The sequence below is a fragment of the Lolium perenne genome, chromosome 3, assembly GCF_019359855.2.
Source record: "Lolium perenne isolate Kyuss_39 chromosome 3, Kyuss_2.0, whole genome shotgun sequence".
NCBI classification, from domain to species: domain Eukaryota; kingdom Viridiplantae; phylum Streptophyta; class Magnoliopsida; order Poales; family Poaceae; genus Lolium; species Lolium perenne.
In genome coordinates, this window is record NC_067246.2 from 155,582,241 (window position 1) to 155,653,938 (window position 71,698).

The 71,698-nt window shown below is 44.6% G+C and overlaps 4 protein-coding genes, 1 long non-coding RNA gene and 1 pseudogene across 5 annotated transcripts; 3 read left to right on the plus strand and 3 right to left on the minus strand.

The window, feature by feature from the left end:
• Positions 1-12,625: 12,625 nt before the first annotated feature.
• Positions 12,626-16,775, minus strand: LOC127327144 (uncharacterized). The gene has a single exon (XM_071828224.1). The coding sequence runs from the start codon at positions 16,751-16,753 to the stop codon at positions 15,005-15,007; it is 1,749 nt and encodes a 582-aa protein (XP_071684325.1). The 5' UTR covers positions 16,754-16,775; the 3' UTR covers positions 12,626-15,004.
• A 1,693-nt stretch (positions 16,776-18,468) lies between these two features.
• Positions 18,469-19,681, plus strand: LOC127326940 (uncharacterized). Its single transcript, XM_051353738.2, has one exon. It carries the CDS (start codon positions 18,572-18,574, stop codon positions 19,571-19,573), a length of 1,002 nt encoding a protein of 333 aa, XP_051209698.1. The 5' UTR covers positions 18,469-18,571; the 3' UTR covers positions 19,574-19,681.
• A 137-nt stretch (positions 19,682-19,818) lies between these two features.
• LOC127326938 (WAT1-related protein At5g64700-like) lies at positions 19,819-24,951 on the plus strand (annotated as a pseudogene).
• Positions 24,952-26,666: 1,715 nt separating this feature from the next.
• On the minus strand, positions 26,667-31,572 carry LOC127326930 (lysM domain receptor-like kinase 3). The gene is made up of 10 exons (XM_051353712.2): positions 29,146-31,572; positions 28,630-28,836; positions 28,402-28,541; positions 28,228-28,317; positions 28,023-28,128; positions 27,696-27,847; positions 27,512-27,609; positions 27,287-27,425; positions 27,093-27,191; positions 26,667-27,007 (listed from the first exon to the last, which is right to left on the minus strand). Exons 1-10 carry the CDS (start codon positions 29,789-29,791, stop codon positions 26,843-26,845), a joined length of 1,842 nt encoding a protein of 613 aa, XP_051209672.1. The 5' UTR covers positions 29,792-31,572; the 3' UTR covers positions 26,667-26,842.
• A 134-nt stretch (positions 31,573-31,706) lies between these two features.
• LOC127326931 (putative pentatricopeptide repeat-containing protein At1g64310) lies at positions 31,707-33,498 on the minus strand. The gene has a single exon (XM_051353713.1). It carries the CDS (start codon positions 33,461-33,463, stop codon positions 31,796-31,798), a length of 1,668 nt encoding a protein of 555 aa, XP_051209673.1. The 5' UTR covers positions 33,464-33,498; the 3' UTR covers positions 31,707-31,795.
• Positions 33,499-47,376: 13,878 nt separating this feature from the next.
• On the plus strand, positions 47,377-49,728 carry LOC127326952 (uncharacterized). The gene is made up of 3 exons (XR_007868263.2): positions 47,377-47,949; positions 48,068-48,204; positions 48,583-49,728. It is a non-coding gene; the product is annotated as an uncharacterized lncRNA (long non-coding RNA).
• Positions 49,729-71,698: the final 21,970 nt, after the last annotated feature.

Consider the following 71,698-nt stretch of genomic DNA (forward strand, 5'->3'; position numbering starts at 1 on the left):
AAGAACATGAGCAACATTTGGAAGTTATCCTCGATACCCTTAGGAAGCATCAGTTGTATGCCAAGTTCAGCAAATGTGAGTTTTGGTTAAAGGAAGTAGGATTCTTGGGCCACATCTTGTCTGCAGGAGGAATTGTCGTAGATCCCGCGAAGATCAAGAGTGTTGAGGAATGGAAAGCCCCAACCACCCAAACTGAAGTCCGTGCATTTCTTGGATTAGCGGATATTACCGCAGGTTTGTTGAAGGATTTTCAAGCATTGAAGAAGGACAAGAAGTTTGAATGGACTGACAAATGTGAAGAGAGTTTCCAGAAACTCAAGAGCAGATTAACCACAGCCCCAATATTGATCATGCCCGATATCGCCAAGCCATTTGACGTTTATTGTGACACCTCCAAGATTGGTCTTGGATGTGTGTTGATGCAAGAAGGTAAGGTGATATCATAACTGTCAAGGCAACTGAAGAAACATGAGCAGAACTATCCAACCCATGACTTAGAGTTAGCAGCAGTAGTCTTAGCCTTGAAAGTATGGTGTCATTACCTCATGGGTAATCGATGCGAGATCTATTCGGATCACAAGAGCTTGAAGTATATTTTCACCCAGAAGGAGCTGAATATGAGGCAGAGAAGATGGATTGAGTTGATCAAGGATTATGACATGGAAATTCACTATCACCCCGGCAAGGCCAATGTGGTAGCGGATGCCCTGAGTAGACAGCCGAGTCAGTTGAACTCCATGATCGCTGAAGAACAGCCTAGTTTGCATCAAGAATTTGAACAGTTTAGACTGGAGCTAGTTAGTGAAGGATTCCTAGTGAGCATTGAGCTCCAGCCCACTTTTATGAGTCAGATCAAGGAAGCACAGAAGGGAAATGCCAGCATTGATGGAATCAAGAGTCAAATAGTTGCAGGAAAAGGCACCTAGATTTACCGAAGATGAAGAAGGAGTTCTTTGATACAACGGACGCCTATGTGTGCCGGAAGATTCAGAATTGAAACAAGTCATTTTGATGGAAGCCCATGATACCCTGTATTCCATTCACCCCGGAGGAACCAAGATGTACCAAGACTTGAAGGAACAATTTTGGTGGCATGGAATGAAGAGAGAAATTGGAAGTTACATAGCTAAGTGTGATATCTGTCAACGAGTCAAAGCAGAACACCAGTGACCTACAGGATTACTGCAGCCATTACAGATCCCTGAATGGAAGTGGGATTCTGTAGGAATGGACTTCATCACTGGATTGCCCAAGTCAAGTAGAGGAAATGATTCTATTTGGGTAGTGGTCGATAGATTAACCAAGGTAGCCCATTTCATACCAGTCAAGACCACATATCAAGGCCCTAAGCTAGCAGAGTTATACATCTCCAGAATAGTGAACCTGCATGGAACATCGAAGTCAATTGTATCAGATAGAGGATCCCAATTCACCTCAAGATTTTGGCAGAAGGTACACGAAGGACTCAGAACCCGTCTGAATTTCAGTACAGCTTATCACCCGCAGACTGATGGACAGACCGAAAGAGTCAACCAGATACTTGAAGATATGTTGAGAGCCTGTGTGCTAGAATATGGATCTACGTGGGAAGACTGCCTGCCTTACGCAGAATTATCATACAACAATAGTTATCAAGCCAGTTTGCAAATGGCCCCCTTTGAAGCCCTGTACGGAAGGAAGTGACGTACCCCTCTGAACTGGTCAGAAGTCGGAGATAGTCAAATCTTTGGACCAGATATTCTCCGAGAAGCTGAAGAGAAGGTTCACAAGATCCGCGAATACCTCAAGACTGCCCAATCGAGACAGAAGAGTTATGCCGACAAGAGACGCCGAGAAATGAATTTCAATATCAGAGACTTTGTGTATCTCAAAGTATCACCCCTCAAAGGAATGCAGAGATTCCAACTCAGAGGAAAGCTTGCACCTAGATATGTTGGACCCTTCAAAGTTCTGAGTCGCCAAGGAGAAGTATCATATTAGCTTGAACTACCGGAGGAAATGTCCGATGTGCATAATGTGTTTCACATATCATTACTTCGGAAGTGTTTGGAGGTTCCCGAGAAGACGGAAGTGTTCAAAAACATAGATCACATATCTGTGGATATCAACAAGGACTTGACCTATCGTGAAGTACCCATTCGTATCTTGGAGGAAGCATTTAGAACCACCCGCACCAGGAGTATCAAGTTCCAGAAGATTCAGTGGAGCAATCATACTGAAGAAGAAGCCACTTGGGAGCGAGAAGAGGATATGAAGACTGAATTCCCATATCTCTTTAGTTCCTAATTTTTCTTTAAGATCTCGGGACAAGATCTTTTGTAAGGGGAAGGGTTTGTAACATCCCAAAAATTTCAAAATCAATAAAGAGACCATCTCCCTTGTTCAAATTTTGGAGCTAACAAAAACTCTATTTGAATTATATGTGTTGCATAGTATGAATGCATGTATGTGTGACTTTGCCATGCTATGTGTTTGAAGAGCTTGACTATGTCTCTAAACCCTAACCATGATCATTTGGATCAAAGGGAAGCAAAGACAAAATTTAGAAAATGAAAATAACCCCACATATGGGCCTATGGCCATTTTTGCAAATCTTTAACCTAGGACATTTTAACTTGTGCCAATGGTTTGCAAACACAACTAAACTCAAAAGAATACCTTTTGGATCAAATAAACTCAAATCAAATCAAAGAAAAATACCAAAACCTTGCAACATGTGATAATGGTCAATTTTGACATTCACATCAGGGTACCCACTTTGAGCCCCTGTATTAAGAGATTCTTAAACCAAACTCTCCCAACTCTTTGCACCTCATCCAAGACCTCATCAAGTTGAACACTTTTGCTATTGACCACTTTGACTAGTTCCTTTTCTATTGCTTAATATAAGGAGGCAAAGTGACAACTTAAAATCAGATTCTAGATTAGGTCAATTTTGGATTTTCACAAACCACCTCCATTTTGCACACCACCACCACCAACTTGTGCCAAATATTATTTGAATCAACTTCACCAAAAAAGTTTGGCAAAATTCAAAAGTGGAGCTCTTGCGGCCATTGTGTCGAACACATGGCAGGCACCAATCTGCCAACCCCCCTACATGCTATTAACCAGCGGATTGTTGCCTAAACCCTCAACCTTATGTCATCATTAGTCCTCTCCTGCACCCCTTACACCATGCCAAGCACCAGAGACAAGGTTTGAGCATGATCTCATCAAGGACGAGACCATGTCGTGGCCTCATGCCACTCAGCCATGCCATCCCCTCTCCTCTCCCATCCAACATGCACCACCATGTCCTGGACCTCCCTCTCACTCCCCTGAACACGTTGGACACGGTCCTCGACCAAGGAGACGCCAGCAGCAGTCATACTAGGATGCGTCCGTGACGTCCAGTGCGCGCCATGACGCGTCGTGTGCACGCCCGGAGCACGCCACAACACGCACGCGCACCGTCAGCATCGTCCTCCCCTTGACCTCTCCTCGCTCACACCCACTCACTACGTCACCCTCTACCTCCCAGACATGGTCACTCGCACCAGAGAGGACCATCGCCGTCGTCACCATCGGAGACTTTCGCCACGGTACTGCGAGCTCACGTCAACCTCCCGCTCACGTCAATGCCTCATTTTCTGCACCGTCAAGCCCTCTGTGCTCGCCATTACGTCGCCAATGCCCCTGCGTCATCGCCCAACTCCCTCCGCCACTGTATCACCGTCGCCGTGCTCGACCTCACCCATGCGCCTCGGACCTCGACGCTCGCTATAAAAGGAGGCCTCCCGCGCCTAATTCTCCACACCACTCGACTCCTATCATCTCAGAACCCCTTCTCGAGATCTCCCTCTGCCCAATTTCACACGTAGACCACCAATTCATCGTCGGAGTCTTGCGGAGCCACCGCAGAAGAAGAAGGAGATTGCCGCCGCCCCCGGAGTTGCCGCTTGTACCAAGAGGACCGCCGTCGTTGACAACCCCGCCGTACATTGTCGCCGATCATCGCCGGAGCGCCGGTGAGCCTCCCACCCCCTGGTGCTCACCGCCAGTGAGCTTGTGCTCGTCGTCGACGACGACGCACGCCAGCCGCTCGATCCACTTCTAATCCAACGCCTCCCATTGATCCATACCGTTTCGCTGTTAAATAGTCACTGATGAGTGGGACCCATCGTCAGATGGCCCGTGCGTGCGAGACGCGTTACTGGGACGGTCTGTTAGGCTTTTGCACTCACGGGCCCATTTGCGTTTCCCGCGCAAGCCCAGAAAATTCAAAATTTGTTTACATCTTTTAGTTCAATTTCCATACTGGTGTCAAGTTCAATTTTGAAAATAGAGAGATCTACTGAGCCAAATTTTATGAACTTGATATTTTTGTAAAGCTTAAGAAAAACTATAACCAACTAGACTGGTCTCAACCCTAGATCTGTTGTAGAATTAATGTAGCAAAAAGAACAAGTCAGTACCTTTTTCAAATTCAAACAATTATTAAAAATCAACCATAAATGATTTTGAGTTGATTCCAACTCTCATAAATCACATTTCACATACTCTACATGAATATGTAAAAATATAGCATAGTTGTTTACATGATCATGGGCTAGAGCAAAATAATGGCTATGTGGCCATTTCTAGTCCATTTAAATTACCCCAAAATTAATTATTAAATAGTATGAGAGGTTGTCTCTCATTTAAATCATGGTCCTAAGTAATTCAATAGGAGGTGATAACTTTGGTCTATAGCACCTCATAGTTGATTACTTAGTGATATTAAATGGTGCTTTAGTAGTATTTAAATTGCATGAGGTATAGTACCTCATTTAAATCATTTTTCTCAAATGATAAATGTGAAGTGTTGACCTTGGTCAACATAATCCCACACTTAATAAGATTCAATGAGTGGAAATTATTGTTTCTTACAAGTTTGATTAAATGAAAACAAAGCCAACCACCTTGTTATTATTGTGTGATGCTAGGATAGCTTGTTTGAACCATTTGTGTGTTAAGTCTAGTGTTTAAGCTTTGTGTGGTGATGGTATGCCTCGTATCCGTTTATAGACGCTAGTACCGAGGACTACCAGGAGGAGGAGGTCTTCTACCAAGAGGAAGAAGAAAGCTTTGATCACTGTACCAATCAAGGCAAACATTCTTGCAAGTTACCCAAGTGCAAGCTCAACTTGAGCAAGGCACTCATACCATACTACTTTGTGTTTTACTTTCCAAGTCTCATTTCTTATCTTACAAAGCTTTTACTTTGATTATCAAGGTTTACTTTTATAGTTAACTTGAGTCTAGATATGGAGTAGTACAAGAACATCAAAGCTAGCCTAAAGAGCTACAAGCTAGTTAGCACCCCTCATGACTAGTTGCTAGTGCTAAAACTAAAAGTAACTACTCTAGCTGGGAACATGTGAATCTTTTGAATTTTAAAACCTTGGAATGATGAGTCATTCTATTGAAAGATTTTGAAGGTGAATGTGACTTGATTGACATGGTGAGTTTGATAAAAACTGATGATTGGGTTCGGATGCGATAATATTCCAATTTTTTAGTACCCCCACAATACCTGATTATGGGTAAGGCTTTAGCTGGAAATTTATGTGTCTTAGTATGTGTTCCCTCTGAACAAGCGTCATAGAGGTTATGTCGAGGTTGCCTCCATTGAAAGTGAAATGACGCGAAAAGAGTTGAATGTCCTACCCAAGCCCAGTGCAGTTCCCAGGATAGCAGATTGTTATCACTGGGAGGCCAAGCTCATAGGAGAGGTGCCTATACTAGGGTGTGTAAGTGAAAGGTTAATGGTTGATGATCCGCATACTGAGTTATGATTATTCAGGGCTATCCCTGACAGATGTAATCAAATGTTGGGGCACAAGTGTGCAACCTCTGCAGAGTGTAAACCTATTCGAATAGCCGTGTCCGCGGTTATGAACGGTTGGATGGCCATACTGTTCCGTTGTTAGATGATTTCTAAAAGTGAAATGGTGAATTTGAAAGGTGAATTTGACTGGATCACAACAGAGTTGTGGGAATGACACTAATGTTCCCTCTTGAGTTAAGTTAGACAAATGAAGAGTCTTTGTTTACTAAATGTTTATGAAATAAAACTGGCTTTATGCAAATGAACCTAGAGCTTAGAACGCTCTCACTAAAACTGTTAGTACTTACTCTAGTATTAGTTTGCGAGTATTTTAAAGTACTCACGGCTGTGTCCCTGGCTATTCAAATGGCCAGACTATGAAGAAGAGCAGCAGTATCAGGATGACGGACAGCAGGACGTCTATGACAACTAGGATCATCTCCTGGCGTCAAGCGTTGCCTGTGGAATAGATGGACTTCTACTACGTATTCCCGCTATGTGTTTTGTATTTGATCCTTAGATCAAGTGTTGTAATGAGACTGGATCATGTGATCCTTTTGATGTAAGACTATTATGGTGTTGTAATGAATGATGTGATGTGATATGAACTTATTATGTCTCGCAAAAACAATCTTCCTGGGATTGTGATGTATGGCATAATAGGCATCTGGACTTAAAAATCCGGGTGTTGACAGGGATACCGTAGCAAAATTAACAACATATGAGACAATGAACCCAACATTATAGAATCCATTTCATCTACATTCAAGAATCTTCCATCTGCATAATGTGTACAAAAGAATATAGTGATGATAAATGCAATGAACGAGGTGGACCCTAGAAACTTAATTACAGAAATAAATCACTTACAAACAATAGGAACTGACGACATATTTGTCGAGGGCGTCTAGATTGAAGAACTGAAACAATTCTTCAAGATCAATAGATATGGAGTCTTCATGGAAGTAATGCTTCTTTTTTGCTGCCACCATTAGATAATTGCGATCAATCCTCTTCGTTAATTCCAGATACCACTCATGCAATTGAGCCATACGTTGTAGTAGGAGTGGTATCTTCCGAGGTCTTACCAGAGGCTGCCCGGGAACATATTTTCATGCTAATTCATTAGGGTCGGGCATTGGATCAATGCGCAGATATTGACCAATAATAAGACCTAGTTGTCCCGCTTTATCAGCCAGACGTATGTTCTTATCGTTATACACCTTGAGCGGAGGGATCCATTGATTTGCATGTTCTCCAAGCTGCGGAACTTGTTTCCCGCAAGATACACCACTTCGCGTCATCTTAGATAAGGCCATTTTCTTGCTGCTGGGGGGCGGTGGACTTGGAGGTATTTGCACTCTTCCGCTTTGGATGTGCTAGAGGAGCCGATGGCTTTGGAGGTGCTAGAGGAGCCGATGGCTTTAGAGGTGTTGGAGGAGCCGATAGCTTTGGAGTTGCTGGAGGAGCCGATGGCTTTGGAGGTGCTGCAGGAGCCGATGGCTTTGGATCTTGCTGATGGAAATGTGGAGTTGGAGAAGCTATAGGAGACGGTGGCTTTGGAGGTGTTGCTTCTTGCTGATGGAGAGGTGGACTTGGAGAAGCTGGATGAGACGGTGGCTTTCGAGGTGCTAGATGCCTCCTCAGAGGAAACGGTGGCCTTGGTGCTGATCCTGGAAACACTATGTTTTCCTTTGGCCATAGAATGACAACACCCATCGCTTCTCGCAGTGTCGACTCCCCTTCAGGTCCAGGTATGTCAAGCTCCAATGACTCATACCCCGGTACAATTTCGTCCACCCCGACACGAGTATAGCCAGCTTGAATCTCATTTACATGCCATCGTGCTCCACGTTCACAAGTTAAAGCAAACCCGACCGCCGCATTCATGGATATGTTCTTCATTGACTGGTGTAGCTCACAGTTTATCTTCTCCATGATACCGTCCACGGGTAGCGATCCATAGGTGCCTCATCAACATGTACATCATCAATCGGGACCCGTGTGGAAGCCATGCTGCTTTTTTTTTTGAGATGGGTCGGCGGTACTATCGAACCCAAGATCTTGCTGCAGCTCAACAGCTGACCCATTTTGTGCCACTTGCTCTTGTAAGTTCTTTATCGTGTCATATAGTTCCACGTTACTTGTTTTTAGTGCCATCTAACAAAACTGTCGGTGGGATAAGGACGCGTGGGTGGACGCACTGCTCGGCGAGATAAGGCATGCAACGCACGACATCCTGTCGGAGGAACCAACCGGGACTAAAGAGGTTTTCGGCAGGCCAACCTTTAGTCCCGTTTGGTGGGTGCAACGAGACTAAAGGGTTTTTCGGTAGGTCGACCTTTAGTCCCGTTTGGTGGGTGCAACCGGGACTAAAGGTGGATTTTTAGTGTCATCTAACAAAACTGTCGGTGGGATAACGACGCGTGGGTGGACGCACTGCTAGGCGAGATAAGGCATGTAGCGCATGACGTCCTGTTGAAGGAACAAGATGAAGGAGGAAGCGGCGCCAGGCCTATAAAAGGAGCGTCGCTAATCGCAAGCAGCTCAACAAGACAACAAAAAGGTAGGGAGAGCTTTGTCCCCCTAGCCGGGGGAAAGGGTTGGGAAATCTCCCGTGGCGTAGCTTCTCGAAAATGTCGTCGGTGCACACGCCCTAGGACATCTTCGGAAGTTCTGCCTCGGGAAAATTTCCCCGCAAGCCCGTGAAAGCCTCCATCTCCTCTAACAGTGTTGGGGAATCTCCCTATGGTACGTCACAACCTCTATATAACTAGCAAAAACAAGCCAACCATTGCCAGTGTTAATATCTTACATCTTCGAGGAAAGGGTTGGGAAATCTCCCGTGGCGGGACTTCTCGAAGATATCGTTGGTGCACACGCCCTAGGACATCTTCGGAAGTTCCGCCTCGGGAAAATTTTCCCGCAAGCCCGTGAAAGCCTAACCAAGAAGGTAGGGAGCTTCGTCCCCATGGCCGGAGGAAAGGGGTTGTCATGTCATGCTAAATCTCTCGTGGTGAATCCATCTCCATTATTGGTATATTACTCACACTAGAGGTGTTGTCATGTCAGTCAAGTCGTCACTGGAAACCGGAGCGTGTGCGCCGTTAATGGTCTGAATAGTTATATTAATTATTTTGCAAATTAGAAAATAGTTTTGGATTGCTTCTCCAACCGGAACTAAAGGTGCTCGTGGCCTAACGCACCCACCGCAACTCCTTTATTCCCGGTTGGTTGTTGCACAGACCAACCGGGACTAAAGGTTGCACACACGTCCTTATCCTTCCCACCCTTTTCAACACCCTTCCTGCCTACACCTTCCCGCCCTTTCCACCGCTTTCCGCCATTGTTGCCGCTATATATGTAGGCGGGAAGTGGTGGAAGGGCCACATATCATACCATAGTTCCACAGATTTCTCTCTCACACTTCTCATCCATGGCGTACGGTGATCTTGCCCTCACCCACGCGGAGGCGGAGGCGCTCAACGCCTCCAACTACCCCTACCCACCGGGGTTCCTATGCCCCCCCGGGCTAGAGCCTGAGCGCCGGAGGCGTACCGGTCTTCCCCGTCCCCCAAGGTGCATCTCGCCGTGCGGCCATCACCCACCACTACTACGTCGAGCTCACCCTCGAGCAGTGCATGGACCGTTGTTGGGATCCCGAAAATGTCGCCACTTGGGACGCCTTCTTCGCCAATCGACGGGAGATGGAGCTCGTCAGGTACGAGGGGGATGGGCCGCCTCCCGTGGGCAACAATGAGGCCGTCTGGTGGCTATGGTGGGGCAGTTGGACCTTCGAGGGTGTGATGAACCACATCTTGGCGGGCGACTACCCCGGCCTACAATACCCTCACTTCCACCCACCAAAGAAGGAGTTCCCGAGCCAACGCGTGGCCATCCGCGCCTCCCTGGAGCCTCCAATGCCGTCACGGTGGAGGCTGGCCGGTCCTGGTGGTAGAAGGAGGAGCAGGCCTACCGTGGACGTCGTGGCGATGACGGCCAAGGTTGCAGTCGATGCGGCCATCTATCCCCGCCGCGTGCGCCGCCACAACCTCTATGGATGCATCCAGCACCGCCGTCTCGTAGGTTCCAGCCGCGCCCGGCGAGCGATGACAACGGCTCCTCCTCCGACAACGGCGGCGACCTCGAGTACATGTACTATAGGCCTAGATATGAATATGACTAGTCTTTTATTTGTAATGAAATAATAATAATTTTATTTGATCCGCATCAGCCACCATCCACCATGATTATGGTTTTAAATTAATTTGATTGTAGTGGAACCAACCAGAATTAAAGGTCCCTTTTTAGGGTTTTCAAGTTTCCAACCTTTTATATTTTGGGACAAATAAAAAGATATTTAGTCTCGGTTTGTGATACAAACCGAGACTAAAGATGCCCGCAGCCTGACGCACCCGCCGCCTCCCCTTTAGTCCCGGTTTTTATCACAAACCGGGTCTAAAGGTTGCGATCGAATCGGGACTAGACGTGGCCACGCGTTCTAGCCATTGGAACCGGGACTGTTTCTAAAAATAGTTCCAAATCATATGCTCCTTGCAGCTCCGAACAAAAGACATGTTTTCTACTAATGGCACCAGTGTTCTCAGTTTTCAAAATATTTACAAATTGTACACATCTGTTTTAAAAAATCATCACATTTATTCCATAAATACATACATATGTCCTGGATATTCGTGCGAAATTTTGGTAGAAATTTCATTGTATTTTGATCTACAGGAAATAAATAAATTTATTGCTACGTATAGGGGTAGATATTTGTCAGAAATTTATCTTTTTTGTGTAGCTCAAAATTCAACATATTTTCTCCAAAATTTCTACCGTACCTTTGGAATATGTATATATATGTGGGTATTTAATTTCAATTTAAAAAAAATTAAAAATCAGAAGCAGTGGTGTTCGAGTGTGTCAAATACACTTTTTGCAAATCATCCACTTACAATTAACGTACAAATTTGGAGCTTTTTCCATGGTGTCCTAGCTTCCTTAAAGAAACACTCGATCGTATGTGCTCTCGTAGACAATTAGTACATAATCTGACCAACGCTCCCGTAAAAGTACATGCAATTGGCGACGGGGTCGATGTTGTAGTAATGTTGGGGCTGCCCTCCGCACGAGTTTTATACGCGGCTCGCACACACGATCCACCGCCCCACTCCTACCCACACGCGCACTCACACGCCGACGATCCGCTCGCCCGGGTCGCGCGTACGACGCGGCCGGCGTCCAACAGATTGACGTGGTTATTCTGCTACTCTTGCCTACGACCTAGCTCTACATGGCGGACACCAACGCGGGCACATACTCACGCGGACGCGATAGACGCACGCACGCACGTACGCGCTGGACACACCGGTCGCGGTTTATTTGCTAACAATCACCCCTAAACCGTGACCTCGCCGTCCATCCTTTTTTTTTTTGAAACCTCGCCGTCCATCCTGACGTACAAGACAACGGCTCCTCGTCGGCTGTCACGGGGAACGGCCCTTCTTCTTCTCCAGTGACGCACGTCATTTTCTTCCTCGGCGACACACGCCGAGCTTCTTCGACGACACACGCCAACTCTGCCACCGAGCTCCTCAGCGACACACGCCGAGCTCCTCCATGACGCCACGCCCTGCACGCCCCGGCTCGCGCACACGATCACGCACTGACGTGATCCACGCGGCCGTCTTGCGCTCCGCTGGACGTGTTCTCCTCCGGTGATCCGCACACCCTCGACTCGCGCCCATGCCAGGCAACGCGGCCGCCCGAGCTGCCTTCACCCACCGCACGAACGGCTTCCCTCCGCCTTGATCAGCCTGCCCTCAGCTCACGCCCATGCCGTGCACTGACGCAGGCAACGCGGCCGCTTGAGCAACTCGATCTTCTTCCTCCTTGGCGACCGTCGCCGCGCTCCACATGCCTCCAGCTAAGGCCCATGCCGCGCACTGACGCAGGCAACGTGGCCAGCCCGGCGCGCCCAGGACGCGGTCCTCTTCCTCGGCGACAAACGCCGAGTTTCTTCCATGGCCGTCGCATGGCGCCGCTACGGCCTCCGTGGCCGCGCAGCTCCTCCATGCCGACGCCACCGCGGCCTCTGCGCCACCATGCAGGTCCGCCGCGCTCGCCGCACATACGGCGTCCCCTCGCCGCCTCCGCGTCCGCCGTGCTCGTCGTGGACTGCCGCGCCTCGGATCGACAAGGCTCCGATACCAAATGTTGGGGCTGCCCTCCGGCAGCCGCCCTTCTTCTACCTCGAGCAGCTAAAAAACCCTCAAAGCAGAACAATGGAGAACGGCAGAATTTTGGCCTCGCGCTGCCCAAACAGCCGAGCTTTTTTATGTATTTCACTTGGCTCTGCTTGAACCGGAGACGCGGCTGAATCGGATAAAAAAAAAGGGGTGTCGAGAGCTTCATCGGAGAGATGGCTGGAGGTGCTCTAACTCCGGGTCCGTGCGTCTACCGCGATAGCCACGCGAGAATGATCCGACGATAGCGGGCGGCTATGCTTTGTCCCCAATATTCCCCAGCTGTCGATATCTTCATCTTTAACAAGAAAAGTTGCCCGTCTCCCCCTGATCGATTCTCCTGCTTCCTTTCCCAGTCGGTATCAACATTTAAGCAAGCAGATTGTTCTATACTTTTGCTTAAAAAAAGATTGTTCTACACTTCTACCTAAAAAAAAATAAGCAGATTGTTTTTTTATATAACATGGCACTTTATTGATCACATAACATCAATACAGAGAGTCTCTGGAATGCAACTCAGAGAAAATTTCGAAATAAAGTGTATTTTTTATACCATCAAACTTTGTGCCATTTGAATCCATCAGACCATGTACATCAGGGTATTATACAGTAGTCATCGATGCTGCATCTGCGTGGTCAGAATCCAGAGCAGTTGCCAAACTTCCGCCAGGACAACAGAAGTTTGAATTCCCAGCCAAGCAAATTCATTCCATAACAAACTACCTCGTGAGGCCAACCATTTTTTCATAAGCCAGCATTAGTTCCCAGCTGACTAGGAAAATTAAAAAACCAATCAATTCCATGGGTGTCTCGCCACATCTCGCCGGCGCCCTCCAGGCATCGTCGCTGAGGAACAAGGGCAAAACGCTCGAGTGCCCCCTTCCGGCGAATAACCACCGCCACTAGACACCTCCAAGCCGTCGAGGACGCACCACTTGGCGGCGAAGAAGCGTCGAGCTCCAGCAGCAGAAGCGGTGAGGAGCCTCCGCATCGGAGGTTGAAGAGATGCCGCCATGTCGGCCGAAGATCGCGCAGGCGATGATGTCGACCGCGTGGTTAAGCTCGTCGATGTGGCACCTAGTAGGAAGCCGAAGACGATTGAAGCGACACGAAGCAGCATCGGGGCAGTCCTCCTCCTCGGCTCCACGGCAGGTCAGGAAAAACTGCATCTCGGAGCTTCCTTTCTCCGACCAGCATCGGCGAGCAAGTTTTCTTGCGCATTGCCTAGGCAGACAAACATCTCGGCCGAGAAGAAACAACTCCGCTTCATGGTATCCCTGGAGATGAAGAAGACACGAAGCCACCTTTTTATTTGAGGAGACAATGCTACTCCTCCCCGCCTATCGCTCCGACTGCCGGAGCAAATGCAGAGCAAGGAGCAGCCCTAGGGTGCCGACAATCTAGCGGAGAAGATCGACGGCGACTCTCTGACTACGGGGCATATACACCCAACCTCTGGCAAATAGCCAAAAACTAGAGAAAACCATCTACACCCTAAGCTACTCCGGTGCCTAACCAAGACCACCTCCGGCTAGCTAATCTGGCGGAGAGGATGTCGCGATGGCCCGGTCAACTGCGGGAGAAGGCAAGAGCAGTGTGTGTGTGGGGGGGGGTCTAGAAAATTTGTATCATGCAGACTAGAATTTACCTTAATTCAGACAACAAATATGTATGACTGGAAGACTACATCAACACTGTGCTCACCGCATCCCAATACCATAGCATAGTAGGCAACTTGCAGCTACACAATCCTTCCACGATGTTCTTGTTCACCATGCAGGTGAGCTCTTGTATAAACACCGGACCACATGGGATTCATCCAAACAGTGCATTGCGTACTGTGGTACTATAGCAATTGGGGGTCTAGAAAATTTGTATCATGCAGACTAGAATTTACCTTAATTCAGACAACAAATATGTATGACTGGAAGACTACATCAACACTGTGCTCACCGCATCTCAATACCATAGCATAGTAGGCAACTTGCAGCTACACAATCCTTCCACGATGTTCTTGTTCACCATGCAGGTGAGCTCTTGTATAAACACCGGACCACATGGGATTCATCCAAACAGTGCATTGCGTACTGTGGTACTATAGCAATTCGATGCAATGCTTAACTGTAGCATTTAAATCATGCCCATCGCTAATGTGATCTAGGGCAAGATTGAAGCAATGCTAACTCTCAAACATTGTAGTCGCCATGTCGGAGGATGTAATTCTGTAAAGCAGGGGTATACAGTATGTTGTCAGACATGATTTGACGTGCCACGTGGTCAGAATCCAGAGCAGTTTGTCAAACACCACTGTGCTAGGAGCTAGATATTGCAGCCGAGCAAATTTCTGGGCATTATTCCACCATTAACTACCATTCTCCTTCCTAGGTATCCCCAAACATAGCGTAAACTTTTTGGTATAGGTTAGCATTAGTTCCCATGAACTAGTTCTTTATATCTATTTCCTCCAGCAGTCGAAACCAAATCAGGATTGCGAGGAAATATATGGCCATCTTTCAGCATATCTTGGGTCTCCAAATTGCTATCGCCCACGAAGCCATAAGCAGAAACTTGGTCAATGCACATCTCTGGTCACTGGCCACTGCTGCAAGATGTTTCATCATGCAGACTATAATTTGCCTGAATTCAAATGGCGAATCTGTATGAGAGGAGCATTGCGTCAACTATTGTGCTCACATCAATTCAATACCATAGCATACTAAACAGCTTTGAGGTAGATAATCCATCTTCCACAGCTCTTCCACACATGTTTGTGTTCACAATGCATTGCGCACCAGCATCATGAGTGATCTAATCATTCATTAAGCAATTAAGTAGACCAACCCATTCAGAGCTTAAGATGACTGGAATTCATTTGTCAAATAGTCAATTAATACAGGTTAGCCACTTAACCAATGCTTCTTGAAAGCCCATAGATGATAGATCGGCATGTCTCGCTGCTTGGGACAAAACCCAGATCTAACATCCTATTCTGTAATTGTACTGACTCTTTGGTGCTCCTGGTTGCACAGTAAGCTTTCATTAGAGTATTATAGCTCTCATTGCAGTGGACCTGGAAATCAAGAACGAACGCCTTGAGGATCAGTTCTGCCTTATTAAGAGATCCTTCCCTGCAGAACCCAGAAACCAAGGCAGCGCAAATGGTCTCGTTTGGCAGGTGACCGGACTCAATCATCTCTGCCATAACATTTTTTCCGTCTAAGCTCCTCCTCAGCCCACAAAGGCAGGTTACTAGTGCCCGGTAAGTATGGAAGTCTGGTTTCACTTGTCTAGAGCTCATCTCAGCCTTGACATCTAAAGCCTCATCGACACAATCACATTGGCAGAAGCAGTCCACAATCATATTGTACATGTCCAAGCTAGGGCTATGTCCATCCTCTACCATCCACTGGAACAAACCCCTGGCAGCATGAGGGCGCATATCCTCACACAACACACGGACCAAGCAATTATAACTCTCCAACGGGATGACAACACCGTATTTCCTCAAAGGTGCCAGCATATTCAAGCAAGTGAGCAGCCTCCCAACTTTTAGATGGCTCTCGATGACAGCCCTGAGAGCGAATCCTTGAGATGAGAGCCCGGTTCCCACCATCTGCATCAGCAGCAACCTTGCCTCCTTCACTCTCCCCTGGTTACAGTACCCCGCGATAAGAACACTATAAGCCACAGCATCAGGGCTGAGCCCACCGTGCATCATCCTGTCAAACATGCGCCGAGCGTCGCTCAACCTCCCGGCTCTGCACAGTCCGTCCACCAAAACGGTATGTGACACCAGGTCCGGTTGGACGCCCCTGGGCGGCATAACATCGAACAGGTGCAGAGCGTCCTTGAGCCGCCCCCTGCGACAGTAGCCAGCAAGAAGGGTGTTGTAGGTCACCACGTCCGGCTCAAACCCTTGCTCCTCCAGCTCCTCTAAGAAGCCCTGCGCGCGCTCGGCGTCTTGGCCACGGCAGAGCGCGGCGACGAGGATGTTGAACGTGTGCACGTTGGGGCGCACGTGGGCGCGCGCCATGGCGGCTCGTGCGGTCCAGAGGTGACCGAAACGCCCCGCGCGGGAGAGCGCGGCGAGGAGCGCGTTGAAGGCGACGGTGTCGGGCGGGAAGCCGGAAGCGGCCGCGCGGAGTGCGGCCTGGAACGCGTCGTGGAGGCGGGCGTGGCGGAGGAGCGCCTTGACGAGGAGTCCAGGGAGGGAGGGGTGGGGCGCGGTCTGGTAGGAGAGGAGCAGCGTGGGGAGGGCGTCGTGGCTTGGGTGGAGGCGGAGGAGATGGGAGAGCGCGTCGAGGGCGTGGGAGAAGAAGCGGGTGGTGGCGAGGGAGTGCGCGAGGAAAGCGAGGTGGGGAGGCGACGGCTGGAGCGGCGGCGGGAGCGCGACGAGGAAGCGGAGGGTGGGGAGCGGGTGGGAGTGGCCGGCGCGGAGCACGACGGCGGTGAGCTCTTCCTGGCCGAGGTAGGGGAGGAGGCGGGAGAGGTCGAGGGGCTTGGCGGCTTGGGGTTCGGTGGCGGCGGTGAGATGGGTCGCGACGAGGTCGACGACGGCGACGTGCGGATTCAGGGCGCGCGGCAGGAGCGAGGTCAGGGTGCTCGACGGAATGCGCGACACCGCGTTGGACATGGTGGGTGAGGCACATGTCATCGCACTGTGTAAGTTTGCAACTTTTCTCCCCTTGGGTTCGGGGGATTTTATATTTTGCCCCTCTTTACTTGATACCTCTATAATTTGCCCTTCATTACTTTGGAATGGATTTTTTTGCCCCTCTTTACTTGGACTTTAACAATTTTCCCTTTCTGAATTATTTTGTTTTATTTTGAGGATCAGGCTAAGAACCCTGGACCAATATACCCCAACGTAAATTCCGTTGTAATTCGTTTGCCCTTTTCTCATCCTGCATCGCTAATGTCGGGCCTTGTCTCAGGCCCTCCGCTGCAGCCATAGTCGAGCCGCTCCTTGTCAGCTAAGGTCGACTGGGAGGACGAGCACATAGCAAGCACATGTACAGGAAGAGCACACCGCCGCCACCACCCTCTTGTGTGGCGCCACCTTCCCCAACCTTCGCGAGCTCGTCCGCCACTGCGCGCGATAGAACAAAGAAGGAATCGATCAAGACAAGTAGGGAGTCACACTAGAGTAGAGCGGGGAAAGGATCAGCGTTTGGGGAAGAAACGTCGGTCCAACGTGGGCGGCGCCGCTCGATTTGGGCGCTCGGGACGGGAAGCCCTGGATGGTGGGCGGAGTTGAGCGAGGCCGCATCGAAGGAGGGGGGAAGGTGGAGGATCTAGGCAGTGGAGGAAAGGATAGCGACCGGTGCAGTTGGCCGGCGGCGGGGATGTGTGGCAGAGTGTCGGCGTCATGGAAGAAAACCGTTGTGGCTATGCAGGTCTAGTGAATGTCGTTCTCAGGGTCAAATACTTAGGGCACGTACAATGCGGTGATGTCAACCTTCTCTTAGAGATGCCACGTTAGATTTTTGCTTAGTTGGAGGAGAGAGAATGAAGAGATAGAAGGTTGTCTTCCCTTAGCTAAGGGATCATCTCTTAGGAAATAAGAGAAGACTATTTTCTCCATTGTATCACATATGTCTTCCCTTAGCAACAAATTTCCTACCAAAATTTAATTATTCGTATTAATTGCTAGAGATGGATGTAAGAGATAATGCATTGTATGACTCATATCTAATACCTTCTCTAGCTGATGTGGTGGGGTAAGGGAAGGCATTCCTTCTCTACCATTGTACATGCCCTTAGATGGGATTGAGGGGCAAAGGTGACCTTTCAATGTAGAGCTAATCAGTTAGAGGGCAAATAGTTTAAGCACCAAGAAATGCGGGGCAACAAAAATCCATTACAATGTAATAGAGGAGTGAGCATTTGGTGCACATGAGCACCAGTGCTCTCAGTTTTTTAAATATTAAAAAAATTATGTATCTGTGTTTCAAAAAATCATCATATTTATTCCATAAATACATATATATGTTCTGACTACTCGTGAGAAATTTCGGTAAAATTTGCATTGTATTTTGAGCTACAGGAACAAAACAAATTTATGTCTACGTATAGGGACGCATATTTGTCAGAAATTTGTTTTTTTTTTGTATAGCTCAAAATATAACATATTTTTCACCAAAATTTCTACCGTATCTTCGGAATGGTTATATGTATGTAGGTATTTAATTTTAATTTTTTTAGAATCAAATAATATGATTTTATAGCACCAGGAGCACTGGTGCTCATGTGCTAAAGACAGTTTTCGGTAATAGAGGGCAAATCATAGAGGTACTAAGTAAAGGAGGGCAAAAAAGTAAAATTCCCCCTTGGGTTCGGCCTCGCTACTCCAAACTGAAACCCTCCCAGTGCTGTGCATGACAGGTGGGCCCGGCACGCATCGTCCGTGCATCATTCCCGTCCTCTGCGGTTGCCTCCTCCCCCTGCTCCGCCGCCACGAAACAGAGACAAGATGAGCCTGCAGATTCCGGCGAGATCCAGCGGCCTCCAACGCCTCCTCCTCCTGCTGGCTGGACAATCCGGGATCCGGCGGTCATACTCCACTGGCGACCGTCGCCGCCGGGTCATCCGCGAGGCGCGGGATGAGGAGGAGGACGAGGCCTTCCTCCGCACCCTCAACTTCGGGGCTGACCCGGACAACAACCCCCTGCCCCCGCCGCCGAGAAGCCCCGACTCCTCCTCCACCGGCACTTCCCCGACTGACATCCTCAGACGCGCCGCTGCCAAGCAGCAGCAGCGTCCGGAAGGGAGCGCTCAGAAAGCCATCGGGGAGTCACTGATGGAGAAGCTTAAGCTGGGTGATGCAAGGGCCTCCGCCTCCGCCTCTGCCTCTGCCTCTGCGGTCGAGGGGCAGCAGCCTGAGCAGGAACAAGGGAAGCCGCCGCAGTCGGAGGACGCGGACGAGATCTTCCGGAAGATGAAAGAGACGGGGCTGATACCCAACGCCGTCGCCATGCTCGACGGGCTCTGCAAGAGCGGGTTGGTGCAGGAGGCCATGAAGCTCTTCGGCCTGATGCGCGAGAAGGGCGCCATCCCAGAGGTCGTCATCTACACCGCCGTTGTCGACGCCTTCTGCAAAGCAGGCAAGCTGGACGATGCCGTGAGGATCTTCAACAAGATGCAGGGCAATGGGGTCATTCCAAATGCATTCAGCTACTGGTTGATTATAGGGGGCCTTTGCAAGGGCGGCAGGCTTGATGATGCCATTGCTTTCTGCGTCCAGATGTTCGAGGCTGGGCTTTCGCCCAATGCTGCAACGTTTGTGGGCCTGGTTGATGCTGTATGCAACACCAAGGGGGTTGACGAGGCTGAGAAGCTTGTGAGGACCTTCCAAGATAGGAACTTTGCCATTGATGAGAAGTCCATCAGGGAGCATTTGGATAAGAAAGGGCCATTCACGCCACTTGTTTGGGAGGTTATCTTTGGGAAGAAGAAATCAAACAGCCCTTTCTAATCTTAGTAGTATGTGCTCACCCCTCTCCATTTTGTTTGGCACCGCCAAGCCTGCTCTCTAGTTGATGTGCTTCTACGGTTAAATCAAAATGGCTAGCATCTTGTTTTACATGATGTCCACCACCGGTCATCTGTCTTTGTTTTGACATGCAATCAGTCCTCCAACATTTATTTGCTGCTTACAACCCCAATTGCTCTGTCATTGTAAGCCTGTTGGTTGCTGTTTCGAATTCTCATGCCTCTGCTGAACAACATCGCACCTATAATTACACACTTCCTGCTAAGAGACGATAGCTTTGTCATATTGCTGCTAATTCAAGCTGTTGAGTTGCTATTTAACAACTATCAGTTTCCTGCACGATGAACAAAATTGAAACAACTAATAGAAAATACGGTCTTTCTCAAGTCTAGATTGGTTTTTAGCCACAAATGGACAGGGATGGCTCCTCTGGCAAACTTATCATCCACCTCCCATTCACCCTCCAGCCAGATCATGAGAGTACAGATTATCCTTGCTGATCTGCAAGCTAATTTATCTTTATCTTCCATTTCGAATTTACACATCAAGTAATATATCCAAATTCAGATTTATTTTTTATCCACTTGGTATTGGAAAATCTTGAACCAAGGAATTACTGGGTTTTCGCGCAAGTGTGAAATTTCGGAACCATTCTGTTTCTGTTGCGATCATGAGAAATTTAAAATTGCTTACTTAAGATAGCTAAAGAATTTAGTTATTCTCGTTATTGAAGTGGTGGAGTTTCATATCATCAAGAACACATATGCTGAGTTATTCTCCTGTAGATATATTGGCCTTGAGCCCATGGAATAGGTCAAGTTGCTATTCCTTCCTCTATCTGTTTTTCGTGATCACTGAAACAAGTGCAATAGTAAGCAGGAAGATCCAGTTAAGCATCAATCATTGCCCATGTATTTAAAGCGCATAGCCAAAATTTATTAGGGGTGATGGGAATTGTGAATCTGCACTCCCCACTCCGCGGAGCCCAGAGAGATTGTGCTGGATGATTTTGGGTAATAGGACTGTGTAACTTGCTCGTGTGGATGCAAATTAAGTCAGGAGACGTGCTCCATTTAAACGACATACCTTCTAAAAGGCATTATAGCTATGTGCTACCATTACTCTAACAGCATTGCTTTAGGAGCTGGCATTTTAATATTTAAATAACAAGCGATGTTCTGGAATTAGTGCTGTTTACATTGCAATAGACAGTTTGATACTACCACTTCCCCTATATTTTTACTCTTTCTCTGTAATGGCTGCCCTTTTCCTGTTCCACATCATACCTTTCTTTGCCACTGATTCCTCTGCCCTTCATAAAGGCGCACTGCTGCCACTAAATGGAAATTATCCTTATAAAAATATTTGATCCGAAATGACACACTGAGCATTAATCACCTAGCGGTATTTTTGTAGAATATGCCAAAATGCATTTGAGTCACCTTGAGGTTGAAGGTCAGAACTTGACCTTTTTTTCTATAGAAATATAAATGTGCTTTTGTTTGTAACTAAGCAACTGGGTTGTGCTTGACACTGACTGTTGTAGTGGCAGATACTTTCAATGTGTTACACAGCGCAAATGATGGTTGAAGTATGGCCAAATATTTATTTTGTCAAATATGTGTGACAAATTATCATGCTGAGTCTTGAAAGTAGAAACCTTTACCTGGAAGTTGAAGCACTTCAAAGTTCCCACTTCCTTTCCTGTAGGACGATGAACGACCTTGAAATGAATAAAACTGCTAGTGCATATGACTTTTTTTTCCCTAGGACAATGTTCAGGTGTTGGATGCTCCAAATCTACACTGATATGCTTTTGAGTCATGCTTTCTGTCAAATATACAAGCACCTTAGGACTGACATACCTAGTTTATTGCATTTTTTTGTTTCTTACACTGTATTTTAGTTGTTGCAAAGTATGATGTAACCAGGACTTGTTAGGACGAAAAGCTTCTGCTGCAGTTTCCTAATACTGATGAAAGCGAGCAGCTAGTGTGGCCTCTGCATAGTAAAATATATTTTGCTTAAGTGGACACCCATGTGTCATATCTGAGCAAACCTTATGACTGTGAAGGTATGATGAAGTATCCCGATACCTGAGTAGTAGTATTTAAGCAATCATCTTTGAAGTTCTAACAAGCCAGAGTAATGGGCAACACAGCACCTTATGCTGTTTCATTTCTCTTAAGGTTCACATATGGAGTTATGCAGGTTACTTCTCAAAGTTGCTTTTAACCAAGGCACAAGTATATATGTCCTTCTTTTCTACAGGCATGTAATAGCTATCATGTTCTTACTGCCCGTTGCTTTTGCAATTGAAAGGTATGTGGATTTTTGGCTTGTTATTTGCCTGGATCTGGATGTTATCTAGGGAGCATGCACTGAGGTTTATTTTTGCAGGAAAACCGCCCCACAACTGTCATACAAAGTCAGTCTGAAGCTATTTGTGCATGCATTATATGGGGTATGTCAAAGTACAAGGCAGAGGTTTTGTTCTATGATATATTCTTTTTCTCTATCAAATGGCTCTCTAGATGAACCATTTTATTTGCGATGGTGTAGACTTTTGCCATAATTTTTGTATAAGTTTGTAATGGGGGTATTTATGTGAGAAATGGTAACATAGAGTTGTTAAACATTGACTCCCTCCCTCCCACAATATAAGACGTTTTGGCAAGTCATTTTGTTAGTTCTTGTCCAAACTTCATATATGTCAAGTTCACTTATGTGCATGCATATGTACCCTTTCAATATAAAAGGTAAAAGCTTACTTTATTTACATTAATTTTCCCTCAGTTGTTTTGGTTTTCACCGTGGTATACTCATCATCTTCATCAATGGCAACCCAGCCTTTCCCACAGAGCATTTCAAGTTATTTCAGATTTAATCTATATTTTCAATAAAACAACTGAGTGCAAAAATGATGGTTCATTTAGCTAGGTTGACTGATTTAGTTTCATTGAAAATGCTATGTAAAGCTAACAACTATTTAAATTAGTTATTTGTACAATCATACTATGATTTTTGCTTACAACACCCTAAGTATTTTGTAGTTATCTTAACTGATTAAATTTTCTTATAAATTCCAAGTATGCAATATTTTACTATTATTCTAAGTATACAATCATACTATGGTATTATTTTGTTTCATTTGCACAGAATGTCTGCTTCTATTAACATATCATTTGTTGGTCTCAGTTATGCTTCGGCAACTTCTGCTTCTGCAGTACTAAATCTCTTACCAGTGCTAACTTTCTTTTTGGCTCTACTGTTGGGGTATGTTTTCTAATGGTACATGTAGTACTTCCTTGAAGGCATTTTCTTTTCTGGTGACAACTATTCTTTATGTTCAAAGAAAGAAACATAATAAGTAATTCTCCCAGGACCTGCCATATCCACCCTGACCGGGCCAAAGACAGGCCCAAGCTTGTCTAATCTGTCTGGTCCTACCTAGCTAGGTGAGCCCAATTGCGAGCGGAGTGGATGGTATCGTTAGCTGAGTGATGTGTGCAATACTGCAATGGTTGGGCTCAGCTTGTATAACTTCGTGGATAAAGGATGGAGATAATATCATTGAGTCATAACTCTTTGCTGCGATAAAGTAGCTGCACAGATTTATATTTATAGTGGGAGTGCTAGTCAGTTGCTATTGTTTATGTTCATGTGAAATTTGACTAATATTCGTTTTTTCTCCGGCTGTATCGAGTACGTAGTAGCCTGTATGATTACCTGATACTTGCTGGGGTGCTGGTACGCAGCCGGGTAAAGTATCTGTGCATCTGGTAATGGAATACCATTGTACTTCTTTGCACTAATCGACACTGGCAGTCACATTGAATTGGGCACCTTGTCAAATTTGTGTTAAGTATGTTTCTTCAGATTTTGTAAAATTTCTTTGTGGTAAAATAGGATGTAATATCCAATGGATAACTGTACATTGTTTAAAGTGAATCATTAGTAGTGTAAACATACTTATGCAGAGCTGTGAGTGCTTTGATGAACATGGTGCAGTAAGCATAGTGGGACTGAAAAAATTGATTCATCTTATTTTGTGGACAGTTTGAACTTTTATTACCAAAAGTTTGTGGAGAAATTAATAATTTCTATTCTACTTATTGTAGGATGGAGTCTTTGAAATTAAAGAGGTTCCATGGGATTGTGAAAGTTTCTGGGATAGTGCTTTGTGCTGCTGGTGTTACTGTACTGGCATTATACCAAGGACCTAAGCTCAAATCTTTCATCCACCACCCTGTTTTTCATCATGCAAGTCAGGTTGATGCCCATCCCGCAAGGAGCTGGATATTGGGAATTCTCTTGCAGTCTTTTGCGACTGCAATGTTTACTCTTTGGACAGTGTTCCAGGTATGAATATTGCTCTGCGGGCAAGAGGTTTTGCATCCAGGCATGTGTGCATGTGCAGATGCTAAATTATTCATCCTAAATTTAGCCTGCATGTTGCTTTCTAGGGCCCTATGCTGGTAGAGTATCTGCCCATGCTACTCAACGCAGCTGTTCAGGTAGTCTTTGCAACCGTTCAATCTTTTCTTATGGCTCTAGTGATGGAGAGAGACTTCTCAAGATGGAAGCTGAGCTTGGATGTAGGTCTTGTTGCGGTCATCTACTGTGTAAGTATGAGAATCCCTCTGACAGCTGCTGATCATTGATTCATTGAGACTGACTGTAGAATTAGGAAACAGAAACCTGACCTCTGTGCGGAATTACTTTACGTTCCAGGGCGTCGTTGTTTCTGCATTTTCAAACTACCTGCAACTCTGGTTAATTGACAAGTGCGGCCCAGTGTTCGTGGCCATGACAGGCACCTCTACTTTTGTTATCACGATCATTCTGTCACTTCTCATAGGAGAAGCAGTCACCCTTGGAAGGTGTGTTTCCTAACGTTTGCTTGTCAGACAGAGGAACTACACCAAATTTTGTTTTCTTGAAATTTCTTTGTTGATGAACAGTGTAATGAGTGGAGCTCTGATGGTTGGCGGTCTGTACAATGTTCTCTGGGGGAAGAGAATGGAGCAAGTGGCTCTAGGCAAGCAGCAAGGGCGTAGCGCAGGAAACGCAGCGCGATTTGATTTCGAGGAACAAGAAAGGGGTGCACCAGTTCCGGCAACGCAAGATTTGATCAAGCCATTGCCTGGTGCGAGATAAAAGACCGATATGCCAAGCTGAAACTGTGAGCAGCAAGCTTTGTTTTTTTATTGACTGTTACTGTTAGCACCAAACTTTATTATTAGGTGTAAAAAAGCTTTTGCTTCACGTCTGCCCAAGAGAAGCTGTTCCGGATCTGTTTACTGCCAGTCAACTATAGCAGCTTGTTCAGGGTTTCAGGCATATTGCTGTTTTGAGTTCCTGTGGTGCATTTTGCCTGTGCGGTGTTTTCCTTGCATGTTATGAATTGCGCATGAAAACTGTCCCTTCCAACAACTTTAGCACCAAGCTGTATTGATAGCGAACACATTTTGTATCTCGTTTGTGTTTGCTTGGTAACTATATTACCGGCCCTGATGGGGCGTGCTGGAAGCCCCGCACAAGTTGTTGAAGATTACGTGAAATCCCATCATCAGCCTGGACAATGATGTTTTGTGTCTTTCTATTCCAAGGCTAGCCACAAGGACACGACGGCATGGTTGATCGCTGTTGATATCAGAAACAAGATGCTGCCAGGAGTGGCTCAGCTCGACTACTCGTGCTTTATCCGGTACCAGTGTGCCACCGATATCTCGAACATAATATTGTTAAGCAAAGGCGTCACAAAAAAATCACATAAAAAAGCCAACATGGCTTCTGTTTTTGAAGGCCTTGACGCCGTCGTGTTTCACGGTCCACAGACTACAGGTGTTATTACAGTTTAACATTTGGACATAAGAAAAATGCAAAATAAACTACGTCTTGAGACTTCTACCCAAAGGAACTGCACGCCATCCTGTATGCTTGACAAGAGTCATGCACAGAGTCTCCCGCGAATGGACATGTGAGCCGCCACTTGGCTCCTCTGAGTGATCTCTCTGGTATTCTTTTTAGTTAAAACAAATCTCGGAAAGTGGCTTTGGCACAGGAACACCAGTGCTTTCGATTTTTGAAAAACATATTTCTGGAATTTAAAAAATCTGAAATTAAATACGTACATATATATATATACCTATTTCTAAGGTGCGGTAGAAATTTCAGGAAAAAATATATTGTATTTTCAGCTACACAAAAATAATAATTTTCTGAGAAAAATGTGAGTGTTCAAACCTATACATACAGCCAAATTTTGTTCGTAGCTCAAAACACAATTTTTATCTAACTTTCGCATGAGTATTCAAGACATGTATATGATTCATGTAATAAACTTTATAATTTTTTGAAACACATACAAATAATTTTCAAATATTTTAAAAACCAGGAGCTCAGGTGCACCAAATCTGCTTTCAATCCATGATATATTAACACGTAGTCCAGATACATCGATTAGAAGCGTTGGTTTGCTTTGAGGTCCTATTTTGCAATATGTTTTCATTTTACAGGCAAGTTTCCATTGACTAAACTAATTAATTCTTCATAAAATGGTTTTGAACCTATGAAAGTATTTATAAGTCAAAAATTTCAATAACATCACTTAAATTTATTATATATCTTATTCTTCGGAGTAAGCAAATTATAAACATATAAGTGAGACTATTTTTGTGATATCTGATAGTGGTGTGCGTTGCTAGATGCAGTTTTGCCTATAAGACCATTCACTATGTGCAACAAAAACGACTCATACCGTGCTATGAGCCGGTTTGATACATAGCAGAGCATCGACACATGCTATCAGGATAAAAAAAGCGACCCAAGTTTTTGGTTCCCTTTTATTCTGACACAATACAGTAAAAAAAGGAGCAACATGTCTAGATTGCAGGATAGAGGGAAATAGAAATTGGCTGCTTTGCTTACAGCATCTGGATCCTACGTCCACTGCACAATGCGGTGAATACATTGCAGCTGATTCACACCGAACCATTCTTTCGCACCAACATAGTGGCTGGCCTAAATGGACCATGGGCAATATGGAAATGGACGAATTCACTCGGTCACAGAACTGCAAAGGGAGCCGCATACAATACAAAATACACATTACCAGCTTTCAAGAAGCCAGATAAATTTGCAAGTACAAATATATCCAAAACTGCATACCAAGAACCACTCTCCTTAAATAAAAAAAAAACAGGAGCAAATCTTCTGTATCTACATTAAATCATACATGACGTTTGATCATCTGCCATTGAAAACACCACTAAAGACTTCCGCATCACCTCCAAGTGACGCCTCCCACTCTATGGAGGCAAAATGAATTTGAGACAGCAGTGACATAATCTCCCTCATCTCAGGCCGTTCCAGTGGGTCCTCGCTCAAGCACCGCATCGAAATTTTTGTAAGCTACATACATGATAGATGCACGATTCAGTTAACTTCGATGTTTCAGTTATTCAGTGAGTCCGTAGTGATAAGCAGTTTTACTAACCTTACACACTTCTTCTATGGGGTAGTTGTCCTTCAAGGAGGGATCTATGGTTTTCTCCAGTGAGCTCTCTAGATATTCTGTTTTGAAAGCTTTCCTCATCTGTACAGAGCATGGCAAATACTTATTGATTGGATTGAAGCATGATGCAAACGTTGGCGAAGATCAATGTGAAGAAGATATTGCAATGGTCTTACGATTGTGACAAGTGACTTGGTCTTATTGGCTTCCTTATTGTCCCGCACAAGTGCACGGAGGCCAGTAATGAGCTCTGCAAGAACTACTCCGAATGCATAGACATCAGACTTCGTAGTCATGTGAAGCTCGAGAACTGACCTGCAAGGTTGATGCTTGGTGTTACTACTACATGTGAAGCTTCGTCAGGTTGAACAAAATGTAAATCAATCCAAGTTAAAACTAACTCTGGTGGAAGGTAGCCTGGTGTTCCCACCAAACGAGTTGCAAAGCAATCTTCTTCATCGCTGCGTTCAATAAGCTTCACCAGCCCAAAATCTGCAACCTGTTATGCAGAAAATAATCAGATTGCATTTTTTTTTCTTCTTTTGAGAAGGTAACACTTGAAAGTTTATGGATTTAAATGCTCACTTTAGCTCTTAGCGCGCCATCTAGCAAAATATTGCTGGTTTTAATGTCACGGTGCACATAGCAGGCCTTTGTATGGTCATGGATGTACTCAATACCGCGCGCTGCATCCATTGCTATTTGTGTTCTTGCGGTCCATGAGAGAGGTTGATGACCTAAGAAATAACTCGAAATCAAGTCTGTAAGTATTTACCCCAAGGCTATGTTTAACCTATCAGATGTTAGAATTTCACAGTTCATTCAAGCTTTCAGAAAATACAAAGCATGTCATTTTTTTTCTAGAAATAAGAAAACAAATATAAACATGTATGAATATCCTTTTTCGTGTACCTTTTAGCATAGGATCATGTAGATGCTCACTGAGTGATCCATTCTGGACATACTCGTAAACAAGGTACAGGTGATCCTCCCCAGCAGCATAACCAATCAACTCAACCTGTATATGGAATTGCACATGTTTAAAATACTCTATTGGCAATTTGCATGCAGCCAGTCAAAATGGATGTTCATATCCTTTTAGATTGGAAGCACATACCACATTTATGTGATGCACTTTGCACAGCACTTTCAGCTCAGCAAAGAACTCCTTTGATTTGCTAGCTTTCATCTTCTTAACTGCAATCTCCTGCAACCAAGGTCACACATATAATGATCTGATGTTGCTTCAAGAATACAGTCACCTGTGGAAGATGCTACATAAATTTCTTACATGTGTACCAATAAAACCTAGGTAGACCATGCCATATCCTCCCTCGCCGATCTTCCTCTTCTCATCAAAATTAGCTGTAGCATCTCCAACCTCTTTCAAGCTGAAAATAACGGGCCTCTCTGTTTGGAAGGGATCGATGTCTGCAACCAATCAACTCAGAGTAATAAGATGTATGTGTGATTGTGTGTATAGAATATGTACATGTAGCATAAGGTAGCACAGCAGGACCATCAATTCTCTTGGATGGAAAGTAACGGCTCTCCAGGATAGCAATGCTTGTGTTGCTGGGAACTTTCTCCATCTTTTTATTCTTTGGCACTTCAATATTGGGCAGAGGAGATCTCCTTTTCAGGCGAAGTATGATGGTGATCATGCAAAGGAGCATAACTGCAGCTGATATGGATACTGCAATTATGATTGGTAAACCGCCAATCTCTAAAAATGTTTGAATCAAGCACAGAGAAAACACAAAAATATTAGCTGTCAGTTTCCAAAGGACAAGAGCTTAGGGAACATAATATCATCTTCAAAATTACTGGAAATCCTATGATGCAAAAAGAACAATTTAGATTTATTAAGCACATACTTGAATTGCACAAAAAATCTACTGCTTATCGCATTTTAGCAAATTAATAGCATGCCAATGGTACCAAAAACTTGAGAATAACTGGAATCAGTTTAACTAATTTCTGAAATTCAATGGATGCAAGCAGAACACATAGTTGAAAAGTAGCAGCAACTCACTTTTTTTAGAAGAACCAGCAATTCCCATCGGAACAAACAAGATCCAACCTGGGTTGAGAAAATCAGGATTTGTGACCCCTGGATTCAAGCTTAGTATCTCCCTTGAACCTGATCTGAACAACGTTGCGATGTTGCTCAGGGTATCTCCGAACTGGACCGTGTAAGACAGCACCCCCTCCGGTGCCGTGGAGGAACACCCACATAGCAGGTGAACCACGATTGTCTTATTTTCCATAGGAGGAAGGTTCCACGCAAGCCCACTGAAGTAGCTTCTGTTGATGTTGGCGGACATGTCATTTGGACCCTTATATTCAGTATCATGGAAGAGACCATTCATGGTGGTATTGATTGCCTCGCACATGCACGGCACACGCACCAGTAAGTCCTCCGAGCCAGAAAGCCGCCTGATGGGCTGGGTGAGAGATGTTGTCCCATTAAAGTCGGATGCTATCTGGGACAGGCTGCGCCCTCCAGGAGTCACATAAAGGTATGAGCTGCACGAAGGGTTGAAGGATGCAGCATCGCATTGCATGGGCTGCCATTGTTCCACTGGTGTTGGTAAGATTTTTATGGCTAAGCCGACGCTGGTGTGAAGGTGCTGCAGAAACAAGGCAAGGAAGAAGAACAGGGAACCATGTCTGGCCATGGGAAACTAGCAACTGGAGGGGCAACTACGATTTGGTTGCAAAGGTAGTTTATCTGGCGGTCTAGCCTTTTGGCCTCTGATGCTTGTATGGTACTTCCCAGGAGGCTAATATGTCAATTGCCAGGCAAGGCCGGCTGTAGTAAAGCTTGTCGCGGTTGTTCCTAGTTTAATCCGCTTCCCGTACATGGTTTGGAATATAGGAAAATTGGCATCATAGACCATGAAAGATTCAGGCAGGGGTTCTTCACACAATGTCCACCAACTACAGTCCAATACTCAAAAAATACAGCTAGCTGCAAACCTCATGGACTAAAGAGTCAAGCTTGTCTTTGGCTTACACCATTTGGCATATTTTGAAACGTTAGAGCTGGATTGTATGTATCCAGACCTAAAATCATATATCACCGAAAAGGACAACGTGACATGGACTGCTAGCACTGAGACAACAATTTTCATATTAATAATTTTATTTGAGACTGATAGACACACATACATATAAAATGGTGCTGTTAGAATTTGTCAATGAAGCTGCAGAGAATAAAAGTACAAAAAATTCACAATAAAACAATAATATATATAGTTGCAGCAAAAGGCATTCCTTCCAAAGAAAGTATTTTTAATTAATCCAACATACTTGCTTTGGTTTTAATTTTAAAATCTTAACCACATCATTTAACCCATAAAAAGTAAACAAAACCAACTTGGCTGGCTGCAAGTTCTAATTGTCATCTTTATTAGAGCTATGTGTTTAGTAATAACTACTACCACATCATACCCTATCAATCTGTAGCTGGACAGCCTTCTGAAATGTTGGTTTGCCATGTCAAAGTTATGATTTAGGATAAGTTGATCAACTAAGTAAAATTCTTTTGTTTTTTATAGTTTTTTATACAAAAGATTGAATTGCACGAGCACCAACACCTCATGATGGGCCATATAACCATAAACTGACAAGGCTTCAGTTGAGTATATCATTTAGCACAGCACTCCCACACAAAGAAAATATAAGGGCAACCTACTTAACCATTTAAAATGATGTGTCGGAGTAATCTGTTGTCAGTTTAGAAATACTTAATCAAACTGTGTAGCTTTAATAAAAGGAAAAAAAAAACAAGAAATTGGTAGACTCAAAGAAAGCACTACTATGTCTTCCACGGAGTTTTGCTATACTGCAGTCTCTCACTTATGGGCAAAGCAGTGATCTTCATATCACAGTACAGAATTACTACCATGAAAGCTATATAGAGGTAACAAGGGGAAACTGCCACATGAACAAGAAAGAAAATGCAGGAGCAAAATCAAGTCTGCTTCAGCTATTACTGGTCCAAACTTACTCTACTCCACAACATAAACCCTTAAGACAATGACAGACAAAATTCCATTGGTGCATAATATTATTCTTATAGATAGCAACAACAGACATAATTCTACTCACACTTTAAGGCCTTGTTCGGCAGGCCGGGTTTCAAGTGTTTAATGGTGTAATTTTCCAGGTCAACCACATGTAACACGCTAAAACACTCTAAATACCGTTCGGTACTCCGGTCTTAGATGGGTCTACCCCCTTCGATCCAATAGAGTAGGCTGAAATACTCGTCGGGTTGACAGGGTTCAGAAACGCTCCACCTAGCTCGCATTTTTTTGGGTCGCCTTGAACATCTCGTTGCTCCCGCAAATTAGCAACTGATTGAGATGCACTTCTCTCTAGAGTGGGTCCACTCCGGATCAGCAGCTGGTTGACCTGGTCAGTTACACCCCATCTACCCCAATTTTGCGTGAAAACACGTCAGCCACCCAAAACACTCTCTCAGACACACGCTAATCCACGCGTGCCGAACAAGGCCTAAAAGAGCAAGAACATGATATACATGAAATGGTAAGTTAAGCAAATAGAAAGTTTTAACGAGTTTCAGGATACTTCATTTGTATCAAATCATAACAATAGAGAGTTCAAATATACTTTGATATCTTGCATGTTCTTCGATGATGGATATCCACCAACCATTATTTCCGCACTTCACCAACCCAACTTATCCCTGTGTTCTTGTGCATACCTTCTTTAAACATCTCGGCCCTGACCTCCTCAGCATCCCACCACATCTCCTGTGATGCATACAAGTTTGAAAGCATAATCTTGTAAGCAGTCTTGTCTGGATAGAACTCAGAGAGCTTTTCAGCAACTACCCTACCAAGAGTGGAATCACGGTGGACACAGCACCCCCAAAGCAATGCACCCCACACGCCACAGTCTGGCGCCATTGGCATTGTTTGTATAAGATCATACGCCTCCTTCAGCTGGTTAAACGTTGCAAGAAGCCTCACCATGTACACATAATGCTCCATTTCAACCACCACGTGGAACTCATCCCTCATTCTCCTAAACAGCTTCCACCCCTCGTCTAAGAATCCTGAATGGCAACAAGCAGCAAGTAAAGCCGAGAAGGTAGCACTGTCAGGCCTGAGCTTATCACGAACCATCTCATCATGGACTTCAATGGCTTTCATTGCAAATCCATGAGAACCAAGGTTTGATATGACCATATTGTACATGACTGAGTTCTTTTTAGCCGTTTGGCGGAACACCAAATATCCGAGCTCAGCAAAGCCACATTTTGCATAAGCGTCAATTAGCGAACATGAGACTTTGATGTCTTTATCAACTCCAAGCCTGACTGCATAACAATGGATCTCCATGCTACAGCTGATGGTTGCTGTAGAAGCACATGCCGAAAGAAGACTAGCAACCAAGATGCTGTCAGGCCTCCTGCCAGAGTAGCACATTTGTCGAAACAAGTCAAATGATTCGTCATACTTGCCAGTCTGCAATTGCCCTGTAATTAGCGAAGACCATGTAACCAAATCCGCATCCTGTAAATCACCAAACAAGTTTTGGCCAGATTCCATGCAACCACACCTGAAATACATGCTAACAAGTGCGCTTCTCACATGGTGTCCAGAATCATAACCGCCCTTGATACACACTCCGTGAACTGCCTGACCAAACGCAAGTGCTTCTCGATGACAGAAGGAGGAGACCAAGCTGACCATCGAGTAGCCATCTGGCTCCTGCCCGGCCCTCCGCATTGCAGAAAAGAGCTGAAGCCCGTCCAGCCACATTTGCATGTACCCATAGCCAGACATCATCGAGTTCCAGAGAACCAAGTCCGGCTCATGCAATCCATCGAACACATGGCGGGCACTGTCCACAAGCAAGAACTTGGAATACGCACTAACGAGTGCGCTGCTGACGACGGGATGGGAGGAAATGCCGGAAGAGGACGCAATACCATGGACGATCTTGGCCGTGCCTGGGCAAGAACAGTCGGCGCATGCGCGGAGAAGGCAGGCGAAGGTATATGCGTCGGGCGGAGTGGCGGAGCGACGCATGCTGGCGAAGAGCGTGAGAGCGGAAGGGAGGTCTAGGCGGCGTGCGTGGGCACGTATGACAGCGTTGTAGAGAAGCGCTGATGCAGGACGGGGTGCTCCTTCGAGCAGGTGGTGCGCGGAGGTGAAGTCGCCGCCCGCAGCATAGGATCGGAGGAGAAGGAGGCGGAGGTCGTCGGAGATGGAAGGGGAAGCCAAGAGGAGGCGCGCGTGAACCTGCTTCGTGCGGGAGAGAGGGACCGCGGCGCCATTGGCGGCCTTGATGAAGAGCGCGAGCTTCCTGCGCATACCATGGACAAAAGAAGACTGCTTCGCCGGGAGCAGATCAATAGAAGCTAGAACTTTAGTCAGAAAAAAGAAAGAAGGGACCACACAAATATGACACTATGTATTTAGGGCTTAAGATCCCACTTCTTGAAGAGGAGGCTACTTCCTCATCCGAACCTACTTTGAACCACCCGAACCTAACTAAATGTGTGAAGCAGCACCTCTAAGACAGTGCATTGGGCATGCCCTAAGGAATTGGATTTATTTATTTTTTCTCAAAACCAAAGAGACACTAGCTCTACCAAGCAGAGAAATGCTATTCTACCGTGCACGAGCAGACTCCCGTGCACGGGGTCCATTCACTTTTTTTTAAGGGGTAACAGTTGCCTTTTATTCGACTTCAACAACATCTCGAAGTCACAAGCCCAAAACATCAAACAAAGCACTTCTGGTAACTTATGAGTTGTGAGCCTCGTCATTATTTGACCTCATACTCTCAAACTTAAACTTCAAAAATCTGAAATTCCGACGAGACTCGACGATCTCAGTGGTAATGTGTGAATAGACTCCCATGGTTCCCTGGTCTAGGGTTTGAACCATGTTTTTGCAATCTGATGCAACACGTACACTGGTTGCATGGATATCCTCGCCTCGTCGCATCCAAGGGCCTCTAACGTCTGATTAATTGCTCGTATAGAAATTTTGCGTGATTGGTTGCTTGCATGGAAATTTCGTGTTTCGACCCGTTGCGCGTAAATGCCTAACTACTACCGTATGAGTGGGAACAAGCATTGAGACAACTTTGGTACTTTGTTTGGATGCCAATAATTTCACTTAAGCTCAAGTGGATAGACGAGAAACACTTCGTTTGGTTGGCCACATGTTGAGGAGAATTGTGGTTAACTAAACTAGTTCAATCATAATCGCCTCTAATCTGCCTAACCATTCATCGATTCGTGATAAGGTCTACATGAAAAAGATGTGCCTCAATGTTGTGATTTCATTTCCGTCGTTGGTTCGTCGTTTCGTCGAGTGTTTCAAAATTGGTTTCGTGTTCTATTTTGAGCCATTTGTGGACGATCTTAGTTAATTTTTAACACACGATTGACCATTTCAAAAAAAAAAATCGAGAAGTAACTTCACCTCACCATTTCACACTATTTTCGTGTTTTAAGTTTTCGGTTTAGATATTCATAAATGAGTAGATCTACGAACAACGTACAGTATACTTGGAATACGTAGATATACTCGTATACGAATGTCAAAACCGAAAACTTTGAACACGATAGTCGTGCGCGACAGTGAGATGAAGCTACTCGTCGAAGAAATTTTTAAACACACGAACAATTGCGATGAATTTAACTAAATTTGGCCGAAACAGCTTCAAACGGGACACGAAATTGCCATTCAAATACTCCACGAAACCAAAAATCGTTCATTAGAATAGATTCGTAACATCAATACGCATCTTTTTCGTGTTCATCGTATTTTAAACTGACCCACCGGTTTGTAGATTTGGGGGATTAAAATGATGCAGATTAGTGTCCAAGGTTACCTAACATTCTCGCACGCCTCCAACCACGAAGGGCCCACCTTTGCGCTCTCCCGAGCCTGGCCCGAAAAAATGGTCAAATCGAGCGTTCCTCGTGAATCAACTTTTTTAGGTGCTTTAAATTCGTGTGGTGTAGGAAATCATTAGCCCGTGGACAACCAAACAGTCCATTTTCGTTACCCCCTATGCAGAAAGATCTTTGTGTGCAACCAATCATGTCCTTATTGCGTTCCGTTGGATGCATTTGGATCGAGGCACGATGCACCTTGCCTTCAGAAAGGGACGCGATCTCTGTCCAAAATCATGTGCGGACCTTTCGTGCCCCAGAGAATCGGGGCTCTCCTAGCAAGGAAGCTACTATCTCCGTTTCATAAAACAAAGTACTTCCTGAATTCACAAAAAATAGTCTCAACGTTTTCTAAATTTGCATGTATTTATGCACTAAAACATGTCCAGATACATGCATATTTTGATAGAGTTGAGAAATTATTTTACAGAGAGAGGTTATATATTTTTAGTTAAAAGTAGTACCATATAAGTTTAAATAATCTTATAGAAAAAACAATTACAACTTTGAACAATTATACTATACGGGAGTGGTGTTTTGGAACATGGGAGCATATGCTCCCTCTATTTTGAAATGCATCTTACACATATTTTGAATTTCAAAAAAAATGAAATAAAAAATTCGCATGTAAATCTTCTCGTGCTACACGCTTACAAAGTTGTTTCATAAAAAATCGAATTATCATGTGACGTGTGAAAAAAAGACAAAACTCAGTGCTAAAAATAATGCTTTTCACAAGATAAGTTTTCTCTTTTTTATATAGACCATAACAAATATTGGTTTTTCGTGAAACTTGACGAACGAACATAAATTATGAAGATGTACATGTAAAAAAAATTGTTGAAATTTTTTGACATTTCGAAATACTATGATTTTGTGGTAGAGGGTGCATACGCAACCGGGAGCCGAATTGAATTTCCGTATACTATGAAAATATTATGGTGACTCTATTTATTTGCTATTGTCGATGTTCATATTTTCATGTGCTAAGATTGGTTAACTTATATAAGATGTTGAGTTTTGACTAAAATTATAAGTTTATTTTTTAAACAGAGAGAGTACCAAATATGCCTATGTCTCGGTGTGCATGCAAATCTTTGTTGTGTGATCGACTATGATAAATTTAGGCCCAACTAAGAAATTTGTTTGCGCTGAGAAAAAACTTTGATGTCATTTATTTGATGTAAGATTTATGTGTATATTGTAGATTTTTTTTTAAATAACTGGTACATGTACTATTTGTGTTATGGTTGTGTTATAATAATTGCTAATTGATGCATGTATCAATTGATAATCTATAGTTGAAATAATTAGTATCCATTGCCCAAAATTGTACAAGCATGCATATTAAAGCACACTTTAATCATCAATATAACCCGCACAATCGAGGTGTCTCTTTACCAGGTGTGTCATGCAACAAACTTATATGTCATGCTAGCCATCACGCTAGAGGCGGATCGCTATTGTCGCTCCACAGATAGAGCGGATGATCGCTATACGTGAGCAAACAAAAGTGCAGCACGTATACGTTCCTCGGCACGATTATTTCTCGCAATTTTTATGCATCCTTCAAGCATGTGCCTTGATGTTTAGAACCACCAGGTAAAGCTTGCATTGTTATAGTGTCATTGGCCTTCATAAACTTTTGGCTCCTTCACAAAGTACAGCAAAGGTTTTCAAGTGATTCTCTAGTCGGCTAGGAGGAGTCAACACCCGGATTTTTAAGTCTAGATGCCTATTATGTCATTCATCACAATCCCGGGAATATTGTTGTTGCGAGACATAATAGTTAAGTATCATAGTCATCATTCATTACAAACCATATTGTCTTACAACTTAAATCACATGATCCATATTACACGAATAGTTGATCTATTGATCAACGAACAAACACAAGTTCATAGCGGAAGCGTAAAGATAAATGGACTCTCTAGTCCACAGGCCAACGCTTGACGTTGGAAGACTCCTAGTTGTCGTAGGCGTCCTGCTAGTTATCTCCTTGGTAGTTCTGTTCATCTTCATACTCTGGCCATTTGAATAGCCAGGGACAAAGCCGTGAGTACTTTAAGTACTCGTAAATTAATACTAGTGTAAGTGCTAACAATTCTAGTGAGGGGTGCTAAGCTCTAGTTTATTTGCATAAATCCAATTTTTGTTCACAAGTATTTGAGAAAATACTTATTCAAGTGCTAACTAACTCAAGTGGGAACATTAGTGTCATTCCCACAACTCAAGTTGCGATTCAAAATCAAGTCACCAATTAACCATTCATTTCATCAACATTTTCAAGAATCTGACACCGGAAACTGTATGACCTTTCCAACCGTCTGTAACCGTGGACACGGCTATTCGAATATGTTTACACTCTGCAGAGGTTGCACACTTGTGCCACAACATTTGATTTCATCCGTCGGGATTACCCCGAATCATCGTAACACAGTACGCGGATCATCAACCATAACCTTTCACTTACAAACCCTAGTATGAGCACCTCTCCCCATGAGCTTGGCCTCCCAGTGAAGACCAACTGTCAACCTGGGAATTGCACAGGGCATGGCCATACAATTCACCTCAATTCACATCATTTCTCAACAACGGAGGCAGCCTCGGCATAACCCCTAAGATGTGTGTTCAGAGGGAACCCATACTAAGATGCATAAATTTCCAGTTAAGCCCTACCCATAATCAGGTATTGTGGGGGTACTCAATATTGGAAAGGTATCGCATTCAAACCAATATCAGTTTTATCAAAAATCACCATCTTCTCCAAGTCATATTCACCTTCAAAATTCATTCAATTGAATGACTCATCATTCCAAGGTTTCAAATTCATTTTAAGTCACATGTTCCCATCTAGAGTAGTCAAGTTTTAGTATTTAGCACTAGCACTAATCATGAGGGGTGCTATCTTGCTTGGCTAGCTTGAGACTAACTTTGCTACTCTAGTAACCTTCTTTAACTTAGACCAAAGTTAACTATAAAAGTAACTCTTTGAATAAAAAAGTAAAAACTTGTAAGGTAGAAACTTGGGATAGGCTTGTGGTAAGACAGGTAAGACTAATGGTACCTTGCCCCAAAGGGCTTTGCACTTTTCAAGAATATTAGCTTGCCTTGGTAGTGGTCAAAGTTCCCCTCCTCCTCCTCTTGGTAGCAACCTTCTTCTTCTGGGTATTCTCCGGTGCTAGCGTCTAAATTTGAATACGAGGTATAATCACTCAACAAATTCAATAGCTATTCTAAGCATCACATGTATTCACAGAAACTATTCTAGTCACACAATTAATACAATTAGATGCATTGGTTTCTTTTCTTTAGGAAAATAATTTCCTCTCATTACATATGTAAATGATAGTTTCCATTTAGTTCTTGAGAAATAATTTCCTCTCATTGAATCTTCTTAAGATTTAATTTCTCAAACAATCATGCATGAAATAATGTTGACCTAAGTCAACCATTCATCATCATCATTTGAGAAAATGATTTAAATGAGGTAGAATACCTCATGCTATTTAACAATGCTTAATATGATTTAAAATCTCCAAGTATTTCATGTGAGAGTATTTGACCAGGGGTTCAAACTTCATATGAAAGTACTTGAGACAAGATTTAAATGAAGTGAAACACTTCATATGATTTGCATAATAGTTTTGGACAATATCACTTGATTAAACTAGCCATATAGTCCATTATTTAAACTAGGGCATGATCATACAAAGTGACCACACCATATTTTTACAGAAACAATTAGTGTGTAAGTTAAAAGTGAGCTATTAGAGTTGGAATTAACTAAATATCAGTTTTGGTTGATTTTTAAGATTTAATTGAATGTGCAAAAGTCCCTGACTTAATCTTTTTGTCACATTATTTCTACAACAGATCTCACAGTGAGACCAGTGGCAAGTTGTAGATCTTTTCAGTAGCTTTCCAACAACATCAAATTTGCTAAATTTGGCCAAGCCAAACAGATTCTATTGAATTTCAAAGTCAGGGCCAGTATTGAATTTGAATTGAAATTAATTAAACGAGATTTAAAATAAAAGGGCCGGCGGGAAACGAAGTTGGGCCGAAACGGTTTGAAATAAAGAAACTTGGCCCAGCAACGCATCCAGTGCGCGTGGGCCGTCTGACGAGGTGGGGGCCACTCGTCAGCCTCTATTCAAAACCCGAATCGGTACGGGGGCTAACAGACGTTGGATTAGATCAAGATCGGACGGACGAGCGACGTCGTCTTCTCTGACGAGATCGAGCTAATGGCGCAGCGAGCCTAGGGGGTCGGAGGGCTAACCAGGGGTCCCACGGTGGCTGGCAGTGTGCGCGAGGAAGGTGTAGTCAACAGCGATGCTCCTGGTACCGGCGACAGCTCCAAGGGCGGCTCCAATCAACGGCGGCGAGATGAGGTATTGGCGGGCTCCGGCGGCTAAATTGGTGAGCTACGGTGGTGAATCGAGAAGGTGGAGTGGTTGAGGAGATCGAGGGGAGAGTGGGGATGCTGCTGGTGTGCTTGGTTTGGTCCGGGGAGCTCTCTATTTATAGAGGCGCAAGGGTGCTGCGGGGCAGTGAAGAAGTCGACCATGGCGCGGCAGTTCCGGCGAGCTAGCGAGCTAGGCGAGGGCGCGGAACTGTTCTGCGTATCCTGGCGATGCGTTTGTCGGCAACAGCGCTGTCGGGCGGCGTCTGGTTTGGTCGCATTGCTTTCGTGTCGGGCGCGTCTGCGGCGGAACAGGGTCTCCTTCTCCGGCGGCGGCGGGCACGGGTTGGCTTGGCGAGCGTGTCTTACGGGCTCGCGGTGGCACGGCGATGCTCAACTTGCGCAGCGGTGGTCCAGGGCGTGCGTAGGCTGGCGAGACGGCGCGTGGCCAGTGTTGCCCGCGGCACGCGCACGTGCGACGCCAACGGCGTGCTGGGCCGATCTGGGCGCGCGATCTCCGGCGAGCTGCGGCATCTTCCTCGACAATGGCGAGTGTAGGAGGTGCTAGGGAGGTGAGGTGGATCGTTTTGACATGGTGGCCGTGGCCAGAGAGGAAGGGAAAGGAGGGGTGCTCGACATGTGTGGCATGGGCCGGCATGGCCATGCCATGCAAGCTATGCTTGCCCTCCTAGGGTTTCTGTGCTGTGGTGAGAGAGACAGGGGGTCAGGGGACAGGTAGGAATGAAATGGGGCAGGTAGGGTTAGGCTAACACTATGCAAATAGTGTTTTTGAATTGTTCCATAATTGCCCAATTCAATTTCTTGCAAAATTTGATTGAGTTCAAATGGATTCAAAATTTGAAAGTGGTGGGTTTGGTTGAGTTGCAAATGACCAGAGACAACTATGTGTGGTGGTGGAATTTTAAAAATCAAAGAATAGCAAAATTTGACAAAGTGGGATTGTTGCTCATATTAAAAAGTCTCAACTTTACATGAGCATAGATTTTGATCCAAGATGATTTTGGCATGGTGGTATTTACCAAAGTTGTTCATATTGATGTGCTCTTGGATGAGGTGCAAATAATTGGGAAAGTTTGGTTTGAAAAACTTGAATTGCAAGGGCTCAAAGTAGGGACCAGATTATAAATGGCAGATTTGACCATTATCACATGTGATCCCAATTTGAGGTTGAATTTGATTTGATTTGTGTTTCTTTGATTCCAAAAGTTGTAATAAGTGTTTAGTAACATAATACAACTAATGGTGAAGACCAAAATGGTCTAGGGTAAAGATTTGCAAAAATGGCATAAACCATATGTGAGGGTTTTAGGGTTTTATTTTTATTTGATTTCTTTCTCTTTTTGATTTATTTGGTTTGTGATCTTCACTTGATCAATTTAGGGTTTTAGGGTTTATCACATAAGCACAAGAACAATCATCATGGCATATCACTCAAAATGCACAAGTCCTATGCATGGTACTATATGCAAATAAAAGTTTTTGTTGGTTCTGAATTTTAAATCTCTGGAATTCTTCTTCTCTCTTTTATTGAAACTTGGGATGTTACAAACCCTTCCCCCTTACAAAAGATCTCCTCCCAAGATCTAAAAGAAAGTTAGGTACTAAAGAGATCTGGGTACTCCTTCTTCATGAAGTCTTCACGTTCCCAAGTGGCTTCATCTTTGGTATGGTTGCTCCACTGAATCTTCAGGAACTTGATGCTTCGGGTGCGGGTGGTTCTGTAAGCTTCCTCCAAGATGCGAATCGGCACTTCACGGTACGTCAAGTCCTTGTTGATATCCACCGATCTGTGATCGATGTTCTTGAAAACTTCGGTCTTCTCAGGGACTTCAAGGCACTTCCGGAGGAGTGAGATGTGAAACACGTCGTGCACCGCCGACATTTCTTCGGGTAGCTCCAGTTGATAAGATACTTCGCCTCGGCGACTCAGAACTTTGAAGGGTCCGACATATCGGGGTGTGAGCTTTCCTTTCAGCTGAAATCTCTGCATTCCTTTTAAGGGGGATACCTTGAGATAGACGAAGTCTCCGATCTCAAAGGTCATCTCTCAGCGTCTCTTGTCGGCGTAGCTCTTCTGTCTTGATTGCGCCATCTTGAGGTACTCGCGGATCTTGTGTACTTTCTCTTCAGCTTCACGAAGAACATCTGGTCCAAAGACTTGGCTTTCTCCGACTTCCGACCAATTCAGAGGGGTACGGCATTTCCTTCCGTACAAGGCTTCAAAGGGGGCCATCTGTAAGCTGGCTTGGTAGCTGTTGTTGTAAGAGAATTCTGCGTAAGGCAGGCAGTCTTCCCACTTGGATCCATATTCTAGTACACATGCTCTCAGCATGTCCTCCAATATCTGGTTGACTCTCTCAGTCTGTCCATCGGTCTGCGGATGATAGGCGGTGCTGAAATTCAGACGGGTTCCTAGTCCTTCATGCACTTTCTGCCAGAATCTTGAGGTGAATTGTGATCCTCTATCTGACACTATCGACTTCGGGGTTCCGTGCAGGGTGACTATTCTGGAGATGTACAGTTCAGCTAACTTTGGGCCTTGGTATGTGGTCTTGACGGCGATGAAATGGGCTACTTTGGTCAGTCTGTCGACAACTACCCATATTGAATCATTGCCTTTGCTGGATTTGGGCAAACCTGTGATAAAGTCCATTCCTACGGAGTCCCACTTCCATTCTGGAATCTGCAGTGGCTGTAGCAGTCCTGCGGGTTGCTGATGTTCCGCCTTGACTCATTGACAGATGTCACACTTGGCGATGTAGCTACCGATTTCTTTCTTCATTCCATGCCACCAGAATTGTTCCTTCAAGTCTTGATACATCTTGGTACCTCCGGGGTGGATTGAGTAAAGGGTGTCATGGGCTTCTTTCAGGATGACTTGCTTCAACTCTGAGTCCGATGGCACACAAAGGCGTCCTTTGTACCAAAGAACTCCGGCTTCATCTACGGTGAATCCTGGTGCTTTTCCTGCGGCTATCTGGTTCTTGATTCCATCGATGCTAGCGTTTCCTTTCTGGGCTTCCTTGATCTGACTAATCAAGGTGGGTTGAAGTTCTATGCTGGCTAGGAATCCTTCACTAACAAGTTCAAGTCTAAACTGTTCAAACTCCTGAAACAGGCTGGGTTGCTCGATTGCGATCATGGAGTTCAACTGACACGGCAGTCGACTCAAAGCATCCGCTACCACATTGGCCTTGCCGGGGTGGTAGTGAATCTCCATGTTGTAATCCTTGATCAATTCTATCCATCTGTGCTGTCTCATATTCAGCTCTTTCTAGGTGAAGATATATTTCAGGCTCTTGTGGTCGGAGTAGATCTCGCATCGATTACCCATGAGGTAATGACACCAAACTTTTAAGGCTAGGACTACGGCTGCAAGCTCTAAGTCGTGGGTTGGATAGTTCTGCTCATGTTGCTTCAGCTGTCTTGAAAGGTAAGATATCACTTTGCCTTCTTGCATCAAGACACATCCAAGACCAATCTTGGAAGCGTCGCAATAGACGTCAAAGGGCTTGGTGATGTCCGGCATGATCAGAATTGGGGCTGAGGTCAGTCTACTCTTGAGTTGTTGAAAGCTCTCTTCACATTTGTCAGTCCATTCGAACTTCTTGTCCTTCTTCAACAGTTGGGTCATTGGTCGAGCGATGCTCGAAAAGCCTTCTACAAATCTGCGGTAATATCCGGCTAATCCAAGAAAAGCACGGATCTCGGTTTGGGTGGTTGGGGCTTGCCATTCTGTAACAGTTTTGATCTTGGCGGGATCTACGACAATTCCTCCTGCAGACAAGATATGTCCTAGGAATCCTACTTCCTCCAACCAAAACTCACACTTGCTGAACTTGGCATACAACTGGTGGTGTCTAAGGGTTTCAAGGACAGTCTCCAAATGCTGTTCATGTTCCTCTTCGGACTTGGAGTAGATGAGAATGTCGTCGATGAAGACGACGACAAACTTGTCCAAAAAGTTCATGAAGATCTTATTCATGAGGTTCATGAAATAAGCTGGGGCATTGGTTAATCCAAACGACATGACGTTGTACTCATACAACCCATATCTGGTGGTAAAGGCAGTCTTTGGAATGTCGGTGTCCCGAATCTTCAGCTGATGATAACCAGTCCTAAGATCTATCTTAGAGAACACTTTGGCTCCGGTCAACTGATCAAACAGGTCTTCTATCTTGGGTAGGGGGTATTTGTTCTTGACGGTGACATCGTTAAGCTTACGGTAGTCCGTACATAAACGAGTGGCACCATCCTTCTTGTCCACAAACAAAACTGGTGATCTCCAGGGGGATGCACTAGTGTAAGAACATGTCCATTACCCCATGTGTGGTTTTGGTAATTCATGAAAATCCCTATGGACTAACGGTTGCATTGAGAATTGATCTTAGGTCAAGTCCATAGCTATGTGTTGGACTCAAGGTTGTAAGATGGAGAAGACGGAGTACAATGATGAAGATGGTGTCGAAGAGAGACAAAGACCGTGTTGAAGATGAAGAGAGAAGACGGCGTAGAAGATGAAGAGAGAAGACGGCGTTGAAGATGGATGATGATGGTGGCGTGCGTACAAGATGAAAGAAGACGGTGGTGTGTATGTTGGAGGAAGACGGTGGCATGGACAATGATGAAGAGGGTGAAGATGGAGCTTGCCGACTCGAGAAGAACGCGCAAGGACTAGGTTTGTGCTCGATAGGATAGTGGGTCGTATCATCGGAGAGAGCTCAAACCTTGCATACATTCCATCGTGTTCTTGGTTCTACTTGGTTCTTATGCATGAAACGGATTTCGGTTGCATCGCATGTTGCATATGCGAGAGTGATGATCTTCTCGATATACCGTATTGAGAGGTTACACCTCTATGACCATGAGAAAATCATCACTCACTCATTTGCATGATTTCACCTTGTAAAGATGTAGCTCTTGTCGCCCTCTTTCCAACAAAATTGGTTTCATGTCATTCCGAGTCTCCTAGCTCAAGATATGATTTTTTATAGTGCATCATATTTGGAAAAAGAAAAGAAAAACGTTTTGGGATAGCCCGGTACTACCGCTGGTGGTACCGGGCCCAGTACCGCATCAGCCTCCCAAGCTTACTGGACCCAGTCCGGTATCAAAGCGGTACTGGGCCGGTAGTACCGTAACTGGGCCGGTACTGCACGTACCGGCCCGGAGGACCGGCCAGCCCTTTTTTCTTTTTTTCAGCCTTTTTCTCCGTACATCGCCGTCGCTCCTTCGCTTCCCGCACTGGGCCGCGCCGCGCCTTGGCTCCGCCACCGCGCGCCACGCATGCCTCACGCGCTGCCGCGCCTCGCTTGCCGCGCCAGTGCTCCGCTCGCTCCCGCCTCGATCGAGCGGGCGTTGACCCGCAGGAGACAAGCTCCCGCCCGCCCGCGCTTGCGTGCGTTGCACGCGCCACCGCTGCTGCGCCTGCTCGCCTGGCCCCACGCTGTTGCGCCGCATGCACTGCTGCTCTGCTATCGCATGCTGCCTGTCATCTGCCACGCTGATCCCTGCACACTGCTGCGCGTTTCCCCCCTCTCTCTCTGTTTTTCAGCACAAGCGGTAGTACCGCCCCTAACAGCGGTACTACCGGTTTGGGGCATTTTCCAGCTGTTTTCTGCGCAGATCTTTCTGCGCAGATCGCGCGCGAGCCGTAGTACCGCTCCGACAAGCGGTAGTACCGCTTTGGGCACAGATCTGACCGTTTTTCAGCCCCAACAGCTATATTTCTGGGTCCCCTATATATATCTCTCTTCCACCTCCGACCCAAGTAACCCTGCACCTCCACTCTCTCTCCTCCATTGTTGACCTTGGGTTCTTTCTTCCACCTCTTGATCCCCCCACTATTTGTTGCATATTTTTGGGGGAAAGGAGAGAGGAGATCTAGATCTAGTGCTTCACCAATTGAATCCCTCTCTAAGTGAGGGGATCTTGCTAGATCTAGATCTTGGAGTTTCTTGGTGTTTCTCCTCAGTTTGTTCTTCCTCCCTTATTCCCCCAATAGCTTCTTCTAGCTTTGTTGGAATTTGAGAGAGAAGAACTTGGGCATCCTAGTGGTGTTCTTAGCCATTGCATTAGGTGCATCAGTTTGAGTTCTCTCCGGGGTTTCGATCTCGTAGAGTGTGTGTTCTTCCAGTGGATCTTGGTGGTAGAGTTTCTTTTGTGGAGCATTGGAAGAGTTCCTTGGTGGGGCATTGGAAGGGTTCCTTAGTGGGGCATTGGAAGGGTTCCTTGGTGGGGCATTGGAAGGGTTCCTTGGTGGGGCATTGGAAGGGTTCCTTTGGTGGAGCATTGGATGAGTTCCTATTGTGGGACATTGGAGATGTGCACCTATGGAAGCTAGCTTGGTGATGTACTAGCTCCATAAGGTGTTGGGAGCATCCTTGTGTGTGGAGCTCGCCCCAACCTTGTGAAGGAATCACCGCCTCGACCGGTGCCTTAGTGGAAGAGGGAGAGCACCTCCGTGGAGCTCTCTCGAGGAAGAAGGTGAGGCCTTCCTTCGTGGTGTGGCCGTCTAGTCTCTTGTGTGAGACTAGCACCTCCTCAACGCAGACGTACTTCCTGTTGTGGAAGGAACTGTGGTAAACAAACCTCGTCTCGCCTCCGCGTCCTCCGGTTATCTCGCACCTTACTCTTACTATCTTGTTAATTCCTTTACTTGTTGCACTTGTCCTAGTATCATTGTAGGAACACTACTATTTCTAAAGCTATCACCTTTACCTTCCGTTGCGCTAAAATTGAAAAAGGCTAAAACTTGCCACACCGCCTATTGACCCCCCCCTCTAGGTGACGTCCTAGAACATTCAATTGGTATCAGAGCTAGGGCTCTCTTATCTTGTTGGGCTTCACCGCCTAGAGAGTATGACGTCGGCTAGAGGATTAGTACACATTTTCTCCTTTACATTTGATGGCACTAATTATGATGCTTGGAAATTCTACATGCTTGATTATTTTAGGGGCATGCACCCACATGTGGAGCGAATTCTTGATATGGGTTTTTCTCCTCCTAAGGATCCACAAAATCCAACTTTTGAGGAGAAGAAAAACTCTTATCTAGATGCTCAAGCTACTAAAGTGCTTTGCCGTGTTGTGAGTTATGTAGTGATTTCCTCCATTGCGCCCTTCCGGAATGCTCATGAGGTTTGGACAAAGCTTCAAGATACATATGGTGGATCCAAGACCATTGAGGATGATCACACTCCTTCCACTTCACCAACGTGTGGTAAGACACAAGGTAATGATATGGTGAGTGGTGATGAACATTGCATTGTTGATGGTGAGCTTTCTCTTGATGATTCTTCATCCCTATCCCATTGCAATGTCTCATCTTTGGACTTTAACACTTGTAGCACTATAAATGCTTTACATGCTAGTGTTGATAGTCCTTGTATATCTTCATTCCATGATGATATGTAACACCCCAAATTTCAAAACAAAGAGAAAATGAATTTCCTTTTTCCAAAAATGAGAACCAACAAAAACTTTTCTTATATAGAGTGCTATGCATAGTGCTCATACCTAATACTTGTGTTTTGCCATGATGAGTGTTAATATGCTTATGTGATAAACCCTAAAACCCTAAAGTGATCAAGTGAAGATCACATGCCAAATAAAAGAGAAAGAAATCAAATAAGAAAAACCCAAAACCCTAACCCTCTCAAAAATATTTTGGATCTATTTTGAGAAACCTAAAATAAAGAAAAAGACATATGTGGGCATGTAGCCCTAATGTGTAAATTTTGAACTCTACCTTTCTTACTTTGCCAAATGGTGGGAACCATTGCAAAACTTGCTAAACCCTAAACCTCATCCCTCTTGTCACCAATCTATACCTAATAATAAAGAAAATAAGGTTTCTTGTTGATCCGTTTTATTCTACCCTTAATTTTCTGTCTAAATTACAAGTACTGCCACCGCCGAGTCAAATAACGTTTCAGTTTGTTTCGTCCGGCGGGTCGCTCTTTCCTTCCTCCCGTAGGCCGCGGTGAGTGGGTCTCCCAGGGATGATTCCGTGTTATACTCAAAATTTTCTTCGACCCTTCCCCGTATCCCATGAAAAGTAAATAAATGAGCTCCCTTGTCCTCTTGGATCCCTCCTCTTCTGACCCTCCCTGAACTCAACAATGGCCGCGGAACCTGCCGATTGGGGCTTGCCGCCGCTGGCCTGACCCGCCTGACCCGCAAGATCCGTTCCGCGCGACCGGCCGGAGCTGCTGGCGGAGAGGCAGGTGGCTGTCCCCATCGCTACTAGCTCTGCTCCCTGACCCGCAAGATCCCCTCCACGCCGCCGGGCATGGCATACGATGCGGGGAGCAGCAGCAGCAAGACAGCAAAGAGCATGGGGCTGAGGTGAACCACCACTACCATCCAACCACTTGCCTCTGGAGGACGGCTCCGCCTGAGGCTGCTGGCGGAGAGTCGAGGACGGCGGCCGAGACCGGGCGCTCAAGCTATCCGGCGTAAGTCCTGCGCGGACGCGGCAGTTCAGGCCCTGAAGGGTCCTTCCTTATTACTGCCAGTAGTAGCTACACGATTTGATCTCCACTTCGTCTAATATGCTTTTTTCCCCATACACAGGCAAAAGTGAATTAACTTTCATGGGCTAGCACGCAAGGGATCTGTGATTGCAATAGGTCGATAAGATTTATTTTTGCTGATCCCCACTATTGTTAGGAAAGCCAACGCAAAGAATAACGGCTTATGTACAGCATCAGGTTGGACTTTGCAGCTCTGGGTTTTATCTTATAGTACTATTTTTTTCTTCTACCAAATAGCTGTGAAAAATTTACAATGTTATATATACACAAGATTACATGACATGCAATTTTATTCTTCTACCAAATATTTGTGCAAATTTTACTCTGTTATATATATACACTAGATTACATGATATGCAAAATATAAAATCTATGAAATTTTAGGAGGCTACATCCAAACTCAGTTATGGTTTTATGCTCCCTCTATGTCCCCGTGTCCTCCATGTCATTAGGTTCTTAGCACTTGCGATGCAGGCAAAAGTTTTTTTTTCTAACATTTATATGCTACAAAAATCTGTAATCTGTAATGACTTGAGTACTATTTCTTCCTAGCAGGTGGCCGATTGCAGCAGAGGCACCCTTGGGATGTGAGAAGTCGGGCGCACACACGAATAGGCCACCGAGGAATCAATGTGAAGGGTGCAGTAACACACATTTGTTGTATGAGGCGACATGCCATGCATCCCACTAGGATCCATGGCGTCGGTCGCTAGCCAGGGCGGCATGCGGTGCAAGCCGATGTGCCTCGAGTTGGGCGAAGCCTAAGTATCGGCAAAGCGGAGGGGTCGACAGTGCCAACGACCAGGAAAATAGATGTGCCGACAATCAAAGAATAAAATGAGTTGGAGACGTGCATTCTTCAAATGTTGACGGTTAGCCGGCAGGCACGTAAGTGGAACGAGTGATGCCCCATGGAATTTTTCTTGCGGGTCGTCTTCCTCCATCTTCACCACCAACGCCATCAACGGGCGCTGGTGGGAGCTCGAAGACAAGGACGCCGCGGAAGGGGAGGAGGCACGGCGGTGGCGGTAGCGGTCCGACTCCCGCCGGCCGAAGGCGGGCGACGCTACCGCCGGCCGAAGGCGGGCGGCCAACACCGTGGTTACGGTAGCGGTAGCTACCGCAGATGCGCGCCGCGTCGGAGAGGACCTTCTCCTCCTCCGTCTTCTCGACGGCTGCAGGAGGAGGAGGTTCCGCCGCGGCCTATCTGTCTGCCCCCGCGCCCGTTCCCCTTCACCATCGTTGCCAGCGGGAGTTGGGGATGCTAGATCTACGCGTGGGTGGATCGATTGCTCGCCGGCGGGGGAGCAATTGCTCGTCGGCGGGAGGCGGAGAGGCGGAGGAGCGGATGGGGTTTGGCCCCCATCCGCCGCGCCGACCGCTATATATGCGGGCTTTTCGGGGGTTTGGGTTGCGGCATGGATCTGTTGTCTAGGACAGACCCCCGATGCGGGGTCTGGTCTCGGCCAAAAAACGGCCTAAACCCCATATCGGTTCCAAGTTGCGTTTCTAGGTCGATATGGGGGATCTGCTAGAGATGCTCTAAGCTCACCAATAGTTAGATGTGGAGTCCATCGACAAGTAGAGAAATACAACGAAGTTTTTTGTTAGTTGTTGTCATGGTATATTTACCGGAACTTTTTTTTAGATCTATTTGCCACAGTTTTGTATCAACACTACAAGTGAAGAGGCAACAACCTTGAAAAGAAGGAGCCCAATAGCGAAAGCTGATAGAAGTTGATGGAATGAAATATATCAGTCAGATGTTATGATTACTACTTCCTCCGTATAAGATATATTATCAAACTGAAATAGTTTTCCTTAATGTATTATATTAGTGAATAGAGAAAATATTTAAAATCCGCCGCAACGCGCGGGCATTGTCCTAGTCTTTGAAAAACAAAATAAAAAGAAAAGATCTTAATTAAGAAAAAAGGCATATGCAAGCCTATGGCTACTTTTTTCAAATGATCCAACCTTGAGTGTTGACCTTGGTAGATGTTTTGAAATACATCAACACACTCAACAAAGTACTTACCAACCAATTCAAGTAAGAAAAAAAATAAAATCAAACATATGCATAGAGGCATATGTGGCACTTAGTCAAAATATCCAATCTTGACCTAGGCACTTCCATTGCCTCAAAATGGTGTGAACCTTTCACCCAACTCAATATCACATTAAATAAACCTCACCCTTGTCAAAGTGAAGCAAAGAAAAATAAAAGAATAAAAGTTAGAAAAACCCTAAAACCCTCACATATGGCTTATGCCATTTTTATAAATTTTGACCCTAGACCATTTTGGTCTTCACCATTAGTTGAATAATGTTACTAACACTTATTACAACTTTTGGGAATCAAAGAAACACAAATCAAAGGAATTTCAAACTCAAATTTGGATCACATATGATAATGGTCAAATCTGCCATTTATAGTCTGATCCCTACTTTGAGCCCTTGCAATTCAAAATTTTCAAACTAAACATTGTCAAATCTTTGCACCTCATCCAAGAGCACATGAAGGAGAACAACTTTGGTCAAGACCACCATGTCAAATTCATCTTAGATCAAATTCTATGCTCATGTAAAGTTGCAACTTTTTGTTATGTGGAACAATCTCACACTTAGCAAATTTTGCATTTCTTTGAATTTGGAAATTCCACCACCACACCTCATTCTCTCTGGTCATTCACCACTCAACCAAACACAACTTTTCAAATCTTGCAACCATTTGAACTCATTCAAATTTGGGCAAAATTTGGCAAATTGCAAATATGCATTAATTCCAACACTATTCTAAATAGTGAACTACCCAACCCTACTGCCCCAAAGCACTCCCTTTGGTTCCCTTGCCCCCCTCACTCTACTCCATGAATAGCAACCCTACGAGGGGGGCCAAAACACCATGGACATGGCCATGCCGGCCATGCCACACATGGCACTCCCCTCTCTCTTCTCCTTCCTCCCAAACCTGGCCCTGGTGCCATTCTACTCCACCACACTGCCCTAATGCTGCCTAGCCCCTTTACTGCATGAGATCACCCAGATCCTCGCCAGAGAACACGCGTCCAGAGCTGCCCAAAACCATGCCGTGGACGTCGCACCAGCGCGCACACGGGCAGCCCAGAGCACGTGCCGCGCCGGCGAACCACGCAGCCCCTGGACCCCCTCTCTGCGTTGTGAGCCTCGCCACCGCAACACGATCCCGCCAGACACGCTCCCTTGCTCGCGCGAGCCTTGTCGCCGACGACCACCTCGTCGGAATCCCGCAACCTTGCTGCCAGAACGTCGCCATCACACGCGCACGCCAGACCGTCCCCCACCTCGTCTCCTAGCTCTCTAGAACCACCTGGACGTCGCCTACCTCGCGCCTACCTCGCCGACCCCCTTCCTTTGCCGGAGCCGCCGCTCTGCTGTCGCTCTCGCCGCCCACCTCACGGCCAACTCAAACCCTATAAAAGGGAAGCTCGCGCGCTCGTTTTCTTCACACCAATCTGCTCCCCTCCTCTCCCTGATCCTCCTCCACCACTTCCCCTCCTCGATTTGGTCCTCCACCGCCGGAATTTGGCCGGAATCTGCCGCACCAGTAGCACATCGCCGGCGTCGATTCACTCCACCTCAGGCCTCGCCGTTGGTACCAGCGCACCCGCCGACGACGACAACGTCTCCTCGCAACGGCCCCGCCCCTAGCCGGAGCTCCGGTTGGCCGCCAACCCCCTACCTCCGCCGCTCCAGCAAGCTTCTCCCCCCGACGAAGACGACGCCCCTGCACCGCCCGATCTGCTTCTGATCCAACGGCGCGCATTGCAGCGTACCGTTTCGGTGAGTGTGGCTCAGTGACGGGTGGGTCCTGCTGTCAGCAGGCCCGCAGCGTTAGCTGGGCTGGCCCTTCTGGCAGTTTGAATCTTTCGGCCCATTCCATTTCCCGCCGGCCCACTTCTCCAATTCTGGTTAAATAATTTGGCAGAAATTTAAATACTGGTCCTGTTTTAGAAATTGAATAGTTTCAAATCTAACCAACCAAATTTAGCAAATTTCATATTGTTGGAAAGCTATGAAAAAGTTCTACAACATGCTACTGGTCCCACCTTATGATCTGTTGTAGAATTAATTTGATAAAAAGATGAAGGCAGGGACTTTTTCACATTCAAATAATTATTAAAAATCAACCAATTTGAATTTTGAAGTAATTCCAATTTCTATAATTCAAAATTCACTTACACTAATTGTTTCTGCAATAAAATGGTGTGGTCACTTTGTATGATCATGCCCTAGTTTAATTAATGGACAATATGGCTAGTTTATTTAGGTGATATTGTCCAAAACTATTATGCAAATTATATGAAGTGCTTCACTTCATTTAAATCTTGTCCCAAATACTTTCATATGAAGTATTGACCCCTGATCAAATACTCTCAAATGAAATGCTTGGTGATTTTAAATCATAATAGGCATTATTAAATGGTATGAGGTATTCTACCTCATTTAAATCAATTCCTCAAATGATGATGATGAATGGTTGACTTATGTCAACATGATTTCATGTATAATTGTTTGAGGAAGTTAAATCTTAAGAAGATTCAATGAGAGGAAATTATTCCTCAAGAACTAAATGGAAACTATCATTTACATATGTAATGAGAAGCAATTATTTCCCTAACCCTAAGAAAGAAAACCCTAGATTAATTCTTGGTAGCAATGCTAAGTAATGATGCTAGATCATTTGGAGTGAGCCATTAAGGCTAATTAAGGTTACTTAAGTGTTGTTTGGTGATTGTATCCTCGTATTCGTGTATAGACGCTAGTGCCGGAGAATACCAGGAAGAAGAAGGATTCTACCCAGAAGAAGAAGAGCACTTTGACCACCTCAACAACCAAGGCAAGCTAACACCAATGCAAGCTAGACTATTGCAAGTTATAATGTTGCAAGCTAATATTCTTGCAAAGTGCAAAGCCCTTTGGGGCAAGGCACCATTAGTCTTATCTTTCCTTGCCATAAGCTTATCCCAAGTTTCTACATTACAAGTTTTACTTGTTGTTTTCCAAGAGTTACTTTTATAGTTAACTTTGGTCAAAGTGAAAGAAGTTTACTAGAGTAGTAAAGTTAGTCTCAATCTAGCAAGGCAAGATAGCACCCCTCATGATTTAGAGCTAGTGCTAATGATTAAAACTTGACTACTCTAGATGGGAACATGTGACTTTGAAATGAATTTGAAACCTTGGAATGATGAATCATTTCATTGAATGAATTTTGAAGGTGAATATGAACAAGAGAAGATGGTGATTTTTGATAAAACTGATATTGGTTTGAATGCGATACCTTTCCAATATTGAGTACCCCCACAATACCTGATATGGGTAGGGCTTAACTGGAAATTTATGCATCTTAGTATGGGTTCCCTCTGAACACACATCATAGGGGTTATGCCGAGGCTGCCTCCGTTGTTGAGAAATGATGTGAACTGAGGTGAATTGTATGGCCAAGCCCTGTGCAGTTCCTGTGCTGACAGCTTGGTCTTCACTGGGAGGCCAAGCTCATGGGGAGAGGTGCTCATACTAGGATTTATAAGTGAAAGGTTATGGTTGATGATCCGCGTACTGTGTTACGATGATTCGGGGTAATCCCGACGGATGAAATCAAATGTTGTGGCACAAGTGTGCAACCTCTGCAGAGTGTCAATCTATTCGAATAGCCGTGTCCACAGATACGGACGGTTGGAAAGGCCATACAGTTTCCGATGTCAAATTCTTGAAAATGAGGTTGAAATGAAATGGGTGAAATGACTTGTGAAGTGGTGAATTGAATTGAAATCACCACTTGAATGGTGGGAATGACACTAATGTTCCCACTTAAGTTAGTTAGTACATGAATAAGGTTTTACTCAAATACTTGTGAACTACAATTGGCTTTATGCAAAATAAACTCGAGCTTAGCACCCCTTTACTAGAATTGTTAGCACTTACATTAGTTTTAGTTTGCGAGTACTTTAAAGTACTCACGGCTGTGTCCCTGGCTATTCAAATGGCCAGATTGTGAAGAGGAACAGAACTATCAAGATGACGGCAACCAAGATGTCTACGACAACTAGGGAATCATCTGACGTCAGACGTTGGCCTGTGGACTATAGAGTCCTTGTATCTTACGCTTCCGCTATGAACTTTGTGTTCGTTGATCACTAGATCAACTATTTGTGTAATATTGGATCATGTGATCTGAATTTGTAAGACGACTATGGTATGTAATGAATGATGACTTATGATATTCAACTGTTATGTCTCGCAACAACAATATTCCTGTGATTGCGATGTATGGCATAACAGGCATCTGGACTTAAAAATCCGGGTGTTGACATGATATGCTTCTCTTGTCTTGTTGCCATAATGAAGATACTTTGCTTTCCTCTAGTACTTGTGTGACTAACAATGTAGAGGAAACCGAAGATACTATGGGCCAAGACAAGATCTTGGATGGAGCTTCAAGTAGTTCATCTCCTCCATCATCGCACGGTTCCTACACTTGTCTTATGGCTAAGGCTTCTAAGGTATCTCCTTCCTTGGAACCCTATCTATCTAGTGATGATGAGGATGACGATATGGAAGGACTCAATGTTGCTTCCTTAAACAAGTTGGGAGAGTCGGTTTTTCATGCTCTTCATAAGAAGAAACTTGCTTGCTCTAATTTCATGAAAATCTTCGATTTTGCCATTGAGAGCACAAAACGTATTGAGAAAATGGAAGAGCATAAGCGCGAGTATGCACACGAGATTGCAAATCTTGGTGAAGCTCTTAAAAACCAAAAAGCCACCAATGAAAATATTAAAGAGAACTTTGCTTTAAGGATTCTTATGGAAAGGGAATCTCGTGATAGTGCTTTAGAGGTGGCACAAGAGTTTCGAACTAAAAATGTTGAGCTAGAAATTGCTCGTGATAAACTCCTTGAGGATTTTGAGCTTCTCAAAGGTATCTCTAGGGCTATTGAGAGTGAGCTCATCAAACTCACCGAGTCACATGAGCAATTTAAAGCTCTCAACCTAATAGAGCTTGCTAAGTTGCCTTCTCCTTGTGCTATGATTGATAATGCATGTGCTACTAACTCTACCTCTTGTGAAGCCTCCATCTTGAAGGAGAATGTTGAGCTAAGGGCTCAACTTGCTTTGCTAACAAGCAATTATGAGAAATTGGAAGAGAACTATGGAAAGCTTTCTAGCTCCCATGATGATCTTCTAGTCTCTCATAATTTGCTAAAGTTAGCCCATGAGGCTATCATGACAAAGGTAAAATCTTGTGTGCCTCATGTGAGTACTAGCACTACCTCTCAAAATGCTATTTTGCCATGTGCTAGTGCTTTTAGTTCACCCATTCATGCTATTGACTTATCTTGTGGTGAACTACCTTCTATGCCTTGTTCTATAATTCCATGTGCTAGTGCTAGTAAATCACCCACCCATGCTATTGCTATATCTTGTGGTGAATTACATACCTTGCCTTGTTGCTCTAACGATAACGCTTCCACTTCCTCTAGTACTTATGTTGTTACTAACCATGTAGGGGAAATCGAAGAGCTCGAGGCCCAAGTCACTTCCTTGAAGAAGGACTTGGTAAAGGGTCATGAGGGGAAGCAATTCCCCAATGACAAGAGTGGACTTGGATTCAACTCCAACAACAAGAACAAGTCCACCTCTCACAAGCGGAAGAAGGGCCAAGGGCATGTGAAGGACCCCGCCAAGATTGTGTGCTTCAAGTGCAAGATTGAAGGGCATCATGTTAGATTGTGCCCCTTGAAGAAGAAGCCACTTGTCGTGAAGAAACAAGGGAAGCGGCCTCAAGATGGAGCTCATGGTCTACCTCAAGGCCAAGCTCAAGGTCTACCTCAACTTGAAGAAGGGCCGCTACCCGAGAAGGATCAAGCCAAGGCTCCCGTTGCAGAGAAATCAAGTGAGAAGAAGGCGAGGAGAATAAGATGCTACATATGCCGTGAGAAGGGCCACATCTCCTCCTTTTGCACTAGTGGTAACTCATCCAACCCTATCCTGATCCATGGTGCTTACTCTCTACATAAGGATAAGGTTGGCGATTTGTTTGCCAAATATGTTGGCACTCAAAGTGGTTTCGCAAAAAGAACCATTTGGGTTGCCAAGACTATTGTGACTAACTTCTTAGGACCCAACTTAGTTGGGGACCAACAAGCCAAAACTTGATCAATAGGTACAAGTGGAGGGCATGGAGGCTTGACTAGTTCATGAAGACTTAGGGGATCTTCATCATTTTCACTTCCTCAAGTCAAATTGTATTCCTCTTATCCTTTACCCATGCACCTCCTTGCGGTAACGAGTCCTCAACTCCTTTACATTGAAAGTTACTCGCTCCCCTTTTACATGTGTTGGTTTTGTACCTTGCATGTGATTGTGTATGTTGTGCTCCCTACTTGCTTATCTTGCTTCTTACTTATGTTGGGTGGCATATCATGTACAATTGTTCTTTCTTGAGCCTATTGCATCTTGTTCATATCTTAGTTGTTGGCTCATGTGAGAAATTAATGGACTATCCCATTTTGGGGGAGTGATATGCTTCGTGCATTTCACAATCCTAAAACGTGTGACATGATGAATTAAAATCCTATAATGTCCATTAATTATCTCACTTGGTTCTTATTTGCATCTTGCACGGAATATGTCTTTATCACATTATGGGGGAGTATTCTGCCTTATGCATTTTACAAGCCTAGAAAATGTGAACATTTGAGGTTGTGTCACATAGAGTTGATATTATAGATTATCTTGTTCCTATGTGCATGTGTGCTCAAAAAAATCCCACTTTACCATTTACTTTCTTGTTGGGAAGATAATCTTGGACATACTCACAAACTACAATTTGGATATTTCCTATACACCTCTTGTCCTTTGACAATTGGTAATAAATTGTGTAGTATTGTTCCGGATCATCCTCACACTTGGCTCTTGTGCTCAATTGCTTCATTTCTTGCCAAGAATTTGTCCTTGTGAGTTAGACTCCCATTTGTCTTCCTTGCTTCTTTTGAATCTCTTGAACCTTGAACCTTGTTGGTGTTTTGACAAACATGATTGAGCAAATCCCGCATTTGTGCATTTTGTATTCAAATGCAAAATTCTAAATGGTGCACTAATTTTGGGGGAGCTCTCCTATGTTTGCTAGAACACTTCCTTGTTTCAAGAATTTGACCTTGGAAGACAAACCTTTTCTTTTCGATACTTTTTTGCCATCATGAAAACTGTTGAGGGTTTGGTTTATTTGGAACCTTGCTTTCTTTGGGAGTGGATTATCTCATTGCTTATATTTGGTTTAGATTCTTAAAATGAGATAAGTCATTGAGCATGCTTGTTTTGGATATCTTGTTTTATCTCTCTTGTACCTATCTTGTGTGTGCATGTTTCTTTGTGAATAAACGTCTTCGTGATGTTGTCCACTTAGAGAAACTTATACACATAAGAGATGGTGCATATCTTTTGATATCCCTCTTTGTTGGAGTCCATTCCTTTCTTCTTATTTTACTTTTTGATGACTTCACAAAGAACTTGGCTATGAGTGCTCGTTCTATACTATTTGCATCTTCAAACACTCATAGTTGATTTTGGAACATGCTTTGAGTGGTCTTGTGGGAGTAATGATGCCATGCTTGTGCACCTTATTCTTCAATGCAAATTGTTTATCTTGTGCACAAACTTTGGCGAGCTTCCACATATTACTTAAAGCATAGTGTTGGTTCATTGATTGCTTGCTTCATTTTTCGAAGCTTTCTCACCTTCATATCCTCTTGCAATCTTTGATCCTCAATATAGTTTGATTTCCTCCGAATATTCGTCATTGAATATGTGCATTTGATTTCACTCACAATTATGAGAAATGCACAACTTATGAAGGAACGCTCACTATATTGGCCTTTCAAACCTTTCGTCCATTTTGGCAATCGATGCCAATGGGGGAGAAGTTTGGAGGGTTTAAGGGAATTGCTTTTGTTGGTTCTTAAGCATTTTCCTTTCATGCCTTGCATTCGTTGCTTTGCATGGTTGAATATTTAGAGGATACTCCGCTAGGCTTTAATTGCCGGTATATGCAATGAAATTCAAGTTCATTCACACATGCATATATTATGGGGGAGTTTGTTCTAAATATTCAACTTGGGTTGTTCGCTAAATTCCATATCTAAACCCTTTCAAAGAGATTGTCATCAATTACCAAAATGGGGGAGATTGTAAGAACATGTCCATTACCCCATGTGTGGTTTTGGTAATTGATGACAATCCCTATGGACTAACGGTTGCATTGAGAATTGATCTTAGGTCAAGTCCATAGCTGTGTGTTGGACTCAAGGTTGTAAGATGGAGAAGACGGAGTACAATGATGAAGATGGTGTCGAAGAGACACAAAGACCGTGTTGAAGATGAAGAGAGAAGACGGCGTAGAAGATGAAGAGAGAAGACGGCGTTGAAGATGGATGACAATGGTGGTGTGCGTACAAGATGAAAGAAGACGGTGGTGTGTATGTTGGAGGAAGACGGTGGCATGGACAATGATGAAGAGGGTGAAGACGGAGCTTGCCGACTCGAGAAGAACGCGCAAGGACTAGGTTTGTGCTCGATAGGATAGTGGGTCGTATCATCGGAGAGAGCTCAAACCTTGCATGCATTCCATCGTGTTCTTGGTTCTACTTGGTTCTTATGCATGAAACGGATTTCGGTTGCATCGCATGTTGCATATGCAAGAGTGATGATCTTCCTGATATACCGTATTGAGAGGTTACACCTCTATGACCATGAGCAAATCATCACTCACTCATTTGCATGATTTCACCTTGTAAAGATGTAGCTCTTGTCGCCCTCTTTCCAACAAAATTGGTTTCATGTCATTCCGAGTCTCCTAGCTCAAGATATGATTTTTATAGTGCATCATATTTGGAAAAAGAAAAGAAAAACGTTTTGGGCCAGCCCAGTACTACCGCTGGTGGTACCGGGCCTAGTACCGCATCAGCCTCCCAAGCTTACTGGACCCAGTCCGGTATCAAAGCGGTACTAGGCCGGTAGTACCGCAGAATCGGCCGGTACTGCATCGTGCACGGGCCCTAGTACCGGCCGGCCCCTTTTTCTTTTTCAGCCTTTTCTCCAGTACATCGCCGCCGCTTCCTCTCGCTTCGCACTGCCGCCGCCCCGCGCCTTGGCCCGCCACCGTGCGCCATGCACGCCTCACGCGCTGCCGCGCCTCGCTTGCCGCGCCAGGCTCCGCTCGCTCCCGCCCTCGATCGAGCGGGCATTGACCCGCAGGAGACAAGCTCCCGCCCGCCCGCGCTTGCGTGCATTGCATGCACCGCCGCTGCTGCGCCTACTTGCCTGGCCCCACGCTGTTGCGCCGCATGCACTGCTGCTCTACTATCGCATGCTGCCTGTCATCTGCCACGATGATCCCTGCACACTGCCGCGCGTTTCCCCTCTCTCTCTCTCTGTTTTTCAGCACAAGAGGTAGTACCGCCCCTAGCAGCGGTACTACCGGCTTGGGTGTTTTCCAGCTGTTTTCTGCGCAGATCGCGCGCGAGCGGTAGTACCGCTCCGACAAGCGGTAGTACCACTTTGGGCACAGATCTGACCGTTTTTCAGCCCCAACAGCTATATTTCTGGGTCCCCTATATATATCTCTCTTCCACCTCCGACCCAAGTAACCCTGCACCTCCACTCTCTCCTCCATTGTTGACCTTGGGTTCTTTCTTCCTCCTCTTGATTCCCCCACTATTTGTTGCATATTTTTGGGGGAAAGGAGAGAGGAGATCTAGATCTAGTGCTTCACCAATTGAATCCCTCTCTAAGTGAGGGGATCTTGCTAGATCTAGATCTTGGAGTTTCTTGGTGTTTCTCCTCACTTTATTCTTCCTCCCTTATTCCCGCAATAGCTTCTTCTAGCTTTGTTGGAATTTGGGAGAGAAGAACTTGGGCATCCTAGTGGTGTTCTTAGCCATTGCATTAGGTGCATCGGTTTGAGTTCTCTCCGGGGTTTCGATCTCGTAGAGTGTGTGTTCTTCCTTAGTGGATCTTGGTGGTAGAGTTCCTTTTGTGGAGCATTGGAAGAGTTCCTTGGTGGGGCATTGGAAGGGTTCCTTAGTGGGGCATTGGAAGGGTTCCTTAGTGGGGCATTAAAAGGGTTCCTTGGTGGGGCATTGGAAGGGTTCCTTGGTGGGGCATTGGAAGGGTTCCTTTGGTGGAGCATTGGATGAGTTCCTATTGTGGGACATTGGAGATGTGCACCTATGGAAGCTAGCTTGGTGATGTACTAGCTCCATAGGGTGTTGGGAGCATCCTTGTGTGTGGAGCTCGCCCCAACCTTGTGAAGGAATCACCGCCTCGACCGGTGCCTTAGTGGAAGAGGGAGAGCACCTCCGTGGAGCTCTCTCGAGGAAGAAGGTGAGGCCTTCCTTCGTGGTGTGGCCGTCTAGTCTCTTGTGTGAGACTAGCACCTCCTCAACGCAGACGTACTTCCTGTTGTGGAAGGAACTGTGGTAAACAAACCTCGCCTCGCCTCCGCATCCTCCGGTTATCTCGCATCTTACTCTTACTATCTTGTTGATTCCTTTACTTGTTGCACTTGTCCTAGTATCATTGTAGGAACACTACTATTGCTAAAGCTATCACCTTTACCTTCCGTTGTGCTAAAATTGAAAAAGGCTAAAACTTGCCACACCGCCTATTCACCCCCCCTCTAGGCGACGTCGTAGAACATTCAATTGGTATCAGAGCTAGGGCTCTCTTATCTTGTTGGGCTTCACCGCCTAGAGAGTATGACGTCGGCTAGAGGATTAGTGCACATTTCCTCCTTTACGTTTGATGGCACTAATTATGATGCTTGGAAATTCTACATGCTTGATTATTTTAGGGGCATGCACCCACATGTGGAGCGAATTCTTGATATGGGTTTTTCTCCTCCTAAGGATCCACAAAATCCAACTTTTGAGGAGAAGAAAAACTCTTATCTAGATGCTCAAGCTACTAAAGTGCTTTGCCGTGTTGTGAGTCATGTAGTGATTTCCTCCATTGCGCCCTTCCAGAATGCTCATGAGGTTTGGACAAAGCTTCAAGATACATATGGTGGATCCAAGACCATTGAGTATGATCACACTCCTTCCACTTCACCAACGTATGGTAAGACACAAGGTAATGATATGGTGAGTGGTGATGAACATTGCATTGTTGATGGTGAGCTTTCTCTTGATGATTCTTCATCCCTATCCCATTGCAATGTCTCATCTTTGGACTTTAACACTTGTAGCACTACAAATGCTTTACATGCTAGTGTTGATAGTCCTTGCATATCTTCATTCCATGATGATATGCTTCTCTTGTCTTGTTGCCATAATGAAGATACTTTGCTTTCCTCTAGTACTTGTGTGACTAACAATGTAGAGGAAACCGAAGATACTATGGGCCAAGACAAGATCTTGGATGGAGCTTCAAGTAGTTCATCTCCTCCATCATCGCACAGTTCCTACACTTGTCTTATGGCTAAGGCTTCTAAGGTATCTCCTTCCTTGGAACCCTATCTATCTAGTGGTGATGAGGATGATGATATGGAAGGACTCAATGTTGCTTCCTTAAACAAGTTGGGAGAGTCGGTTTTTCATGCTCTTCATAAGAAGAAACTTGCTTGCTCTAATTTCATGAAAATCTTCGATTTTGCCATTGAGAGCACAAAACGTATTGAGAAAATGGAAGAGCATGAGCGCGAGTATGCACACGAGATTGCAAATCTTGGTGAAGCTCTTAAAAACCAAAAAGCCACCAATGAAACTATTAAAGAGAACTTTGCTTTAAGGATTCTTATGGAAAGGGAATCTCGTGATAGTGCTTTAGAGGTGGCACAAGAGTTTCGTACTAAAAATGGTGAGCTAGAAATTGCTCGTGATAAACTCCTTGAGGATTTTGAGCTTCTCAAAGGTATCTCTAGGGCTATTGAGAGTGAGCTCATCAAACTCACCGAGTCACATGAGCAATTTAAAGCTCTCAACCTAATAGAGCTTGCTAAGTTGCCTTCTCCTTGTGCTATGATTGATAATGCATGTGCTACTAACTCTACCTCTTGTGAAGCCTCCATCTTGAAGGAGAATGTTGAGCTAAGGGCTCAACTTGCTTTGCTAACAAGAAATTATGAGAAATTGGAAGAGAACTATGGAAAGCTTTCTAGATCCCATGATGATCTTCTAGTCTCTCATAATTTGCTAAAGTTAGCCCATGAGGCTATCATGACAAAGGTAAAATCTTGTGTGCCTCATGTGAGTACTAGCACTACCTCTCAAAATGCTATTTTTCCATGTGCTAGTGCTTTTAGTTCACCCATTCATGCTATTGACTTATCTTGTGGTGAACTACCTTCTATGCCTTGTTCTACAATTCCATGTGCTAGTGCTAGTAAATCACCCACCCATGCTATTGCTATATCTTGTGGTGAATTACATACCTTGCCTTGTTGCTCTAACAATAAAGCTTCCACTTCCTCTAGTACTTGTGTTATTACTAACCATGTAGGGGAAATCGAAGAGCTCGAGGCCCAAGTCACTTCCTTGAAGAAGGACTTGGTAAAGGGTCATGAGGGGAAGCAATTCCCCAATGACAAGAGTGGACTTGGATTCAACTCCAACAACAAGAACAAGTCCACCTCGCACAAGCGGAAGAAGGGCCAAGGGCATGTGAAGGACCCCGCCAAGATTGTGTGCTTCAAGTGCAAGATTGAAGGGCATCATGTTAGATTGTGCCCCTTGAAGAAGAAGCCACTTGGCGTGAAGAAACAAGGGAAGCGGCCTCAAGATAGAGCTCATGGTCTACCTCAAGGCCAAGCTCAAGGTCTACCTCAACTTGAAGAAGGGCCGCTACCCGAGAAGGATCAAGCCAAGGCTCCCGTTGTGAAGAAATCAAGTGAGAAGAAGGGGAGGAGAATAAGATGCTACATATGCCGTGAGAAGGGCCACATCTCCTCCTTTTGCACTAGTGGTAACTCATCCAACCCTATCCTGATCCATGGTGCTTACTCTCTACATAAGGATAAGGTTGGCGATGTGTTTGCCAAATATGTTGGCACTCAAAGTGGTTTCGCAAAAAGAACCATTTGGGTTGCCAAGACTATTGTGACTAACTTCTTAGGACCCAACTTAGTTGGGGACCAACAAGCCAAAACTTGATCAATAGGTACAAGTGGAGGGCATGGAGGCTTGACTAGTTCATGAAGACTTAGGTGATCTTCATCATTTTCACTTCCTCAAGTCAAATTGTATTCCTCTTATCCTTTACCCATGCACCTCCTTGCGGTAACGAGTCCTCAACTCCTTTACATTGAAAGTTACTCGCTCCCCTTTTACATGTGTTGGTTTTGTACCTTGCATGTGATTGTGTATGTTGTCTCCCTACTTGCTTATCTTGCTTCTTACTTATGTTGGGTGGCATATCATGTACAATTGTTCTTTGTTGAGCCTATTGCATCTTGTTCATATCTTAGTTGTTGGCTCATGTGAGAAATTAATGGACTATCCCATTTTGGGGGAGTGATATGCTTCGTGCATTTCACAATCCTAAAATGTGTGACATGATGAATTAAAATCCTATAATGTCCATTAATTATCTCACTTGGTTCTTATTTGCCTCTTGCACGGAATATGTCTTTATCACATTATGGGGGAGTATTGTGCCTTATGCATTTTACAAGCCTAGAAAATGTGAACATTTGAGGTTGTGTCACATAGAGTTGATATTATAGATTATCTTGTTCCTATGTGACATGTGTGCTCAAAAAAATCCCACTTTACCATTTGCTTTCTTGTTGTGAAGATAATCTTGGACATACTCACAAACTACAATTTGGATATTTCCTATACACCTCTTGTCCTTTGACAATTGGTAATAAATTGTGTAGTATTGTTCCGGATCATCCTCACACTTGGCTCTTGTGCTCAATTGCTTCATTTCTTGCCAAGAATTTGTCCTTGTGGGTTAGACTCCCATTTGTCTTCCTTGCTTCTTTTGGATCTCTTGAACCTTGAACCTTGTTGGTGTTTTGACAAACATGATTGAGCAAATCCCGCATTTGTGCATTTTGTATTCAAATGCAAAATTCTAAATGGTGCACTAATTTTGGGGGAGCTCTCCTATGTTTGCTAGAACACTTCCTTGTTTCAAGAATTTGTCCTTGGAAGACAAACCTTTTCTTTTTGGTACTTTTGTGCAATCCTGAAAAGTGTTGAGGGTTTGGTTTATTTGGAACCTTGCTTTCTTTGGGAGTGGATTATCTCATTGCTTATATTTGGTTTAGATTCTTAAAATGAGATAAGTCATTGATCATGCTTGTTTTGGATATCTTGCTTTATCTCTCTTGTACCTATCTTGTGTGTGCATGTTTCTTTGTGAATAAACGTCTTCGTGATGTTGTCCACTTAGAGAAACTTATACACATAAGAGATGGTGCATATCTTTTGATATCCCTCTTTGTTGGAGTCCATTCCTTTCTTCTTATTTGACTTTTTGATGACTTCACAAAGAACTTGACTATGAGTGCTCGTTCTATACTATTTGCATCTTCAAACACTTATAGTTGATTTTGGCACATGCTTTGAGTGGTCTTGTGGGAGTAATGATGCCATGCTTGTGCACCTTATTCTTCAATGCAAATTGTTTATCTTGTGCACAAACTTTGGCGAGCTTCCACATATTACTTAGAGCATAGTGTTGGTTCATTGATTGCTTGCTTCATTTTTCGAAGCTTTCTCACCTTCATATCCTCTTGCAATATTTGATCCTCAATATAGTTTGATTTCCTCCGAATATTCGTCATTGAATATGTGCATTTGATTTCACTCACAATTATGAGAAATGCACAACTTATGAAGGAACGCTCACTATATTGACCTTTCAAACCTTTCATCCATTTTGGCAATCGATGCCAATGGGGGAGAAGTTTGGAGGGTTTAAGGGAATTGCTTTTGTTGGTTCTTAAGCATTTGCCTTTCATGCCTTGCATTCGTTGCTTTGCATGGTTGAATATTTAGAGGATACTCCGCTAGGCTTTAATTGCCGGTATATGCAATGAAATTCAAGTTCATTCACACATGCATATATTATGGGGGAGTTTGTTCTAAATATTCAACTTGGGTTGTTCGCTAAATTCCATATCTAAACCCTCTCAAAGAGATTGTCATCAATTACCAAAATGGGGGAGATTGTAAGAACATGTCCATTACCCCATGTGTGGTTTTGGTAATTGATGACAATCCCTATGGACTAACGGTTGCATTGAGAATTGATCTTAGGTCAATTCCATAGCTATGTGTTGGACTCAAGGTTGTAAGATGGAGAAGACGGAGTACAATGATGAAGATGGTGTCGAAGAGAGACAAAGACCGTGTTGAAGATGAAGAGAGAAGACGGCGTAGAAGATGAAGATAGAAGACGGCGTTGAAGACGGATGACGACGGTGGCGTGCGTACAAGATGAATGAAGACGGTGGTGTGTATGTTGGAGGAAGACGGTGGCATGGACAATGATGAAGAGGGTGAAGACGGAGCTTGCCGACTCGAGAAGAACGCGCAAGGACTAGGTTTGTGCTCGATAGGATAGTGGGTCGTATCATCGGAGAGAGCTCAAACCTTGCATGCATTCCATCGTGTTCTTGGTTCTACTTGGTTCTTATGCATGAAACGGATTTCGGTTGCATCGCATGTTGCATATGCGAGAGTGATGATCTTCCCGATATACCGTATTGAGAGGTTACACCTCTATGACCATGAGAAAATCATCACTCACTCATTTGCATGATTTCACCTTGTAAAGATGTAGCTCTTGTCACCCTATTTCCAACAAAATTGGTTTCATGTCATTCCGAGTCTCCTAGCTCAAGATATGATTTTTATAGTGCATCATATTTGGAAAAAGAAAAGAAAAACGTTTTGGGCCAGCCCGGTACTACCGCTGGTGGTACCGGCCCCAGTACCGCATCAGCCTCCCAAGCTTACTGGACCCAGTCCGGTATCAAAGCGGTACTAGGCCGGTAGTACCGTAACTGGGCCGGTACCAGACCGGTACCGGGCCCGGTAGTACCGGCCAGCCCCTTTTTCTTTTTTCAGCCTTTTTCTCCAGACATCGCCGCCTGCTCCTCTGCCCGCACTGGGCCGCCGCCCCGCGCCTTGGCCCGCCACCGTGCGCCATGCACGCCTCACGCGCTGCCGCGCCTCGCTTGCCGCGCCAGGCTCCGCTCGCTCTCGCCCTCGATCGAGCGAGCGTTGACCCGCAGGAGACAAGCTCCCGCCCGCGCTTGCGTGCGTTGCACGTGCCGCCGCTGCTGCACCTGCTCGCCTGGCCCCACGCTGTTGCGCCGCATGCACTGCTGCTCTGCTATCGCATGCTGCCTGTCATCTGCCACGATGATCCCTGCACACTGCCGCGCGTTTCCCCTCTCTCTCTCTGTTTTGCAGCACAAGAGGTAGTACCACCCCTAGCAGCGGTACTACCGGTTTGGGGCATTTTCCAGCTGTTTTCTGCGCAGATCGCGCGTGAGCGGTAGTACCGCTCCGACAAGCAGTAGTACCGCTTTGGGCGCAGATCTGACCGTTTTTCAGCCCCAACAGCTATATTTCTGGGTCCCCTATTGATACGTCTCCAACGTATCTATAATTTCTGATGTTCCATGCTTGTTTTGTGACAATACCTACATGTTTTGTTCACACTTTATGATGATTTTATGCGTTTTTCGGAACTAACCTATTGACGAGATGCCGAAGTGCCAGTTCTCGTTTTCTGCTGTTTTTGGTTTCAGAAATCCTAGTAAGGAAATATTCTCGGAATTGGACGAAATCAACGCCCAAAGTCTTAAAATTGGACGAAGCTTCCAGAACACCCGAGAGCCACCAGAGGGGGGCCACAGGTCCACCAGACAGTAGGCTGGCGCGGCCAGGGGGTGGGCCGTGCCCCCCTATTGTGTCGCCGCCTCGTCGACCCTCCGACTCCGCCTCTTCGCCTATTTAAAGGTCCCTGACCTAAATCTTCGATACGAAAAAGCCACGGTACGAGAAACCTTCCAGAGCCGCCGCCATCGCGACGCCAAGATCTAGGGGACAGGAGTCTCTGTTCCGGCACGCCGCCGGGACGGGGAAGTGCCCCCGGAAGGCTCCTCCATCGACACCACCGCCATCTTCATCACCGCTGCTGTCTCCCATGAGGAGGGAGTAGTTCTCCATCGAGGCTAAGGGGCTGTACCGGTAGCTATGTGGTTAATCTCTCTCCCTATGTACTTCAATACAATAATCTCATGAGCTGCCTTACATGATTGAGATTCATATGATGATGCTTGTAATCTAGATGTCATTATGCTAGTCAAGTGGATTTTACTTATGTGATCTCCGGAGACTCCTTGTCCCACGTGTGTAAAGGTGACAATGTGTGCATCGTGTGGGTCTCTTAGGCTATATTTCACAGAATACTTATTCACTGAGTTATGATTTGAGTTGGATGTCTCTATGAAATTGTGGTGTGTTAGTACCTCCTATGAATGCTCAAAGTGACAGCGTGGGGTGTTCATTAGTACTTGGGAATACATCTTTAAGGTTTGCCTACATGATGAATTAGAGTTCGTTATCTTGCCAGAGAGTAATTCAGAATAGCATAGTGAGGTGCTTATTTATATTCCTTTATGATTGCAATGTTGAGAGTTTCCACTAGTGAAAGTATGATCCCTAGGCCTTGTTCCTAAATACTGCTACCGCTGCTTGTTTACTGTTCTACTGCATCTGTACTGTCTGCAATATTACCACCATCAACCACACGCCAGTCCTGGACAGTAAATCACTTTTCTAGCGCCGTTACTACTGCTCATACTTATTCATACCATCTGTATTTCATTATCTCTTCGCCGAACTAGTGCACCTATTAGGTGTGTTGGGGACACAAGAGACTTCTTGCTTTGTGGTTGCAGGGTTGCATGAGAGGGATATCTTTGACCTCTTCCTCCCTGAGTTCGATAAACCTTGGGTGATCCACTTAAGGGAAACTTGCTGATGTTCTACAAACCTCTGCTCTTGGAGGCCCAACACTGTCTACAAGAATAGAAGCACCCGTAGACATCAAGCACTTTTCTGGCGCCGTTGCCGGGGAGGAAAGGTAAAAGTTACTCACACTCCGGATCTCGGCTACTAAGCTATTTTCTTCCGTTGTAAGTACTCGAAGCTATTTCCTTTAGATCCTGCAATTGCATCTTTTTGTTTCTTGTTTTACACTAGTAAGGCATAATGAAAAACAACTGTGAGCTTTTTAATTTATTTCCTAAGCTAAGACATGAATTGTGTGATGCGAAAATTAAAGAACCTATGGAACCTCATTTGCATGCTATTGGCAATGTTATTAGTATGAACGCAATCACTACTAATGCTATGGAGAAATCTAAGCTTGGGGAAGCTAGTTTTTATGATCTTTTTAGCTTCCCATCTTTAGGGGAGAAAATTTGTTCTGATAATGTTTTATCTCCCATATGCGATAACTCTAATGATGCTTGTGATATTTTAAATCCACCTACTGCTAGTACTGCTTTCAAGATACCCATGAAAATTATTGAACGTGTTATGGATAACCGCTATGAAGGGGATGGAACTGTCCATCCTGGAGATCATTTACTGTTTTTGCATGAATTATGCGGGTTATTCAAGTGTGCAGGTATCTCTATGGATGAAGTGAGGAAGAAGCTATTCTCTGTTTATTATGTCTGTAAAGCGGCGCATTGGTATAAATTGTTGAAGAATAGTCATTCTCTTGGTTGGGAGGAAATTGTATCTCTCTTTTATTCTAAATTTTATCCTCCTCATGAAGTGCATATTGATAGGAATTATATTTATAACTTTTATCCTCGTGATGGAGAGAGTATTTCTCAAGCGTGGGGGAGATTGAAGTCACTAATGCTCAAATGTCCCATTCATGAGCTCCCCCGTAATGTTATTGTTAACAATTTTTATGCGAGGCTTTCAGGACAACACAAGGACTATCTGGATGCCTGTTCGGAGGGATCTTTCACAAGCAAGGAGGTTGAAGCTAGGTGGGATCTTCTTGATCGGATTGAGGAGAACGCTGAAGGATGGCAGAACAACAAAGGTGAAGAGTCAGGAGGAATCCTCCCAAGTTTCTTCTATTATTTCTGAAAGTAAATCAGGTTATGCATACAAGCCACCCTTCAAGCCTCTTCCTCCTAAAGAAGGGAACGGGGAGAAGGAAGAGAAGAAGAAGAAGAAGAAGAAGAAGGGAACAAAGAAGAAAAATAAGAAGAAGGAGAATAAAAAGAAAGAGGTAACGACATATCCCCGCGTGAATGAGATAACGCTAGGTAACCGTAAGTATGTTGCTCCTAATGATTATTATGATAATGAATCTGAATACGATGATCTTCCTATGCCCTTTACATACATTAGTGATCATGATTTGAAAGAGCACACTACTTATGATATTGCAAATCTCTGGGAAACTAATTCTGAAAATGATGATGATAATAATTGCCATAGTATCAGTGCTATCCATGCTTCCTCCCATAATGATATAGAAAGCTCTAAGCTTGGGGAAGAGTTTTTTGAAAATCCTTTTGCTACTGATCATTATGTGTTTGATACATCTCCTTCTAATAACAATGATGGTATGGTCACGGATGAACCTACTGTGAAAGATAACTATTCTATTTCTTATGATGACACTATGCCTCCGACCTTTAATGATTATTACAAAGAATGCTATGATATAGGTTATAATTATCCTTATGAAACTTGTCATAGTTATGATTGGATTGCCAAAAACAATTCCCTTAATATGCAACTTGTTTACCATGTTCAAATTCTTGATAATAATCTTGCTCCAATTACTATTAATGAGAAGAACTCTTCTTATGCCAAAATTAATGATACTTCTATGCATATGAACCATGATAAGAATGTTTTAAGTGATGGTTATATTGTGGATTTCATCAATGATGCTACTGAAAGTTATTATGAGAGAGGGAAACATGGTTATAGGCATCTTAATAATATTAAGTTTCCCCTCTTTATGTTGAGAGTCTTGAAGTTACTCATGTTTTATCCTCTTATGCTTGTCACTTTGTTCTTCATGAATTCATTTGTGTACAAGATTCCTTTGCATAGGAAGTGGGTTAGACTTAAGTGTGTTTTGAATTTGCTTCTTGATGCTCTCTTTTGCCTCAACTCTTATTTCTTGGGAGTGCATCATTGAAATTATTGAGCCCATCTTAATGGCTATAAAGAAAGAACTTCTTGGGAGATAACCCATGTGTTTATTTTTCTACAGCAACTTTGTTTTATATTTGAGTCTTGGAAGTTGTTACTACTGTAGCAACCTTTCCTTATCTTAGTTTTGTTGCATTGTTGTGCCAAGTAAAGTCTTTGATAGTAAGGTTCATACTAGATTTGGATTACTGCGCAGAAACAGATTTCTTGCTGTCACGAATCTGGGCCTAATTCTCTGTAGGTAACTCAGAAAATTATGCCAATTTACGTGAGTGATCCTCAGATATGTACGAAACTTTCATTCAATTTGAGCATTTTCATTTGAGTAAGTCTGGTGCCTCTTAGAAATTCGTCTTTACGGACTGTTCTGTTTTGACAGATTCTGCCTTTTCTTTTGCATTGCTTCTTTTGCTATGTTGGACGGATTTCTTTGTTCCATTGACTTCCAGTAGCTTTGTGCAATGTCCAGAAGTGTTAAGAATGATTGTGTCACCTCTGAACATGTGAATTTTTGATTATGCACTAACCCTCTAATGAGTTTGTTTTGAGTTTGGTGTGGAGAAAGTTTTCAAGGGTCAAGAGAGGAGGATGATATACTATGATCAAGGAGAGTGAAAGCTCTAAGCTTGGGGATGCCCCGGTGGTTCATCCCTGCATACTTCAAGAAGACTCAAGCATCTAAGCTTGGGGATGCCCAAGGCATCCCCTTCTTCATCGACAAATTATCAGGTTCCTTCTCTTGAAACTATATTTTTATTCGGTCACATCTTATGTGCTTTACTTGGAGCGTCTGTTTGTTTTTGTTTTTGTTTTTGTTTGAATAAATGCTTGTGTGGGAGAGAGACACGCTCCGCTGGTTCATATGAACACATGTGTTCTTAACTTTTAATTTTCATGGCGAAGGTTGAAACTGCTTCGTTAATTGTTATATGGTTGGAAACAGAAAATGCTACATGTAGTAATTGGTATGATGTCTTGAATAACTTGATACTTGGCAATTGTTGTGCTCATGTTTAAGCTCTTGCATCATATACTTTGCACCTATTAGTGAAGAAATACATAGAGCTTGCTAAAATTTGGTTTGAATGATTGGTCTCTCTAAGGTCTAGATATTTTCTAGTAAGGGTTTGAACAACAAGGAAGACGGTGTAAAGTCTTATAATGCTTGCAATATGTTTTTATGTGAGTTTTGCTGTACTAGTTCATACTTGTGTTTGTTTCAAATAACCTTGCTAGCCTAAGCCTTGAATTGAGAGGGAATACTTCTCATGCATCCAAATCCTTGAGCCAAACACTATGCCACTTGTGTCCACCATACCTACCTACTACATGGTATTTCTCCGCCATTCCAAAGTAAATTGCTTGAGTGCTATCTTTAAACACTTCAAAATTTATTACCTCTTATTTGTG

Bases quoted from the DNA above. Each gene is read 5' to 3' on its own strand.
- LOC127327144 (XM_071828224.1), bottom strand. From the start codon at position 16,753: ATGACATGTGCCTCACCCACCATGTCCAACGCGGTGTCGCGCATTCCG.
- LOC127326940 (XM_051353738.2), top strand. From the start codon at position 18,572: ATGAGCCTGCAGATTCCGGCGAGATCCAGCGGCCTCCAACGCCTCCTC.
- LOC127326930 (XM_051353712.2), bottom strand. From the start codon at position 29,791: ATGGCCAGACATGGTTCCCTGTTCTTCTTCCTTGCCTTGTTTCTGCAG. The intron at 28,837-29,145 runs GTGAGTTGCTGC...AAACATTTTTAG, and splicing joins TGCTGGTTCTTCTAAAAAAA to AGATTGGCGGTTTACCAATC. The intron at 27,192-27,286 runs GTAAGACCATTG...TGCTCTGTACAG, and splicing joins CCAAGTCACTTGTCACAATC to ATGAGGAAAGCTTTCAAAAC.
- LOC127326931 (XM_051353713.1), bottom strand. From the start codon at position 33,463: ATGCGCAGGAAGCTCGCGCTCTTCATCAAGGCCGCCAATGGCGCCGCG.